Source organism: Mobula birostris, chromosome 9 (genome assembly GCF_030028105.1).
Source record: "Mobula birostris isolate sMobBir1 chromosome 9, sMobBir1.hap1, whole genome shotgun sequence".
Taxonomy (NCBI): Eukaryota; Metazoa; Chordata; class Chondrichthyes; order Myliobatiformes; family Myliobatidae; genus Mobula; species Mobula birostris.
Window position 1 is genome coordinate 2,189,700 of NC_092378.1, and position 72,089 is coordinate 2,261,788.

Consider the following 72,089-nt stretch of genomic DNA (forward strand, 5'->3'; position numbering starts at 1 on the left):
GTGCTAACCTATTCAGTGTTTCCTCATAACTCCGGACTTCCAGTGCATGCAAACTCGATTTCAACATTGAAGAGAAATTTGGATAGGTACATGGATATTGGGGATATGGAAGGCTGTGGTCCTGGTGCAGGTCGATGGGACTAGGCAGTTTAAAAGGTTCAGCATGGACTAAAGGGCTGAAGGGCCTGATTCTGTGCTGTGCTTTTTTCTGATTCTATGTCAGAATCAGAATCAGGTTTATTATCACTGGCATGTGACATGAAATTTGTTAACTTAGCAGCAGCAGTTCAATGCAATACATAATCTAGAAGAGAAAAAAATTAAATAGACAAGTAAATCAATTACAGTATGTATACTGAATAGATTTTAAAAAACAGAAATACTGTATATTAAAAAAATTGAGGTAGTGTCCATGGAATCAATGTCCATTTAAGAATCAGATGGCAGAGGGGAAGAAGCTGTTCCTGAATTGCTGAGTGTGTGCCTTCAGGCTTCTGTATCTCCTACCTGATGGTAACAGTGAGAAAAGGGCATGCCCTGGGTGCTGGAGGTCCTTGATAATGGACGTTGCCTTTCTGAGACACTGCTCCCTGAAGATGTCCTGGGTACTTTGTAGGCTAGTGCCCAAGATGGAGCTGACTGGATTTACAACCTTCTGCAGCTTCTTTCGGTGCTGTGCAGTAGCCCCTCCATACCAGACAGTGATGCAGCCTGTCAGAATGCTCTCCACCGTACAACTATAGAAGTTTTTGAGTGTATTTGTTGACATGCCAAATCTCTTCAAACTCCTAATAAAGTATAGCCGCTGTCTTGCCTTCTTTATGACTACATCAATATGTTGGGACCAGGTTAGATCCTCAGAGATCTTGACACCCAGGAACTTGAAGCTGCTCACTCTCTCCACTTCTGATCCCTCTATAAGGATTCGTATATGTTCCTTCTTCTTACCCTTCCTGAAGTCCACAATCAGTTCTTTCGTCTTACTGATGTTTGTGGTGATATCACGTGCAATGGTGTGCCAGTACATGATTGGACAGGGCACTGAGCATGTGTGGGATTGCCAGAATGTTCCAGCACATGGCTGGGTTAAGATATGTTTGTTTATTACTGTAAATAAAAGTTCTCTAATTCTGCCAGAAAATGATTCTTTACTGTTAACACACGGTACTTTTAAACAGAAGTAACATATCATGGTGTGAGAAGTGGTTCTGGAAGAATAATACAGGAGAATGGAAAAATCGAGAATCGAAGATAATCGGGAAAAAAAAAGTTCAAACTATAAACAGTAAAATGGAAGGTTTATAATCCCCACCAAAACTTCAGCTGACTGCAATGTAGCTGAGAATTAGAGGATATTCAAGCAACAGTTTGAACTGTACTTATCAGCAATCGATTATGAAGAAAAATCAGAAAACAACAGTTGCGCTTTTGCTCCATGTAATCAGGAATGACGCAGTAGTGGTATATAACAATTGTCTTTGAAGATGGAGATAATTTCAATTTAAAGTCGATAATGGACAGATTTGAAGTATTTTGTATCCCTAAGCGTAATTTAATGTATGAGCGACATAAATTCTTCACATGTGCGCAGAGAGCTGCTGAAACAATTATCAGTGTGTGACTGAGTTAAGAAAGCATAGCAGAACATGTGAGTTTGGATCGCTCATGGACTCTCTCATTAAAGATAGACTTGTTTGTGGCATTCGAGATAATGCGCTGAGAGAAAGGCTGTTGAGAGAGCAAGATTTAAATTTTGAAAATGCTTTGGCGCTTTGCAAAGCTTCTGAGACCAGGACGTTGCAGGCTGAAGAGCTTTTTGTCGAAAACTGCAATGTAAACACTGTAAAAAAGCACGAATACATCAAGAAATATAATAATACGTCGACAAAACCGACAGAAAGGTGGCATTGGAAAAGAAAAGTCATGTGGTAGCTGTGCGCAACAACATCGTCCAAATCAGTGTCCCGCATATGGCAAAATTTGCAATGGCTGCAGTAAGATTAATCATTTTTCATGCTGTTGTAAAAGTAGAAAGAAGGAAAATAAAATGAAACAAGTAAATGCTGTGCTTGAAGATGAACGTGAGGAATTTTATATAGATGTGCTTTGTGAAAATAAACGAAGTAAGAATGACTGGACTACTCGGCTGCCAGTGAATCAAAACAATATTCTGTTTAAACTTGATACTGGAGCGCAAGTAAATGTTCTTGCAGAATTTGAGTTTAATGCTTTAAAGCCAAGACCGAAGTTACATCAGACAAATATGAAAGTGACTGGGTATTCAGGTGCAGACATTCCAGTTAAAGGAACATGCATGGCAAAGGTATCACACAAAAATATTGTGGATACACTTTCATTTGTGGTCGTGCCAAGGAAAAGTAGTCAACTCTGGCTTTATCTGCCCGTGAAAGACTTAATTTGGTGAAAAGAATTTTTGTTGTGGATAGTGACACAGAGCTGAAGCAACAGAATGTTGCATTACAGTCGGCAGAAGGTGATGTAACTTGACTGCAGGTCCAGCTCATGGAGGCAAATGCTGACATGGAGAATATAAAAGCAGTGGCTGCAGTGTCTGAGATGACAAAACAGGAGGCAATTGCTGATGTGAAAAAGCAATGGCAGGAGGAGGTTGCTAATAGGGAGAGACACTGAGAGAATATGAGGTTCAGTTTCATCACCGTCTAGAGCAAGATCGCTCACAGTGGGCACAGTATAAGGAAGAAGTGAAAGCACAAGTGAAGGAATTGAGAAGCTTTATTGAAATGATGAAGTCTCAGCATAAAAAAAAAAGAGTTTACATAGTTAATGAATGAATTAGATGTAGAAAAGAAGATTCATATTTCATTACAAATGGAAGTGGAATGTGAATTGACTGATCTAAGGAGACGTTTGTCTGAAGCACAAGGAGGCAAAGTGAGGATACAAGATAAAAGGAACACATGGACGCAGATCAGATCATACATGGTCCAAACAGAGGAGAGCGGTGTTAAGAAAGAATCGCTAAGGTTTTAAGAAAGAGTCAACTTGAGTTCCAGTTATCTGATTTAAATGTGTTTTGATTAATGTTGTTAATTGTTTTTCTTTTTAAGGAAAGGAAGATATGATGATATCACGTGCAATGATGTGCCAATACATGATGGGACAGAGCACTGCGCATGCGCGGGACTGCCAGAATGTTCCAGCATGTGGCTGGGTTAGGACGGGTTTGTCACAAGTGCGGGGCATGGGTGGCCCCAAAAACAGGACACAAACACGTTTTGTAGTGTTAACAAGAATGGAGTTTATTAATCGTTACTAGGAAAGCAGGGAAGCAAGGATTTTTCAGAGGGAGATCAAGGAGTGAGCAAAGCAGAAGTGGGAATAAGCATGGCTAGACTCAGACTTGGACTTAGAACATGGAACTCAGGACCTGGACTTGGAACTGAGCTTGGAACACCAGAAACCTGGACCTGGAACTCGGAGCTTGGAACACCAGAAACCTGGACCTGGAACTCGGAGCTTGGAACACCAGAAACCTGGACCTGGAACTCGGAGCTTGGAACACCAGAAACCTGGACCTGGACCTCGGAGCTTGGAACACCAGAAACCTGGACCTGGACCTCGGAGCTTGGAACACCAGAAACCTGGACCTGGACCTCGGAGCTTGGAACACCAGAAACCTGGACCTGGAACTCGGAGCTTGGAACACCAGAAACCTGGACCTGGAACTCGGAGCTTGGAACACCAGAAACCTGGACCTGGAACTCGGAGCTTGGAACACCAGAAACCTGGACCTGGAACTCGGAGCTTGGAACACCAGAAACCTGGACCTGGAACTCGGAGCTTGGAACACCAGAAACCTGGACCTGGAACTCGGAGCTTGGAACACCAGAAACCTGGACCTGGAACTCGGAGCTTGGAACACCAGAAACCTGGACCTGGAACTCGGAGCTTGGAACACCAGAAACCTGGACCTGGAACTCGGAGCTTGGAACACCAGAAACCTGGACCTGGAACTCGGAGCTTGGAACACCAGAAACCTGGACCTGGAACTCGGAGCTTGGAACACCAGAAACCTGGACCTGGAACTCGGAGCTTGGAACACCAGAAACCTGGACCTGGAACTCGGAGCTTGGAACACCAGAAACCTGGACCTGGAACTCGGAGCTTGGAACACCAGAAACCTGGACCTGGAACTCGGAGCTTGGAACACCAGAAACCTGGACCTGGAACTCGGAGCTTGGAACACCAGAAACCTGGACCTGGAACTCGGAGCTTGGAACACCAGAAACCTGGACCTGGAACTCGGAGCTTGGAACACCAGAAACCTGGACCTGGAACTCGGAGCTTGGAACACCAGAAACCTGGACCTGGAACTCGGAGCTTGGAACACCAGAAACCTGGACCTGGAACTCGGAGCTTGGAACACCAGAAACCTGGACCTGGAACTCGGAGCTTGGAACACCAGAAACCTGGACCTTTCTTAGACACAGGACACAGAATACTGAGCCAAGGCTCCTCCTTGGGTACAGGAAAAGGAGCCAGGACTCTTCTTTAGACACAGGACATGGAACACTGAGCCAGAACTCCTCCATGGACACAGGACATAGAGCAGGGACACTTATTTTAGACACAGGACACTGAACACAGAGACAGGATTCCTCAACTCAGAGTAGTGGCAAACGGCCAGACCTACTCAGTGGGGATGTGAACACGAGGAGACAGATCCCCTCTTAGGGCAGCGGCAAAACAGCCGGACCTACTCAGCAGAGACCAGGACACAAAGAGATGGTACCACACAACAATAGACAGTTCATACCTTGACACGAAAAGGCTCCAAGTAGTGGCAAGCCCTTGACATGGCCCAGGACCTACAGACAGTGGCTCTAGTCTTACTCCAGTAGGATAACTTCACAGACCCACTATGATGAGGTAGCTTTGCAGCTCAATCAGGCAAAGAAACTTAACAGGTAGGCTCCAGTGAGGAGAGGTGACTGACTGGCACTCACTTCGGGGAGAAGACTTGAGTAGCTCCAGCGATGTAACTTGGCTCATTCCAGCAGGGTAATTTGCTCACATTTGCTTCAGTGACATCAGATGACAATCTAGCAGTGAGTAACTGTAAGCCCGACACTAAATACTGCTCATTCAGCTGAGACTCAAGTGCCTTTAATTACAGAGCCCAAGAAACATGGGGAAACAATGAATTAGGGAAAACAAGGAGTCAACAGTCCTGATCGTGACACAAAATAAATTTAAAGGGACCCAGGGAATAAGCGATCAGGACCATGACAGTGTTTGTTTATTACTGTAAATAAAAGTTCTCTAATTCTTCCAGAATATGATTCTTTACTGTTAACCCACAGTACGTTTAAACAGAAGTAACATAACAACGTTGAGTGCCAGTACCACTTCACTCCACTCCTCTGGTATTGGCCATTGCTGCCCCGGGTAAAAGGCTCTGACTCTCCAGTTTGATAATCTTATATACTTTTATCAATCAAGTCATTTCTCATCCTCCATTGCTCCAAAGAGAAAAGCTTAACTTCCTAATTTGATCTCTAATCTGCAGTTTCCTCAAGTAATTTCCCAAAGTCTGCTGAAACAGATATGATCACCTATAAGCCAGCATGGGAGATGGTGAGCTGGTCTGTGATGTTGGGCTGAAGATAATGAGTTATCCTGGCGGTGTCAGTGCAAGGAGAAGACGGGCCAGAAAGTGCAGCTGACATTTATAACAACTTTTTTCATCTCCAGCTTTTCACCTCTGGTGAGAATGTTCTTCAATAAAAAGCAATATTACATTTTGAAGCGTGGTCCCTGGGGATTTTAGGCTCTTAGGGCAGCCAACAAGCTTGAGAAATCAATAAACATGATCTCTTTTTGATTAAAGGATAAGGATTGTAAATATTGGCTTGAACACGAGGAAGGGTCACTACCTCGTTTTCAAAATAGTTTGTGCAACTTACATAGTACACATGACACTGCATTGGAACACAAGAGAAGAAGGAATAGGAGCAGCCACAGGGCCATTCGGCCCCTCGAATCTGATCTCCCATTCAGTAAAACTGTGGCTGATTTGACCATAAGAAACGTAGGAGTGGAATTAGATCATTCAGCTCATGAAGGCAGCTCCCCCACAGGCCCAATCTTCTGCCTGTTCCTCATCTCCTCCACCTCCACAGATCAGGGTGATGCCAAAATTCACAACCTGCAGTGGAAAGGTTTGCCCTCATCTTCATCAGAACTGGGCAGCCCTCTATTCTGAAACGATGCCCCCAGGTTCTCAGTCTCTGTCTCAGGTTCCCAGGATCTATCCCGTTCTTTCCACACCCACCACAACCCCTCACTGCTATCTGTATCCCTGTTTCATTCCCGTCCTCCACTCTCGCCATCTGCCCGTCATCACACACTCCCCACATTACTCCTATCTGCTTCGCCAAGAACTCTTTTGATTCCATGTCCCACCTTCTGCTCCCGTCAGATCCCACCATCTGCAGCCCTCTGTCACCTCCACCTCCTACCGCCCATCCTCTGATGCAATTCCCACTCTCCTGTCCTCCATCTGCCTGTCCTAGAGCACAGAAGTATGCCTTTCAGCCCATCTAGTCAGTGCTAAACTATTAATTTGCCTAGTTCCATTGACCATAACCCCCATCCCCTCCCATCATGACCTTGTCCAAACATCTCTTAAATGTTGAAATTGAACCTGCATCCACCTCTTCTGCTGAAAGCTTGTTCCACACTCTCACCACCCTCTGAGTGAAGAAGCTCCCCCTCATGTTCCCCTTAAACATTTCACCTTTCACCCTTAACCCATGACCTGCATTTCAAGTCATATCTCCTCTCCTGGATCCACCCATCACCTGTCAGCTCTTGAACCACCCCTTTGCCTCACCTTTTTATACCAAATATCTCCCCTCAGTCCTTCAGTCTAGATTAAATTACCCCAAATACCGACTGTCCATTTCTCTCCACAGATGCTGCCTGACCTGTTGAGTTCCTCCAGCATTCCGATTTCTTTTGCATTAGCTTCCAGCATCTACATTTCTTATGTCTCCCTCAGAATCCTATCTGTTTCAAGATAAGAATATGAGAGCCTAAAAACCCGGAGCAAGATTCAGCATCTGACCCATCGAGCCTGCTCCCCCACTCAATAAAATCACTCGGACTAGGAGCAAGATTCGGCCATCTGACCCATCGAGCAGCTACACCGCTCAATAAGATCACAAGGAGTGAGGTACCCTGAGGCAGAGAAGTAAACTGCAGTAGGTTCTTTCCTGTTATAATCTTCAATGATTCTTTCCCTCTGGCCATCTGTAAGGGACAGAGCCCAGTCCTGGTCTGCCATTAGTCGGGGGGGGGAGTCCCACATGATGGAACCTTCCTTACAAATCATTTACATCTCAGCTCCTGTGGCCCCACCTCTCCCAGTACTGAGAAGCACAGTCATTATCATCCCCAGGGTCTAAGTTTCCACAGGTTGTTCGTCATATCTAACAATTGCAGGAGGTCTTTTTAAAGTGGAAAAGCTGTTGCACTGGGGTAGGTCCACTCTCTCGACCCAGAGGTACAAGTTGTAACACAAACTGGGGTCTTCCTTTGTTGCAGTGAGTGACCATGAAGTCTTCACGTGACGTCAAGCTCTTTGCTCTTCACAGAGCATTGCAGAACTACCTTCCTGTTGATCTCGTTGGCCCAGTCTGACTTCACAGGCTAGGGCAGACATGACCCTCTTTCGCCAGGATATGTGGCCCGCCGGCTACCTTCACATGATTTAACCTGCGGAAGCGGTGTACTGGGGTGTGACCACTGTTGTATGCAAACAGCTACTTGGAATCACAGGTGAGAGCTGAGTGTCTAGTGGGGACCAAAGGTGAGTGAGCTGCCCTGGAGTGGACTTGACAAGCCCCCTCACCAGAGGTGTTACCCTTCCTGGACACCCCATACATCCCATACTCCAATCATCCCTAAAAGTCTAATATTGCAGGACATACATTTAAGCTGAGAGGGGGAAAGTTCAAAGGTGCACAGGGCAAGTTTCTTACAGATTGTGGTGAGTGCATGGGACACGGAGGCAGATACAATATGTCTAAAAAGGTTTGTGAAAGACGTGAACATGCAGGGATATGGATCATGTGCAGGCAGAAGAGATTTGGTTTCATTTGGCATCATGTTCAGAGCAAACATTATGGGCTGAAGGGTCTGTACCTATGCAGTACTGTCCTATGTTCTATATTCTGTGTTACATTATCTTAGTTCTATGTTCTGTGTTATATTACCTTAGTTCAGTGTTCTGTACTTTTTGTTCTTTGCTCTAAATGGGGAGCAAATTCAGAAACCAGAGGTGCAAAGGGTCTTAGGCCATAAGACCATAAGACAAAGGAGCAGAAGTCGGCCATTCGGCCCATCGAATCTGCTCCACCATTTTATCATGAGCTGATCCATTCTCCCATTTAGTCCCACTCCCCCGCCTTCTCACCGTAACCTTTGATGTCTTGGCTATTCAGATACCTATCAATCTCTGCCTTAAATACACCCAATGACTTGGCCTCCACTGCCGTCCGTGGCAACAAATTCCATAGATTCACCACCCTCTGGCTAAAAAAATTTCTTCGCATCTCTGTTCTGAATGGGATGCGAGTATGCGGGCAGTGGGCAAAATATCCCCCTAGTGTTTGTGGATCTCGTACTGGAGATGCAGTATCACTTTACCCTGCCACTTTGTTTTTGGCCCACGTCATCATCATCTCGGTCCCTAACTTTCCTTTACTGGGATCTTTCTCCTCTTCAACCTCCATTCTGGAGTTTAAGTTACAATAGTGGAGTTATTGCCTATGGATAGTGTTTTAGATTTGGGGTCTTTTTTATAAGGACTGTGTGCTGTGATCTGGGGGTTGTGCAGTAGCTAATTGAGGGGTGTTGTGGGGAGGGACATGCCTGGGGGTAGATTTGGGTAATGGGGGTTGAGGATTCACGGCGAAGGGAGGTGGGGTGGGGTGGCAAATGTCATTGCGGGGGGGTGGTGTTGCCCCTGCAGTAGGGGGGAGGGCTGAAATAGGAGCCTAACTGCTGGTGATATTGGGTGAATTTGGCCCCTTGATGGGGTGAGGGCTAGGGGTAGGGTAAAGGACTGTTACATAAGCCCTTTTGTGTGGTGTAGTTTGGGTTATTTGGGGTGCTGTCTGGTTTAGTTGGGGTGCGCGGTCCATTGGAAGTTATGGTTATGGTGAATACTAGGGTTGGGGATGTTTGTGGGGTGGCGTGGTGCTGGTGATGTGGGGTGAACCTGGCTCCCATATGAGGTCTTGGGAGCCCTCATGTGGGATTCCCAAAAGGCTTAATTTCTTGCAGGTTGAGTCTGCGATGAGGAAGGCAAATGCAATGTTTGCATTCATTTCAGGAGTACTAGAATATGAAAGTAAGGATGTGAAGCTGAGCCTTTATAAGCCATTGGTCAGGCTGTATTTGGAATATTGTGAGCCATTTTGGGCTTCTTATCTAAGAAGCAATGTGCTGGCATTGGAAAGGGTCCAGAGGAGGTTAATGAGGATGACTCCAGGTACGAAAGGGTTAACATATGAGGAGTGTTTGATGGTTCTGGGCCAGTACTCATTGGAGTTTAGATGAATGAGGGGGGATCTCATTAAAACATATTGAATATTGAAAGGGCTCAGTAAAGAGGATGGGGAGAGGATGTTTTCCATAGCTGGAAAATCTAAGAACTGAGAGCACAACCTCAGAATGGAGAGACGCCCATTTAGAACAGAGATGAGAAGGAATTTCTTTGGCCAGAGGATGGTGAATCTGTGGAATTCATTTGCCATGGATGGCTGTGGAGGCCAAGTCATTGGGTACAGTACATTTACAGCAGATTCTTGATTGATCAAGGCATGAAGGGATACGAGGAAAAGGCAGGAGATTGGGGCTGAGAGGGAAAATTTGATCAGTCATGATGAAATGGCGGAGGAGACTGGAAAGGCCAAATGGCCTAATTCTGCTCCTATATCTTATGGAACTGGAACTGTCGAGGCTCTGCAGAATTCCCTCTTTTTATTTAAGCTTTCCAGCATCTGCAGTGTTTTGCACATTTAGCATTTTAATTGAATTCTGTAACCCACTGCAGACTTCTCAGTAACAGTCAGAGAAGCCAACAATTTCAAAGTGTGAACAGTTCTACTTGTGGGTGGTAAATTAGTCAATCAGCATGTTTGTTAACGTTTGTATAAATATTTAACTTGTCTTTTGCAGTTATTTCCATATTCCCTCTGCAGTTCCAGGTTCACTCGAGCTTCATACAGATTTCTCTGACTGGCTGACACCTCTCCCACCTGAAGGGCCCTTGTCTCAGTGCCTGCTCCTGACCTTGATGGGAGTCACAATGTACGTGGGTCTGGCTGGGGCTTCTGGTGCTGTGCTGTAGGAGAGGTGTGAAACCCAGGAGAGGTTGCAGAAGGACTTCACTGGAATGACTTCAGGGATAGGTGGTGGGTGCCTAGAACGGGTTGCCAGGGAAGGTGCTGGAAGCAGATATGTCAGCAACTTTTAAGAATCATTTAGACAGACATATCAATCAACACCACACCATCCAGACCATGCTCTCTTTGCACTGGTTCCATCAGGAAGGAGGTACAGGAGCCTCAGGACCCTCACTACCAGGTTCAGGAACTGTTACTAACCCTCAGCCATTAGTCTCCTGAACCAGCATGGATAACTTCACTCTTCCCAACAGAGGACTGATTCCACGACCTATGGCAAACATGAGGAATTCTGCAGATGCTGGAAATTCAAGCAACACACATCAAAGTTGCTGGTGAATGCAGCAGGCCAGACAGCATCTCTAGGAAGAGGTACAGTTGATGTTTCGCACCGAGACCCTTTGTCTCGGCCCGAAACGTCGACTGTACCTCTTCCTAGAGATGCTGCCTGGTCTGCTGCATTCACCAGCAACTTTGATGTGTGTTCCACAACCTATGGACTCACTTTCAAGGACTTTTCTTCTCACGTTCTCAGTATTTATTTATTTATTTATCCCCCCCCCCCACCTCTCTCTCTCTCTCTCTCTTACTCTCTTTTATATATCTATCTTTATTTATTTATTTATTGTTTGTTTATTTAATATTTGCGTGGTTTGTTGTCTTTTGCACATTGGTTGTTGTCCGTCCTGTTGGGTGCAATCTTTCACTGATTCCATTCTGTTTCTTTGTCTTTACTGAAAATGAATCCCAGCATTGCATTCGGTGACATATCTGTACTTTGAACAGGGAGTGGAGTCAGTGTAAAATGGCATCATGGTTGGCAGTGACATGATGGGCCAAAGGGCTTGTCCCTGTGCTGTTGGATGTTCTGTGTTACACAGTTACATAAAACATAGAACACTACATCACAGTACAGGCCTATCAGCCCATGATGTTGTGCCGACATTTTAAGCTACTCGTAACTCAATCTAACCTTTCCATTGTACATAAGCTCTTTTTTTACCTCTGCTCCTACACTGGAACTCAATATCTAAAACTACAAGGGATGCAGACTCAGTTGACACTTTTAAACACCAGCTCAAGACCTTTTATCCAACATCTTTTTGTCTTTTATTTTCATGCTTGCACTTTATCCCCTTGTTAAACACTTTGAACTGCACCGTCTGTATGAAAGGTCCTCAAAAGGACTAGAATATAAAAGCAGGGATGTAATTTTGAGACTTTATAAAGCACTGCTGAGGCCTCACTTGGAGTAGTGTGAGCAGTTTTGGGACCCTTATCTAAGAAAGGATGGGTTGACCTTGGAGAGGATTCAAAGGAGGTTCATGAAGATGATTCTAAGATTAAATGGCTTATCATATGAAGAGTGTTTGATGGCTCTGGGCCTGTATTCACTGGAACTCAGAAGAATGAAGGGTGACCCCATTGAAACCTATCGAATAGTGAAAGGCTATGATAGAATTGATGTGGAGAGGATGTTTCCTGTGGTGGGAGAGTCTAAGACCAGAGGACACGGCCTCAGAATAGAGGGGTGCCCTCTTACAATGGTGATGAGGAGGAACTTCTTTAGCCAGAGAGTGGTGAATCTGTGGAACTGATTGTCACAGGCAGCTGTGGAAGCCAAGTCTGTATTTATATTTAAGGCAGAGGTTGATAGATTCTTGATTAGTCAGGGCGTGAAGGGAAATGGGGAGGAGGCAGGAGAATGAGGCTGAGAGGAAAATTGAATCACCTATAATGAAATGGCGGAGCCGACTCGATGGGCCAAATGGCCAAACCCTGCTCCTATATCTTGTAGTCCTATGGTCTGATATAGCCCGGCACCAACGGTCCCCAGTGAAGAGAGACCCTGTGTGGAGAACACAGACAGTGAGCAATCCCCACACCCCAGGGGTGAACAAATAGAAGTGACAGATAGCAGTAATGTGCTCCACGCTTAGGCATGGTAGTGTAGTGATTAACATAGCGGTTTATGGAACTAGTGACCAGGATTGCTGTCTGCAGTGAGTTTATAGATTTTCCCCACGACCCTGTGCACTTCCTCCAGGGTTTCTCCAGCTTCCAAAGATGTACTGGTCAGTTAGTCACATGGGTGTGATTGGACAGCGTCGGTTCCTTAGTCCACTAGGACCTGTTACCGTGCTGTCTCTCTAAGTTAAAAAAATGCAATGAATACTCCAAGGTCAATGCAACCCTTCCATCCTACATAACCCTGCATTTTTCGATCATCCACGTGCCTGCCTAAGAAACTCTTAAATGTCTCAAGTGCCCCTCACGTATCTGCTTCGACCACCAGCTCTGCAGGGTGTTCTGCACACCCACCACTCCCTGTTTAAAAAGCCTAACTCTGACATCTCCCCTACACCTTTCTCCAATCATCCTAAAGTTATGCCTACTCGTATTAGACATTTCTGACTGCCCACTCCATCCATATCTCTTATCATCTTGTACACCTCTATGAAATCACCTCAATCACCTCTCTTCCTCCTTCGCTCCAGAGAGAAAAACCCTCGATCACTCAACCTATCTTCATAAGACATGCTCTTTAGACCAGACAGCATCCTCATAAATCTGCTTTGCACCCTCTCTAAAGCTTCTACATCCTTCCTATAACGAGGATCATGGTTGAGCGATGTGAGTTCAAATACTACCACGGCATCCAGGAACTGAATTCATGCCGTTCAATAAATCTGTAGTTAATTAGAAAAGACGATAAGACCATAAGAGATAGGAGCAGAATGAAGCCATTCAGCCCATTGAGTCTACTCCACCGTTCCTTCAGGGCTGATTTTGCTACCAGGGGTGAAAATACACAATGGCTGGTTTACACTAACATACTGGCTGCCTATAAAGCAGTCCTTCCACCCCACATTGGACTGTCAGATCACTTATCTGAAAAATTACTTCCAGCATGCAGGCCAGTTTTCAAATGGGTCAAACCAGTTCTAACGGTGGTGAAAACCTGGCCTGAGGGGGCAATCTTTGCACTGCAGGACTGCTTTGATCATACGAACTGGAGAACATTCAGGGAGGCTGCTAGCTATGGAAATCATGTTAACATCAAGGAACTGTGGATTCTGTGACCGGCTACATAGAGAAGTGTGCTGAGGCTTTTATCATCACCAAACTCATCCTGGTGAGGGAAATCAGGAGCAATGGCTCACCACAGAGGGCCGTGCATGGCTGACTAATGGTGATGCAGCCTTTAGATCAGGGGATGCAGCAGCTCACAGGAAAGCAAGAACCGTGCTTTCCCACTCCATCAGAAAGGGGAAATGGAGCATTCCCAGAGAATTTACAGTCACTTCTGCGATACCAGATACACGAGGCACATGTGGCAGGAAATTCAGAAGATTTTACAGTCGACCCTGTGTGTCAGTGACCAGGATGCTTCACTCCCTAAGAGGCTGAATATCTTCTACATCTAGTCTGATACAGAACAAAGTGCTGGCGAGGAAGGCACCCCTCCCCACTGGGGAGCAGACACTCCGTCTGGCTGACGCTGAGGTGAGGAAAACCCTGGTCAGAGTCAACCCACGTAAAACTGCGGGGCCCGATAACATACCAGGTCTGGTTGTGAAATACTGCGCAGCCCAGCTGACAGAAGTGCTGACTGATGTATTTAACATCTTTCTGGAACAATCCATTGTCCCCTCAGTTTTCAAGGCAGCAACATCATTCCAGTGCCATAGAAGATGACAGTAACCTGCCTAAATGCCTATTGTCCAGTGGCATTAACATCAACCATTATGAAATGCTTTAAGCAGCTGGTCATGGAGCACATTAAAGCCTTTCTCCCGGGTACACTGGACCCTTTCCAGTTCGCTTATCACTCAAATTGATACATGCCTTCTGCAGTCGCCTCTGCCTTTCACTCTGTCCTGTCTCACCTGGAAAATGGGGTCTCATATGCCAGACTGCTGTTTATAGACTTCAGTTCAGCGTTCAACACATCATACCCCAGAAACTGGTGGGGAAACTGTCCTCGCTGGTCTCAACACCTCCCTCTGCAATTGGATTCTGAACTTCTTCACAGTAAGACCACAGTCAGTCCGTGTGAACAGCAACGTCTCTGGCCCCATTACGCTGAGCACCGGCGCTCCCCAAGGCTGTGTGTTCAGCCCACTGCTGTTCACACTGGCGAAGCGTGACTGTATCACAGGATCCAGCTCATCGAGCTTGCGGATGACGCAACAGTGGTTGGCCTTATCAAGAATGATGACGAGACGGAAAATGGAGGGAAAGTGGAGCGGCTGGTGGATTGGTGTGAGAAAACAACCTAAACCTGAACATAGAGAAGACAAAGGAAATCATTGTGGACTTGGGAAGGGTCAGACAAACCGTCCCCTCTGCAAGTACATCGCTCCTTGTAGAGAGAGCGAAATGCACCAAGTTCCTGGGAGTTCACATCATGGCTGACCTCATTTGGTCCCATAATATCACTTCCCTGAACAAGAAGGCACAGCAGCAGCTCCACTTCCTAAGAAGATTGAGGCGAGCAAGGCTCTGTTCTCCCATCTTAACTGTGTTTTACAGGAGAACCATTGACAGCATCCTGACAAGTTGCATCTCCATCTGGTATGGGAGTAGTCGAGCAGAAGTCCCTACCAAGGATTGAGAGCAGCTGAGCAGATCATTGGAGACATTTACCAGGAGCGCTGCATATGCAGGGCCCTTAGTATTAATAAGGATCCCACCCATCCATCCAGGATCCTCTTTGACTTTCTACCATCAGGCAGGAGACTCCGATGCATAAAAACAAGAATGGTCAGGATGGGGAAACAGTTTCTTCCCCAGGGCCCTCAGGTTTCTGATCTCCCTGCCGCATCATTACTGGCTAGTCTGTTCCATACCTTACAATATTTAATATTAATGCAGTTTAGTTTGTTATTTACATGTAATTCATCTGGTGATTTTATCCTTACCTTCATATGTTATGTGCTTCACAACCTGGTTCGAAGAAATGTTGTCTCATTTCTAAATAGATTATATGGTTATATACATGTATATAGTTAAATGACAATACACATGACTTGATTTATGGTCCTCCTATTCTGAAGCCGTGCTCTCTGGTCCTAGACTCCCCCACTATTGGGAACATCCTCTCCACAGACACCCTATCTAGGCCTTTCAGTATTCGATAGGTTTCAATGAGATCCCCCCTCATTCTTCTAAGCTCCAGTGAGTACAGACCCAGAGCCATCATACATTAACCCTTTCATTCCCAGGATCATACTGATGAACCTCCTCTGGATCCTATTCAATGCCATCACATCATAAGGGGCCCAAAACTGCTTACGATACTGCAAGGGCTGTTTGAGCAGCATCTTATAAAGCCTCAGCATTGCATTCTTGCTTTTATATTCTGGTCTTCTGGGAAAAGGCAGTCTGGGTAGCCATGACTATGGGACTGTGAGATAGTTGTCACATGGATGTAAATCTGTTGTCGTCGCCCATTTGGGACTAAATGTGACTTGCACCAAATTGATTCTTAACTGTCACCCCATTTTGCACAGTTAGGGATGTGGTGATAAATGCTGGCATTGCCAGTAATGTCCACGTCCTATAAATGAACAAATTCAGAGACCTTCTCCTCCTAACTGGTTGCACCACCATCTGGTACAGAGAGTTGGCAACGCAGGGCCAGAAAAAGCTGCAGAAATGAGTAACTGCCAGCTCCACTAGCCCCCCCAGCACTGAGGGCACCTTCAAAAAGGCAGCACCCATCACCCAGGGCATGCCCTCTTCTCACTGCTGCCATCAAGGAGGAGGTACAGGAGCCTGAAGACACCCACTCAGTGTTTCAGGAACAGCTTCTTCCCCTCTGCCATCAGATTTCTGAATGGACAATGAACCCATGAACTCCACCTCACTATGTCTTGCTCTCTTTCTGCAGTACTTATTTAATGTAGTATTTTAGAAATGCTTCCTATTGTAATTCATAGGTTTTTAATATTGCACTGTACTGCTGCTGCAAAACAACAAATTTCATGAAATGTGTCAGTGTTATTAAACGTGATTCTGATTATCCTCAGGTGAAGTGACACTGCAGATGTGTGAGGGTGGCATTGAGATGGCCTCTGAGACAATCTTTGTTATTTGCGATTAGGTTCAACTGGAAGTGCGGGTAAGTGTGTCATGTAATTCTTGTCTCAGATCTCACCACGTCATCTCAGAATGGAGGCTTTTGCAAGACGCAAAGTTATTTAAAAACGCCTGTTCTGAGGCAATGTTTGGACAGTTTGTGAGTGGCGCAAAGCAGGTTCAAACCAAGCTCTTCCACAAATGCCTCTTCAGTAATTACGCAGAGATGCTTTCAAACTAATTACCACTCCTGTCACTCAAAGAAAGGTTAGACCACATACTGTGCTTATCCTGATATGTAAATTATGGATGTGTGTGAGTCTGAAAGGAATACATGCACACATTCATTATGGCTGATAACCCTGAAGATAATGGAGACGGAACAAGTTATCAGAGTGATGTCAGGGCCGTTTGTTATTCAGTAGTTGTGTGAGTCAGTGTGATGGAAGCTGCTAACAATTTCTCTTTATCACCGATGGTTCACAGGCTGTGGATTCTGTTCCTGTCACTTATCGGCCTGATTTGCAGTTCACAGGAAATTTATGCATTTGTTTCTTATGACAAATTCGATCAAAGTACTATTCTCTCCTTCCTCGGGGGGGGGAGGGGGCGAGAGGGAGAGGGTAGGGGGGAGGGAAGAGAGAGAGAGAAAGCATTTATTTCAGGGTGGAACAGGTCTTTCAGGCCCTTTGATTCACGCCACCCAACAACCCACTGATTCAACCCACAATTTGCAATGGCCGGTTAACCTATGAAACGGTACATCTTTGGATTGTGAGAGGAAACTGGAGCACTCAGAGAAAACGCATGCATTACGTGGGGAGGACATACAGACTCCTTTCAGAGAACATCGGAATTGAACTCCAAACTCAGATGCCTTCAGCTGTAATAGTGTTGGGCTAACCAAGTTACCGTGACATGATTCTGTCTCTGTTCTGTGTGTTAAATGCCCCCTGCTCATGGAGGGATTGACAAATCTAATGGTCTCCTTAGGTGCTCCTAAGGCCTGGTGGAGCACGTTCAGTAATATTAGAGGTATGATTCTATCATCCAGTAATATCTCCCCCCCACCGCACTCTCTTTTCCTTTCCCCATTCTGGCCACTTCACTCCTCATCTCTTCTCCTCACATGCCCATCGTCTCCTTCTCTTTCTTCCATGGTCCACTCTACTCTTGTCTATCAAATTCCTTCTTCTTCAGCCGTTTTTCTCTTTCACCTATCACGCTTCCCCATCCACCTTCCCCCTCACCCATCGCCTGCCAGCTTCCAGTCCTGATGAAGAGTCGTGGACAGAGATCACCTAGACCAGATGGTGTACACCCCAGTGTTCTGAAATGAAGAGGCTGAAGAGATTGTGGAGGTATTAGTAATGATCTTTCGAGAATCAATAGATTCTGGAATGGTTCTGGAGGACTGGAAAATTGCAAATGTCACTCCACTCTTCAAGAAGGGAGAGAGGCAGTAGAAAGGACATTATAGACCAGTTAGTTTGATTTCAGTGGTTGGGAAGATGTTGGAATTGATTGTTAAGGATGAGGTTTCAGGGTACTTGGAGGCACATGATAAATAGGCCGCAGTCAGCATGGTTTCCTCAAGAGAAAATCTTGCCTGAAAAAGCTGTTAGAAGTCTTTAATGAAATAACAAGCAGGATAGTCAAAGGAGATTGGTTGATGTTGTGTACTTGGATTTTCAGAAGGTCTTTGACAAGGCGCTGCACATGAGGCTGCTTAACACGTTAAGAGCCTATGGTATTACAGGAAAGATACTAGCACAGATAGAGCAATGGCTGATTGGCAGGAAGCAAAGAGTGGGAATAGAAGGATCCTTTTCTGGTTTGCTGCCGGTGACTAGTGGTGTCCCACAGGGGTCTGTGTTGGGACAACTTCTTTTCATGTCACACATCAAAGATTTGATTGATGGATGTGAAGAGGATGCTTCCTATGGTGAGGGAGTCTAAGACCCAAGGGGACAGCCTCAAAATAGAAGGATGTCTGTTTAGAATGGAGATGAGGAATTTCGTTAGCCGGAGTGTGGTGAATCTGTGGAATTAGTTGTCACAGGCAGCTGTGAAGGTCAAGTCATTGGATATATTTAAGGCAGAGGTTGATAGATCCTTGATTAGTTGGGCCATGTATAGTTCCAGGAAAAGGCAGAAAATTGGGTCTGAGAGGGAAATGAATCAGCCATGATGAAATGGTGGAGCAGACGCAATGGGCCAAATGGCCTAATTCTGCTCCTATGCCTTATGGTTTGATGTAAACATTGAGTGTTTATTCCCCTCCATAGATGCTGCCTGACTTGATCATAATACCATAAGACACAGATGCAGAATTAGGCCATTCAGTGTGGATAAGAAGGCCTATGGTGTGTTAACCTTCATTAGTTGGTGAATTGAGTTCATGAGCCATAAAGTAGTGTTGCAACTCTTTAAAACCCTGGCTAGACCACACTTGGAATATTGTGTTCGGTTCAGGTTGCCACATTATAGGATGGATATGAAAATTTTAGAGAGGGTGCAGAGGAGATTTACTAGGATATTGTATGGATTGGAGAACATGTCTTATGAGGATAGGCTGAGTGAACTATGGCTTTTCTCTTTGAATTGAAGGAGGGTGAGAGGTAACTTTGATAGAGGTGTGCAAGATGATATGAGGCATAGATCGAGTGGACAGCCAGAGACTTTTTCCCAGGGCAGAAATGGCTAACATAACTTGGCATAATTTTAAGGTGTTTTTAGGAAAGTATATGGGAGATGACACAGCTAGGTTTTTACACACAGAGTGGTAGAAGTGTGGATTGTCCTGTCGGGTATATGAATGATGGAAAAATGGAGGGCTATGTGGGAGGGAAGGGTTAGATTGACCTTGGAGTAGGTTAAAAGATCGGCTCAACAGCATGGGCTGAATGGCCTGTACTGTGCTGTACTATTCTATGTTCACACATGCAGACGTCCCACCTCTCCTGGCACTTCTGAGAGTCTCCCGCATATTAATAGTGGCTCCCTGATGCCCGCAAATTATATACAATATCATGGAAATCAATTTTTTTGAGAGCAAGCGAGAGAAAAGCAAGATAGAGCGCGCGAGTGACCACGAGAGAGAGGGCGCGCGAGAGAGAGAGCGAGAGAGAAAGCAAGCGAGAGCGCGTGAGTGAAAGAGGGAGAGCGAACAAGAGAGAAAGCAAGCGAGAGCACTTGAGAGTGCGCGAGCGACCACGAGAGAGAGAGAGAGAGAGAGAGAGAGTGCGAGCGAGAGCGTGCCATTGTAGCGTGTTCCAAAAAAATATAAAACGTACATCACCCAGACTACACTAAAGTGTACCCCTGTCTAATAGGGGTCGAAATAATGACAGTGTTGCTCGCTGCACTGTTTGCAACAGTGACTTTTCTATTGCCCATGGTGGGTTAAGACTGTAAAAGACGTGTTGAGGTGAGTTTAACAGGTGTCATTCGTTCATTAGCATAGCTAACGTTATTTAAACTAGCTGGCTGGCTGCTAAGGAGCTACTCTATTGCAGACATCCCACCTCTCCCGGAAGTTCTGGAAGTCTCCCACAAATTGATGGTGCTACCTCCCTGAATTGAGTTTTTGCAGGGTGGGATGTCTGACGCATGTCTGCGACGCTCTGTTTTCAGCGCGCTCAGCTCAGGAACAACAAAGGACTGAAGGGAAGTGTTGGGATCCTGTGCCCTGTCCTTACACCCACTCGGAGAGGCGTGGGTCGCTGTGCAGGGCTTCTGGGAAATGCAGGCAAAAAACAATCTGTTAGAGGAACTCAGCAGGTCAGATGATTGGTGGAAAGTACAGGAGGATGTCGAAGGTAAGTTTTTTACACAGAGCGTGGTGGGTGTGTGGAACACGCTGCCGGGGTGGCGGTAGAGAAGGATACATTAGTGACTCTGCAGTTAATGTTCCGTATGTTATTTGTTTACTTTTTTTATTGCTTACATGATTTGTTCTTTTTTCTGCACATTGAATGCTCGTGGTGAAGGGCTTTTTTGTGGATTCTATTGTTTCTTAGCTTTGTGGCTGCCCGTAGGAAGATGTGTAGAATAATGTAATTGGTGGAAATGTACATAATTCACAACCACCGACATTAAGTTGGAGTTCACTTTAAGAGGATGGTCTGACATAATGACGTAATTATGTCATAGCATGAAGTACTGTTATCTCACTTAGTGCTCAGTGTTTTGCTTACAATAAATGAGTTGTTACAGTTGTTATGGTTTTTTTTAACAGCTCATGCTGTTTTATTTGCAAAAACCTATACTGGTGACCACAATGTTCTTGGACAATTCCAAGTTATTGAACGTGTTGGCCAATACAGCTGGTTTGAGACTGCCGAAGTTTTGGGAGCAAAGTGCCGTTGCTTGGCTTGTACAAGCTGAGGCCCATTTCACACTACACAGAGTCACTATTAATCAATCTTAGAACTGGCAAGGGGAGAAAAAAACCAGAGGACATGGGTTAAGGGTGAGGGGGGAAAAGTTTAAAGGGAACATTAGGGGGGGCTTCTTCACACAGAGAGTGGTGGGAGTATGGAATGAGCTGCCAGACAAGGTGGTAAATGTGGGTTCTTTTTTTAACATTTAAGAATAAATTGGACAGATACATGGATGGGAGGTGTATGGAGGGATATGGTCCATGTGCAGGTCAGTGGGACTAGGCAGAAAATGGTTCGGCACAGCCAAGAAGGGCCAAAGGGCCTGTTTCTGTGCTGTAGTTTCTATGGTTCTATAGTTAACTGCCAGCTTGTGAATGTCAAAGACTTTGGGCCATTACCCTGTTCCCCCAGTAAGGTCCCAAGTGACTCTGTCAAGTGCGCACCCCACTGTATGTGAGTTTACTCAACTGCTGGTCAAATTCCTAAACCTCACCAAACCCACGTTGTCCACAACAGTCATAACACATGGAGTCGAGCACCACATTTCCACATCTGGCCCACCAGTCCATTCCCGTGTGTACAGGCTGGGCCCAGAAAAGCTGTCAACCATGAAGGCTGACTTTGCTAACATGAAAAGTTTGGGCATTCTACGCCAGTCGAATAGTGCCTGGGCTTTACCCTCCATATGGTCCCTAAGTCCAATGGTGGTTGTCACCCATGTGACAATTACCGACACCTCAATGAGGCCACCACCCCTGATGTTACCTGGTCGCACATATCCAAGATTTTTCTGCATGTTTAGACCATAAGACAAAGGAGCAAAATTAGGCCATTCAGATCATTCGAGTCTGCTCTGCCATTCCATCATGGCTGATCCCGGATTCACTCAACCCCATACACCTCGCCATATCCTTGATTCCCTGACCGATCAGGAAACGATCAGCTACCACCTAAAATATATGCACAGACTTGACCTCCACTGCAGTCTGTGGCAGAGCATTCTACAGATTTATTACTCTCTGGCTAAAAAAATTCCTCCTTGCCTCTGTTCTAAAGGGTTTCCCCTCAATTTTGAGGCTGTGCCCACCATAGGAAAAATCCTCTCCACATCTGCCTGATCTAATCCTTTCAACGTTTGGTAGGTTTCAATAAGATCCCCATGTATTCTTCTAAATTCCAGTGAGTACAGGTGCAAAGCTGCCAAATGCTCCACATATGTTAAACCCTTCATTCCTGGAATTATCCTGGTGAACCTCCTCTGGACTCTTCCAATGACAACACGTCCTTTCTGAGATATGGGACCCAAGACTGTTGACAATACTCCAAGTGTGGCCTGACTAGTGTCTTGTAAAGCCTCAGCATTATCCCCTTGCTTTTATATTCTATTCCCCTTGAAATAAATGCCAGCATTGCATTTGCTTTCTTTACCACAGATTCAACCTGTAAATTAACCTTTTTTGTGTCTTGCACGAGGACTCCTAAATCCCTCTGCACTTCTGATGTTTGAACCTTCTCCCCATTTAGATAGTAGTCCGCACTATTGTTCCTTTTACCACAATGCATTATCACACATTTCCTAACGCTGTATTCCATCTGACAGTTTCTTAGCAGGAAAGTTAATTTTTTCCAAAGTTGGTATAGTTTGCGGCTACCATCAGGTGCCTGTGTGCTTGGAGGACATTCCCAAAAAAACTGCGATAACCTCATTTGTCCTCTTTTGAGTTTCAGTGCATGCCATTTGGGCTGAAAAATGCAGCACACACTTTCCAATGGCTGATGGATTCTGTATTAAGAGACTTAGATTTCCTTTTTGTTTACCTGGATGACAAACTTGTCACCAGTGCATCCAAATTCGAACGTGTATCTCGTTTCCGCACACTTTTCATAAGCTTAAGCCAATATGGGTTGATTATTAACCCTGCTAGATGTCAGCTTGGGTTGTCAACCATTGGCTTTCTTGGCCATCGCATCTCCACAGAAGGTGCAAAACGCCCCCCCATCAAAAGTAGCCACTATTATGGATTTCCTTCCACCCCGCACTACTGAAAAACTGCAGGAGTTTTTTGATATGGTGAACTTCTATTGCCGCTTCAACACTCAGGGGTGTGTGCTTAGCCCATTGCTCTACTCTCTCTATACCCATGACTAGGCATAGCTCACACGCCATTTATAAATTTGTTGATGATACAACCATCATTGGTAGAATCTCAGATGGTCACGAGAGGGTGTACAGGAGCGAGATATGCCAACTAGTGGAGTGATGCCACAGCAACAACCTGGCACTCAATGTCAGTAAGACGAAAGAGCTGATTGGGGACTTCAGGAAGGGTAAGGTGAAGGAACACATGCCAATTCTCATAGAGGGATCAGAACTGGAGAGAGTGAGCAGCTTCAAGTTCCTGGGTGTCAAGATGTCTGAGGACCTAACCTGGTCCTAACATATCAATGCAGTCATAAAGAAGGCAAGACAGCAACTATACTTTATTAGGAGTTTGAAGAGATTTGGTATGTCAACAAATACACTCAAAAGCTTCTATAGATATACCATGGAGAGCATTCTGACAGGCTGCATCACTATCTGGTATGGGGGCTACTGCACAGGACTGAAAGAGGCTGCAGAGGATTGTAAATTGAGCTGGCTCCATCTTGGGTACTAGCCTACAAAGTACCCAGGACATCTTCAGGGAGCGGTGTCTCAGAAAGGCAGCGTCCATTACTAAGGACCTCCAGCACCCAGGGCATGCCCTTTTCTCACTGTTACCATCAGGTAGGAGGTACAGAAGCCTGAAGGCACACACTCAGCGATTCAGGAACAGCTTCTTCCCCTCTGCCATCAGATTCCTAAATTGACATTGAACTGTGAACACTATCTCACTTTTTAAATATATATTATTTCTGTTTTTTGCATGATTTTTAATCTATTCAATATACATATACTGTAATTGATTTATTTATTTATTTATTTATTCTTCTATAGTATGTATTGCATTGAACTGCTGCTGCTAAGTCAACAAATCTCACAACACATGCTGGGAATAATAAACCTGATTCTGATTCAGTGAGCTGCTGAACTTATGTTCCCCCTGTGTAGTGTGTTTAAAGGTAATTCCCCTAATCACATGCTTGACTTGTCAGCAGATATGACCAGGGCATTTGATGATACCAAACAAGCTCTTTCCAATGCAACCCTACTGTTGCACCCCCTTGCCAAAACACCTATAGCAATAACTACTGATGTTTCAGTCTGTGCTGTGGGTGCTGTGTATGAGTAGCTGGTCGGAGGCGTGTGGCAGGCACGAGTCTTCTTCTGCCGGCAGCTCCGTCCCCCGAGATGGAAGCTCAGTGTGCTGGACTGAGAGCTCCTCAGCCTCTACCTGTCTGTCCACTGTTTTTGTTCTCTTCCAGAGGGTCACCATTTCACAGTGTGTATTGACCTCCAATCCCTCTTCATGTGATGGGCAAAGTATCAGATCTTTGGTCTGCACGACCAGCTATGCCACCTGACCTACATATCAGAGTTCACAACATATCACGGGGAAAAATAATGCTGTGGCTGATTGCCTCTCAAGGCCAGCCGTTGAGGTTGTACTGTATATGGTATACAGTATATATTCTGATAATAAATGTACTTTGAGCTTTTTGAACTTTGAACTTTAGGGGCAGAGTTAAGATAGCGCCAACTGGCTACCTCTTCGAGTTCATCTGAGGAAACAGCTTAAATTCCATTCTGTGATGTCTTTCTCCCCTGCTCAAGGTGGCTGGGTTTTTACTGATGCCCCTGTTCTGTAATGGCACTAAAAACTGCCATGGGGGATGAGTTCCTGTTCTTGGAGCTCACAGACTGACCAGCCGTTTTCCGACATTCTCCAGGCGCAGTATGGAAGATGGTGTCTCCGGTGTGCGGCCTTGTGGACAACGAATTCCAGGCTGGTGTTGCCAACAGAGGCGTCGCGGGAGAAGGAACTTCAGGATTTTGCAACGGCAGATGTGTGGACGGAGGTCTCCATAGTCAAGCAATTGCACTCTCTCTTCCTTTCAATGGTAGGGAGAGTTTGCTGCTGATTCTCAAGTCAGAGAGTCTCAGAATAAAAACCAACCTCCAGAGTGTAACACTGTAACAGCAACTGTTAGTCTCCCCTTTTGCTGTGAAAATGAGTGAAATCTCTCCTTGTGGAGAGAGGGAGAGCCTGTGGCATGTGGAACTGTCGGGTAAGCAGTAGTTTTTGTTGGCTGCAGATCATGGTCTCTCTAGCTTTGCAGTTGCTTGGTGGGTGTGGGCACTGACAGTTTTTGCCGAAATAGGTGGGGGGACAGTAGAGGTTGGTGCTTTGCTGCTTTTACGTGGGGAGGAGAGGGGGCTTTGGGGTTCTAATGTTTCTCTGTCATTCATTCTTTTGGGGTTCTTCTGTTTTCGTGAATGTCTGTGAAGCAAGTATTTCAGGTTCTATACTGTATGTATTCTCTGATAATAAACAGACCCATTTGAAGAGAGTTTTACATAGGCATGTGGATGATTGAAAAATTGAGGGCCACGTGGGAGTGTCAGGTTAGATTGATGTTAGAGTAGATTAGGAAGTCAGCACAAGTTTGTGGGCTGAAGGGTCTGTACAGTGTTGTAATGGTCTATATTCTATGTTCCATGTTCTATACTGAGGTCTTGCATACACGCTGTTGGTGGTACTCATACCTGGAAACATGAAGCTCTCAACCGTCTCCACCTCAGCTGCCCAACTCCACTTCCTGAGGTCAAAGACCATCTCTTTGCTTTGGTTGACTTTGAGGAGAGGTTGTTTATTAACAGCAGTGTGTCGTTACATAACACTCAACACAATTTCCCTCTGTTATGTGTCTGGTGTCACAGGTTCTCACAGCAGAAGTGACACCATGCTCTGTGTCACCCTGCCAAGCCCCCTGGAAATCCCACCGACTCTACAGTGCATGACAATAACATAAATGAGTAGAAGCATGCAAGAAGGGGAAATCATATAAACCCCGTCAATATAAGACCATAAGATATAAGAGCAGAAGCCGGCCATTCGGTCCATTGAGTCTGCTCTGCCATTCAATCATGGGCTGATCCAATTCTTCCAGTTATCCCCACCTCTGCCTTCTCCCCATACCCTTTGATGCCCTGGCTAATCAAGAACCTATCTATCTCTGCCTTAAATACACCCAATGACATGGCCTCCACAGCAGCTCGTGGCAACAAGTTCCACAGATTTACCACCCTCTAACTAAAGTAGTTTCTCTGTATCTCTGTTCTAAATGGTTGTCCTTCAATCCTAAAGTCGTACCCTCTTGTCCTAGACTCCCCTACCATGGGAATTAACTTTACCATATCTAATTTATTCAGGCCTTTTAACATTCGGAATGTTTCTGTGAGATCCCCCCTCATTCTCCTGAACTCCAGGGAATACAGCCCAAGAGTCGCCAGAAGTTCCTTATATGGTAACACATTGCATTCGCCTTCTTCACCACTCTCAACCTGGAGGTTAACCTTTCGGGTATCCTGCACAAGGACTCCCAAGTCCCTTTGAATCTCTGTATTTTGAATTCTCTCCCCATCTAAATAATAGTCTCCCCATTTATGTCTTCCACCAAAGTGCATGACCATACGCTTTCCAACATTGTATTTCATTTTCCACTTCTTTGCCCGTTCCCCTAAATTATCTAAGTCTCTCTGCAGACTCTCTGTTTCCTCAACACTACCCGCTTCTCCACCTATCTTTGTATCATTGGCAAATTTAGCCACAAATCCATTCATTTCATTGTCCAAATCATTGACATACATCGTAAACATCTACATGTGTTGGCACGTGGCCAAGTGGTTAAGGCGTTGGTCTAGTGATCTAAAGGTCGCTGGTTTGAGCCTCAGCTGAAGCAGCGTGCTGTGTCCTCGAGTAAGGCACTTAACCACACATTGCTCTGCAATGACACTGGTGCCAAGCTGTATGGGTCCTAATGCCCCTCCCTTAGACAACATTGGTGTTGTGGAGAGGGGAGACTTGCAGCTTGGGCAACTGCTCGTTTTCCATACAACCTTGCCCAGGCCTACGCCTGCTAAGGCACAAATCCATGGTCTCATGAGACTAACGGATGCCTATAAACATCGTAAAAAGCAGTGGTCCTAACACCAACACCCTGTGGAACTCCACTGGTAACCGGCAGCCAGCCAAAATAGGATCCCTTTATTCCCACTCTCTGTTTTCTGCCGATCAGCCAATGCTCCACCCATGCTAGTAATTCCATGGGCTCTTATCTTGCTAAGCAGCCTCATGTGTGGCACCTTGTCAAAGGCCTTCTGAAAATCCAAATACACCACATCTACTGAATCTCCTTTGTCTACCCTGGTTATAATTTCCTCAAGAAATTGCTTCCTGAGCACCTTCTCAGTCGTAATTTTTACTGCACATACTTCACTTCCCTGACACTTGTGAATGTCCGATATCCATTTTGTACAGGTCGTACCTCCCCCAGAAGAGGGCCCAGTGATCCAGGAACCCGAAGCCCTGCTCCCTACACCAGTCTCTCAGCGATGCATTAATATGCCTGATCATGTTATTCTTGTGCTCGTTAGCACATGGCACAAGCAACAATCCTGAGATTACTATCCTGGAGGTCCTGCTTTTCAGCTTCTTACCCATCTCCCTGAATTCTCTCTTCAGGACCTCCTCCCTTTTTCCACCTATGTCATTGGTACCAATGTATACCGAGACTTCTGGCTGTTCACCCTCTCCCTTCACCCGATCGGAGACATCCCGTACCCTGGCACCTGGGAGGCAACATACCATGTGGGTATCTCTATCAGGCTGAGAGAACCTCCAGTCTGTTCCCCTCACGATGGAATCCCCTATGACTACTGCATTCCTCATATTCCTCTTTCCCTTCTGCACCACGGAACCAGGCTCAGTGCCAGAGACCCGATCGCCATGGTCATCCTCTGTCAGGTCATCCCCCCCTCAATAGCATTCAAAATGAGATAATGATTACCAAGGGGGTTGGCCACAGGGGTGCTCTGTACTATCTGAGCTCTTCTCTTCCCTTCCCTGACAGTCACCCTCTTGCCTAACTCCTACAGCCTTGGGGTGACTAACTCTATGTAGCTCCTATTGATCTCATGCTCACTTTCCCTAATAAGCTGTAGGTCATCGAGCCGCAGCTCCAGATCCCTAACACGCTCTCTCAGGAGCTGCATCTCGTACACCTGGCGCAGATGTGGCCATCTGGGAGACTGGAAGATACGCAGGATTCCCACATCTGTCACCCAGAGCAAACCCTACAGACATGCTGTCTATTCCTCAAAAAATGCAAGGAAAAACAAGTCCATTTATCCACTTACCTCGCGAAGCCCAAATGAGCCAAAGCCCTACCACTCTGACTCAGACCACGCCAACGATAACCGCTCTGCTAGGCAGTGTCTCCCTTTTATGCTGGAACCTTCCGGGCTCTCCAGCACACGATTGGTGCATCAGTTATAGCTGAATTCCCATGCATCTTTCCTTTTGAGCTTTGCTCCCGGACCTGTGTGCAGCCTCCTCTGTCGTAGCTCTCCAACTCATGCTTGGTGCGCTGGTTATAGCCGAGCTCCTTCCCGTGGAATGTGTGGGTTTTCGCTGGGTTCTCTGGTTTCCTCCCACAGTCCAAAGATGTACCAGTTAGGTTAATTGGACATTGTAAATAGTCTTGTGATTAGATTATCCTCTCCTTGGTTTTTTAATGTCCTCTGTAGGATTCATCCTGCTGCTTCCCTTTGCTGCCAGCTTTTCCAGTTGTGTTCCAACTGTCTGTGTACAATACTCCTGCCGAGGCTGAGCCGGGGAGACCGCACTGTTTTTCAGCGACCGTGACGTTTAAATGCCAGCTGCCCTGGTCAGGGTTAGGGGACCTTACTCAATGAGATCAATGCCTTGGTCCAAGCAGTTGCACTCTGGGATGGCAGGGTGTCCTTTGACCCAAGAATGGTCCATAACCCCATGAATTCACAATACATAGCTGCGGTCCATGCTGGATTGGGAGCTGGGACCTCCTTTCAGTGCTGACCTCTTGGGTCTACTCAGTGGAAGCTGGATTGCACTCATCTGTGGCTGCTCTGGTGAGTGATTAGCAACTGTGTGCTTGTTCTTGCCAACAACATCCATGCACCATCAATCTACAGGACATGACCCTCAAGGACTTGCGTGCTTGACGATGACTATGACTATGACTATCTCATACATGTGCCTTGTGCTGTGTATTACTGTTGGTATTGTGTTTTCTATCATGGCCTCGGGGTAAAGCAGTTTCATTTGGCTGTATTCATGGGTATTCATATATGTTTCAATGACAATTATACCTGGACTTGATATAATAATAATAGTAAACAATAATACTGTACAGTGTAAAACTTCACAACCCTTCTGTTGCACTATTTGTTTAATAACTCAGTATTTTTACATCTTGCACTGTACTGCTGCCATAAAGCGGCACATTTCACGAGCAATGTTGCTGGTAATGAACCTTGTTTTGATGCTGAGCCAGCGGTGGGAGCAGCAATGCCGGAACTTGAGAGGAAACATTTTCTTATACTACAGAGTCCCTGACACTCTCATAGGAACTTACCAACTGGAATAAAATCAGAACATTCTGGAAAATCCTGCTCTCCACTCAGCCTTGGATCACTGGACAATGCAAAGAGCTATGTCAGGATGCTGTTTATTGACTAAAGCTCAGCATTTAACACCACCATTCCTACAGTCCTGATTGAAAAGCTACAGAACCTGGCCCTCTGTACCGATCAGAAATAACATCTCCACTTCATTGACAATCAACACTGGTGCATTGCAGGGATGTGTGCTTATCCCATTGTCCTATTCTCTCTACACCCAGGATTGTGTGGCCAGGCACAGCTTAACTGTCATCTATAAATTTGCTGATGATACAACCTTTGCTAGAATCTCAGATGGTGACGAAGGTGTGTACAGGAATGAGATACACCAGTTAGTTGAGTGGTGTCGCAGCAACATTGTCAGCAAGAAAAAAGAACTAATTGTGGACTTCAGGAAGGGTAAGATGAGGGAACACAAACCAATCCTCACAGAGTGATTCAGAAGTGGAGAGAGTGAGCAGTTTCAAGTTCCTAGGTGTCAAAATCTCTGAGGATCTAACTTGGACACAACATATTGATGCAAATATAAAGAAGGCAAGACAGCAGCTATGTTCCATTAGAGTTTGAGGAAATTTTGTTTGTGAACTAAAACTCTCAAAAACTTCTTCAAATGCACCATGGAGAGCATTCTGACCGGCTGCAACACCGTCTGGTATGGCGGGTAGGGAAGCTACTACACAAGATCAAAATAAGTTGCAGAAACTTGTAAAATTAGTCAGCTCCATCTTGGGTACCAGCCTCCATAGTATCCAAGACATCTTCAAGGAGCAGTGCCTCAGGAAGTCTGTGTCCATCATTAAGGATCCCCACAAACAGGATATGTCCTTTTCTCACTGTTATGGTCAGGTAGGAGGTACAGAAGCCTGAAGACACACACTCAGCGATTCAGGAACAGCTTCTTCCCCTCTGCCATCCAGTTTCTAAATGGACATTGAACCCATGAACACTACCTCACTACTTTTTTTATGAACCCAGCAGGCCAGGCAGCATCTATAGGAAGAGGTACAGTCGATGTTTCGGGCCGAGACCATTTGTCAGGACTAACTGAAAGAAGAGCTAATCTCTTACTAGCTCTTCTTTCAGTTCAGCGGCAATTTTTATGTGTGTTGCTTGAAATTCCAGCATCTGCAGAATTCCTCGTGCTTGCTACTTTTTTATTTCTGTTTTGTTGCACTACTTATTTTAACTTAACTATTTATATATTTACTGTAATTCAGTTTTTATTTTCTCTATATTTATTTATATGTATTTCACTGTACTGCTGCTGTAAAGTTAACCAAGTTCATGACACGTGCCAGTGATGTTAGATCTAATTCTGATTCGGATTGTGAAATGCTCACAATAGAGTGTAATCTGCATTTTTGAATTTTAGTTCATACCTTCATAAAAGCTTGATTTATGTTTCAGACCTCCAAGTTTCATAGTCAACTTTCAATGCTCGTACAATATCTTGAAATATTATATTCCCCCTGCCACCCTACCAGGGAAAGGGTTCCTCTCATCCTCACCTACCACACCACCAGCCTCCACGTCCAGCACATATTTCTCTGAAACTTCCGCCATCTCCAATGGGATCCCACCACCAGGCACATCTTTCCCTCCCCACCACTTTCTGCTATCCACAGGGATCCCTTATCCATTCATCCCTCCCCACTGATCTCCCTTCTGGTACTTATCCTTGCAAGTGGAACAAGTGCCACACCTCCTCCCTGACTACCATTCAGGGCCCTAAACAGTCCTTCCAGGTGAGCCACACTTTACCTGTAGGCCTGTTGGGGTCATATACTGTGTCCAGTGCTCCCAGTGTGGTCTCTTGTATATTGGTGAGACCTGACGTAGATTGGGAGACCGCTTTGCCGAGCATCTGTGTTCCGTCCGCCTGAACAAGCGGGATCTCCCAGTGGCCATCCATTTTAACTCCACTTCCCATTCCCATTCCGATACGTCTATCCATGGCCTTCGCCACTGTCATGGTGAAGCTACACTCAGGTTGGGGGAACAACATCTTATATTCCGTCTGGGTAGCCTCCAACCTGATGGCATGAACATCGACTTCTTGAACTTCCGGTAATGCCCCACATGTCCTTCACCATTCCCCCATTCCCGTTTCCCTCTCTTACCTTATCCCCTTGCCCACCAGAGCCTCCCTCTGGTGCTCCTGCCCTCTTTTCTTTCTTCCAAAGCCTCCTATCAGACTCGCCTTCTCCAGCCCTGTATCTCTTTCACCAATCAACTTCCAAGTTCTTTACTTCATCCATCCCCTTCAAATTTCACCTATCACCCCGTGTTTCCCTCTCCCCTTCCTCCCCCCCCCACATTTAAAATCTACTCCTCCTCTTTTTTCCTCTAGTCCTGCCGAAGGGTCTTGGCTCGAAACATCAACTGTACTTTTTTTGCATAGATGTTGCCTGGCCTGCTGAGTTCCTCCAGCATTTTGTGTGTGTTGCTCGGATTTCCTGCATCTGCAGGTATTTTCTTTCTTGGAGTATTAATGATCACATAACCACCAGAGCATCAGTTCACCCTTTCTTATTACACAATACTGGGTTTAAACTCCTCCAGGGATTGTCACCTTGCTGTGGTGAAGAGGCCTGTGAGTTCTTGAGATCCCAAGAGTGATGCTGTCTGGAGCTTAACTTCTGGTAGGGTCACCCATGGTGGTAAGGTCAAGGAGGAGGCTCCAGACAACAAGTGACCCAACCAAGACTTCAGTGGTAGAGCTGGCGGATGATGTGTGACGAGAGTCCTTGATGAGGATGGTTTGGACCCAAATGCCGGCGTCACCGAAGCAAGAATCAAGACATGGTATCAAACTGGATCGAGAACTGAGCACAAAACAAGATGATATCACCAGTAGGACTATGATTAAGCACTGAACTTCAGTTCAGGTGCTGTTTAAATACTCAATTCTTGGCACCCAAAACATGATTGCCAGTTAGCGGGACCATCCTGAACACTTAAAGGGGCTGCTCCAACTATCCATACTCTGGAGAGTTGGAGTGTCTAATTCCCGGAAGCTGGCATAGTTGGGAGTGTCTCATAACAAGATGATAACACATTGGAACGGCAGTGACTAGAGAAAGGCTGCAGTACTGTAGGGTCCCCAATCATCTTGCACCCCAGGCCACTGGACCCTGACCCCAATCTGTCAAGGACCATCTCATGGCTGCCTTTGCATCGGCTTCCCCACGTTAAACAAAGTCACACACAGGCATTCTCTGTTGATGTGGCTCCTGGATCAGCCCCTTCAACCTCCTGAAGACCCTCCATTAGACAACCCCCTAGGGGAACAACATACTTGACTCGAGTCTTCTCACTGCAACTATTTCATCTAAAATAACACATTCCCTTGATAGTTCCTCCACATGCTGGTCTAAAATGCCACGGCAAATCTCACTGCTCTGGTGACGCCAGTTTGATTCCGATCCCTGGGTGTGGAATTTGCATATTCTCTCTGAGACTGAGTGGGTTCCCTTCAGGTTTGGAGGTTTCTGTGTTAACTGGTCACTGTAAATTGGCCCTAATATGTAAGGTTGAATCTGGGGTGAGTTAACAGGAATGTGGGGGAAGCGACACACACAAAATGCTGGAGGAACTCAGTAAGTCAGGCAGCATCTGTGCAAATGAATGTTTTGGGTTGAGACCTTTCTTCAAGACTGAAAAGGAGGGGGGAATAATCCAAAATATAAAAGTGGGGGGAGGGGAAGGAGCACAAGCTGGCAGGTGATGGATGAAGCCAGGTTGGTGGGGAGAGGAGATGAAGTGAAGAGCTAGGAGGTGATAGGTGGAAGCATTAAAGGGATCTGATGGGAGAGGAGAGTGGACCATGGAAGAAGGGGGAAGAGGAGGAGGAGAACCAGAGGGAGATGATAGGCAGGTGAGGAGAAGGGAGAGGTGAGAGCGGTGCCTGAATGGGGAATCCAAAAAGAAAGAAGGAGTGAGGTGGCAGAAATTACTGAAAGTTGGAGAAATTGATGTTCTTGCCGATGTTTGTGCGGGAGAAATGTTCACAGAGAAGGCACTTGGTGCTGGCATAGAACTGATGTTGTAATGAAAAATGGAAAATATTTTCTGTATATCTTGCACACTCTATAAACACATCTGAAATGTTACTGCGGCTAATGTGCTTGCAGGTTGTAGATGAATGCCCCCATGATTATTGTATCACTGAGCTATTGTTTCGATGGCATAGTTCTGGGAAATCATGTTTGTCTTTTTCCCCAAGTATTTAAAGTGATTCTGATGCTGGTATATCCTGCGATCCAAAACTACCATGTTGTGAATGTGCAGTGTTTCCTTTCTGTTTTCTAAAGAATATTTTAATGTTTATTTTGCTCTCCCGATTGTTTCAGTATTGAATTTAATAGCATGTTAGGGGACTTAGATTGCAAGTTTCCCCTGAGTGTCTGAATGGATTTACAGCTGCACAGTAGTTATTGTAAACGGATCGGCATGATGAATTTACTGTGAGGTCCTTGCTGGGAAAGGAAGGTGAGCTGCGATGTGGCTCTGTACAGAAACCAGGTAGACAACGTGGTTTCAGAGAGGGAGGGGCAGGAAACGAGACACAGCGGGGCAGGAACAAAGGTCCAGAACATGGTGACAGAAGAATCAATCCACTACGTTATCGTTTCCTGTCGGTCACCTTATGTACAGACACCCCTGTGCCTAGCGTCACTTTATGGACATACAGTCAATCATTGTATGTAAACTATCTCATATATTTATATTTATTATGTTTTTTAAATTACTGGGACTTTATCTTATTGTGTTTTTTTGTGCTACATCAGATCTGGAGTAATAACTATTTTGTTCTCCTTCACCCTTGTGTACTGGAAATGGCATTGAACAATGGGAAATCTTGAATCTTGACTGGAATGTTGCCCGGATTAGAGTGTATATGCTAAGAGGAGACATTAGCCAAAACTGGTTGTTTCTGAGTGTTTTTTTCTGTATCAGAGCATTTGATGGCTCTGGCTGTGTACTCACTGGAGTTTAGAAGAATGGGGCGGGGGGAGGGGATCGCATTGAAACATATTGAATATTGAAAGGTCTAGACAGGGTGGACATGGAGAGGATGTTTCCTATAATGGGGGGGACTAGGACCAGAGTGCACAGCCTCAGAATTGAGGGGTATCCCTTTAGAACGGAAATAAGGAGGTCAATCCAGCATCACAAGTCAAACCTGCAATGTTTACCAGCAAGAATGGGCACAGCAGGTGTACAGGAGAACCGTCACTTGTAAGTTCTCCTCAACATCACTCTCCATCCTGACTGGAAGTATATCACTGAGCCTGAACCCAAGATCTCCCTGCACAATAGCACCGTGGGGCACCTTCACTAGAAGGGCTGCAGCTCTGCAAGAACTTGGCAGTTACAGATGAGTGACAAATTCCAGCCAGATGCCAGGACCCAAATATAAAGAATTTCCTTTTTATTTACTCACATTCCATTCGCTCTCCCAAACACAATGGCCTGACTGCTTACTCTTCCAGCTATTAACATCTGCCTTTCCAGGAGGGTCCACAAGACTCTGGTGCCAATTCAAGGAGGCTGGTCAACAGTCCTCCATTTTAGAATGTAGGACATGGAACATCACAGTACAGTACAGGCCCTTCAGCCCACGATATTCTGCTGACCTATTGACCTACGCTGAGTTTAATCTAACCCAGTGATTCCCAACAGGGGTGGTACTGCCCCCCAAGGGGGCGGTTATGTGTTCTAAGATGGTGTTAGGGGAAATAGAAGTTATCAGGGGGCATTCAAGATTCATGAAGCAGGGTTGGTAAGCAGCACGAGACCTGACCAATTGTTAGTAGAGCAGGCACTTCCAAAAAAAGGGATGAGGCACTGGAAGACAGGAAGACCCATAGCTCTGCAGGTGGTGAACACTCATCGTCACAACATTGTCTGAAACTCGGCTATGTCATCCGACCTGAACAACCAAACATATTATTGGGGATGCATAAATTAGCAACCAGGGTACTCAACAGTTCCCCTTGACTCGAGGCACGGAATGAGCTCATACAATTTAACAGCTGGTAAGTCAAGTACACCCTCTCAACTTTCTCTACAGATTTACGGAAAACAGGTTTCCCAACGATGCAGCACTGGCCTGAACCAAGCAGTGAAATAGAGCCAATCAGTGAGCCTGCTGACCTCAAGGATTACTCTTGAGGTGTTCAAAGAGCTTCTCTTTTGTAAAAATCTAAAAACAAGTATCAATGGAAAATCAGTCTATGATGAACTCAAAATGGCGGAGGTGGAGCAGAGTGATGATGGTGCTAAATGGCGACTCCTCTGCTTGCATCTTCGGAAACAGCTCTGTTTCCATCTTTAATATCTCTATTTTTCCCTTTCAGGGTTCTTTTGAAGACCCTGACCTGGAGTTACATGCTGACTACGGCTCTTTGCCGCAATGGGACCTGCTCTCGGGTTCCATAACCGGTTATTGTTGTTCGGTACGCCAAGGGCACGATCTAAGAGTCTAGCTCAGATTTGGAAGCCTAGGATCTCAGGGCTCTGGAGACGGGCAGATCAAGAGTCGGTGTCATGACAGGAGACCCATGTGTTTTCGGGGGAGTCGGAATATCTGCAGTTGTGTGCCCAGTTTTTTGGGTACACAGCTCGATAGAAGTGACGTGGCAGACTTTTAACATTGTAAACCAGTGAGTTGTTTGTTATGTCTCCCCGCTCGCTGAGAAAATGGAGACATCTCCTTCTCCCATATTAGGGAGAGAGAGAGCCTGTAGTATGTCGAATACTGGCTGAAAAGCGAAGTCTTTGGGGTAACTGCAAGTCTGTGTTTTTGCTGTTGCTTTGCTCACGCTTGATGGTTGGTGGTGAGTGCCAAAGCTTGTTTTTGCCCATGGGGGAGGGGGGATTGTTGCTTGCTGCTGCTTACGCACGGGAGGGAGAAGAGCTGGAGGAGGACTTTGGGCTTCTAACATTTGACTGTCATTCATTCTTGGGGCAGTCCTCTGTTTTCATGGATGGCTGTGAAGAAAAAGTATTTCAGGATGTATATTGTATATACATTTCTCTGACATTGAATTGTACCTTTGAAATCTTTGAACTGTATATTGAGGATAAAAGTATTCTCATTAGGAACATGATTTCTTGTGCAACAGATGGAACACCAGATATGACAGGTCGCCATGCTGGTTTAATGGCATTTATGAGAAAAGAAATTCCAAGTCTGTTTGCAATCTATTGTTTAATTCATCGTCAACATCTCACAGTCAAAAACTTCAGCCAGTGACTTTCTTCAAGCATGACTCTTGTAATATCTGCTATCAGCAAAATTAAAGGTCTCGTCCATTGAATAGAATATTTCACCAGTTATGCCAAGATAACGATGAAGAGTTGAAAGGTTGGTTCTTCACAAGCTATCTCAGAGGTGGCGTTGGAAGTGAGGGAGAAGGTCCGGCATCCTGGTGAGGCTGAGACAGCGTGCTAATCGGCCGCCGCTCCCTAGCATACTCCTGGTTAACGTTCAGTCCCTGGACAACAAGCTGTGCGAACTGAGAGCTGGAATCTCCTACCAGCAGGAAACAAAGGAATGTAATGTTTTGTGCTTCGTGGACAGAGAGTTCACGGCTGTTATTGTCACAGCTATGTATATCCCGCCGTAGGCTGATACTGACCTGGCTCTCAAGGAACAGTACGAGACCATCAACTGCACACCCAGAGGTTACCTTCATTGTCGCCGGTGACTTTAATCAAGTGTCGCTGATGAAAGCTTCTCTGAAGTTTTCTCAAAACATCCAGGTGAACACATAGGGAAATAGCATAGTTGACCACTGCAACTTTCCCTTCCGCAACACTTACAAAGTTCTCCTCTGTCCACCGTTTGGAAAGTCGGGTCACTCCTCCATCTTGCTACTGCCAAAGTACAGGCCGAAGCTGGAACAAGAGGTGGCCATTGTTAAAACCGTCCACAGCTGGTCTGACCAATCGGTCTCCATGCTACAAGACTGCTTTGATGATGTCAGCTGGAATGTCTTTCGTGATGAGGATGTCTCCGAGTTCACAGAAGGGGTCACAAGCCTCATTCAGAAGTGCATTGTCCCACAAAAGTCGGTCAGGGTCTATCCAAACCAGAAACCCTGGGTCAACAGCCCTGTGTGCGCTGCACTTACCATGTGAAACAAAGCTTTCACTGCCGGGAACCACCAGGAACTCAAGAAATGTAGCTACGATCTACGCAAAGTTATCAAGGCAGTGAAACAATACAGGGACAAGATCCAGACACAACTCTCCACCAACAACACAAACAGCTATGGCAGGGTCTGCACACCATCACAGACTTCAAAGCTAAATGCAGTGGTGCTGCCAACATCGCTGCCTCTCTCCCAGATGAGCTAAATCTTTATTACTCTCGGTTGGATGTTGCCAACACTGAACCCTGAGGAGAACTGCCAATGCGACCTGCACCTTTGTCATCTCTGAGGATGATGTTTGCAGTTGTTTCCAATGAGTGGATATTTTTAATCTCCCCCTCTCCCAGTGTAGAGCGCCCTCCTGCTTCAAAACATCCACCATTGTCCCTGTACCTAAAAAGACCAAGGTAACATGTCTGAACGACTGATGTTGTGTTGTACTCACGTCAAAAATAAGCAAATGGTTTAAGAGTCTGGTCAAGGACTACATCTGCAGCTTGCTACCACCCACACTGGACTCCGACAATTCGCCTACCGACACAACCGATCGACAGATGGCGCAATAGCCACAGCTCTACACACCGTCCTTACACATCTGGAGAAGAAGGATGCTTATGTGAGAATGCTGTTCTTGGACTACAGTTCAGCATTCAACACCATAATTCCCTTCAAGCTTGACAAGAAGCTCAGAGACCTCGGCCTTCACCCTGCCTTGTGTAGCTGGATCCTGGACTTCCTGTCAGATCGCCGGCAGGTGGAAAAAGTGGGCTCCCTCACCTCTGCCCCTCTGATTCTCAACACAGGTGCCCCTCAGGGCTGTGTACTAAGCCCCCTCCTTTACTCCCTGTGTACCCACGACTGTGTCGCTACCCACAGCTCCAATCCACTAATTAAATTTGCTAACGACACTACACTGACTGGTTGAATCTCAAATTATAACAAGGCAGCCGACAGAGAAGAAGTCATCACCCTGACACAGTGATGTCAAGAAAACAACCTCTTCCTCAATGTCACAAAAACAAAGGAGTTGGCTGTGGGCTACAGGAGGAACGGAGACAGGCTAACCCCTATAGACATCAATGGATCTGGGGTTGTGAGGGTGAACAGCTTTAAGTTCCTCAGCATACACATCACCGAGGATTTCACTTGGTCTGTACATACTGGCTATGTGGTGATAAAAGCACAAGAGCGCCTCTTTTACCTAAGATGGTTGAAAAAGTTTGGCATGAGTCCCCAAATCTTAAGGACTTTCTACAGGGGCACAATTGAGAGCATCCTGACTGGCTGCATCACTGCCTGGTATGGGAACTGTACCTCCCTCAATCGCAGGACTCTGCAGAGAGTGGTGTGGACAGCCCAGTGCCTCTGTGGATGTGAACTTCCCACTATTCAGGACATTTATGGTGATAGGTGCACTAAAAGGGCCCGAAGGATCACTGACGACCTGAGTCACCTCAACCACAAACTGTTCCAGCTGCTACTATTCAGGGAATGGTACCACAGCATAAAAGCCAGGACCAACAGGCTCTGGGACAGCTTCTTCCACCAGGCCATCAGACTGATTAATTCATGCTGACACACTGTATTTCTAAGCTATATTGACTGTTCTGTTGTATATCTTACTGTACATACTATTTATTACAAATTACTATAATTTGCAGATTGCACGTTCAGATGGAGATGTAATGTAAAGATTTGTACTCCTCAAATACATGAAGGATTTAAGAGATAAAGTGAATTCATTTCAGACTGAGACCCTTCAGCAGGACTGGAGGCAGGTCCATTACAGGCGGTAGAGAGAGAATTCTGGAGTTGTGGAAGTGACTGCGATGGGGACACCAGGTACCTCCTCACGGGGGTAAGTGTGGCACATAGAACGCGGTGGGAGAAGCAGTTTATAGAATGTGAGTTCCTGGTGTCCTCAGGCGGTGGAATCAAGAAGCTTGAAAACAGATCTGGAAGCCGTGTGGTACAGGCTGGTGGCAAAGACATGTTCCCAGGAAGGATACGCGGCTGTGGTGGCGGGTCTGGGTAAACACGTGGTCAAAGAGTCAGAGTGCCGAAGAGATCACAGAGAGGGTTTCACTGAACTCCTGCCGAAGGGAATATTTAAATCTCTTCAGGGTAGGCATCCCTGGAAGAGACTTCGCAGTGTAGTAATCCAGTCACAAACAAGAGAAAATCTGCAGATGCTGGAAATCCAAGCAACCCGCACAAAATGCTGGAGGAACTCAGCAGGCCAGGCAGAATCTATGGAAAAGAGTACAGTCGCATTGTGGGCCGAGACTCCCAGCATCCTGGTAAATCTCCTCTGTACCCTCTCTAAAACATCCACATCTTTCCTATGATAGGGCAACCAGAACTAAACACAATAGTCCAAGCGTGGTCTGAGCATGATTTCATAGACCTGCAACATTACCTCACGACTCTTGAACTCAATTCCCTGACCAATTGATAGGCAGATGATAGGACAAGATTGCAGCCAGCAGGGCAGGATCAGTGCATTAGGGATGTACAATTGGAAAGGGTAGGAAATACAGTACCCAAAGTGTTGTATCTCAATGCAGAGTATAACAAATAAGGTGGATGATCTTATTGCACTATTACAGATTGTCAGGTATGATGTTGTGGCCGTCACTGAATCATAGCTGACGGATGGTTGTAATTGGAAGTTGTATGTCCAAGGTCACACATCCTATCGGAGGGACGGGAAAGTAGGCGGAGGGGGTTGTGTGGCTCTGCTGGTAAAGGATGGCATCAAATCAGTAGAAAGATGTGACACAGGATTAGAAGATGTTGAACCCTTGTGGGTTCAGTTAAGAACCTGCAGGGGTAAAAGGACGTTAATGTCAGTTATATACAGGCCTCCCAACAGTAGCTGGGAGGTGGATCACAGATTACAATGGGAAATAGAAAAGGTGTGTCCAAAGGGCAATATGATAATAGACACGGGAGATTTCAACATGCAGGTCAATTGGGAAAATCAGGTTGGAAATAGATCTCTAGAGAGTGAGTTTGTTGAATGCCTACAGGATGGCTTTTTAGAGCAGTTTGTTGTTCAGCCTAATGGTGGATCAGCTATACTGGATTGGATGTTATGTAATGAACTGGAGGTGATTAGGGAGCTTAAGGTAAAAGAACCCTTAGGAGGCAGTGATCACAATATGATTGAGTTCAGCTTGAAATTTGATAGGAAGAAAGTAAAGTCTGACATAGCAGTATTTCAGTGAAGTAAAGTAAATTGGAAGGTGCTGCTGGCAGGAAAGACAGCAGAGCAGCAATGGCGTGAGTTTCTGATAAAAATGAGGAAGGTGCAGGATAGATGTATTCCAAAAACAAAGAAATACTCAAATGGCAAAGGGTAGCTGACAAGGGAAGTAAAAGCTAATGTAAAAGCAAAAAAGAGGGCATAAAAAAAAGCAAAAATTAGTGGGAAGATAGAGGATTGGGAAGTTTTTAAAAATCTACAGAGAGCAACTAAAAGAATCATTAGGAAAGAAAAGATGAAATATGAAAGCAAGCTAGCAAATAAGATCAAAGTGGATAGTAAAAGCTTTTTAAAGTATGTAAAAAATAAAAGAGATGAGAGTGGACATAGGACTGTGAGAAAATGAGGACAGAGAAATAATAATGAGGGCCAATGAGATGGCAGATGAGTATTTTGCATCAGTCTTCACTGTGGAAGACACTAGCAGTGTGCCTGATATTGTAGTGTGAAGGAAGAGAAGTGAGTGCAGTTACTATTACAAGGGAGGAGGTGCTCAAAAAGCTGAAAGACCTAAGGGTACATAAATCACCCAGACCAGATGAACTGCACGCTAGGGTTCTGAAAGAGGTAGCAGTAGAGATTATGGAGGCATTAGTAATAATTTTTCAAAACTCATTGGACTCTGCTGTGCTGCCAGAGGACTGAAAATTGCAGATGTCCCTTCACTCTTTAGCAAAGGAGGAAGACAGCAGAAAGGAAACTATAGACCAGTTAGCCTGACCCTCAGTGGTTGGGAAGATTTTGGAACCAATTGTTAAGGATGAGGTTATGGAGTACTTGGTGGCACAGAGCAAGATAGCGCAAAGTCAGCATGGTTTCCTAAGGGAAAATCTTGCCTGAGGAACCTGTTGGAATTCTTTGAGGAGATTACAAGTAGGATAGATAAAGGGGATGCAGTAGATATTGTATATTTGGACTTTCAGAAGGCCTTTAACAAGGTGCCACACATGAAGATCCTTATCAAGTTAAGAGCCCTTGGTATTACAGAAAAGTTACTGGCATGGTTAGAGCATTAGCTGATTGGTAGGAGGCAGCGAGTGGGAATAAAATGATCCTTTTCTGGTTGGCTACAGTGACTAGTGGTGTTCCACAGGGATTGGTATTGGGACCACTTCTTTTTATGCTGTATATCAATGATTTAGATGATGGAATAAATGACTTTGCTGCCAAGTTTGCAGATGATACGAAAATTGATGGAGGGGCAGTTAGTGTTGAGGAAACAGGTAGGATGCTGAAGGACTTAGACAGATTAGGAGAATGGGCAAGAAAGTGGCAAATGAAATACAATCTTGGAAAATACATGGTCATGTACTTTGGTAGAAGAAATAAATGACCAACATGTTGTTGCATTTGTTACATTGATAACTAGGAGGGCCATTTTGTTGAAGTGGAAGGATACATCAGCTCCCACTTTGTCACAATGATTCTCTCAAGTGATGCTATGCCTTAGATTGGAGAAAATTAGAAGTCGAACTTTTGAACCTTTATTTGATTTTGAGAAAAGATGGGGTTCATTTGCTCGTTATTATCATTTGAGTTAATTGATAGATTTCCTCCACGATCTAATTGTAAATTTTTGGTATATTATTTTTTCTTGCTGACGGTTTGATGTTTATCTTTAGAAGTTTTCTGTATGACGCATGGCTCCGGGGTTGAACACCTAATGGTTTTTTTCCCTCACTTTTTCTTGCTTAGTGGGGTTTTTTTTGTCACCAAAGTTTATTCAATCTTTAAAACAATGTTTTTTTTCATGAGGCATTGTAAGTGTTGCCTACTTTGATGTAGTCTTGTTATTTTGGATAATAATAATAAAAAGATTTGGAAAGAAAGAAAGAAAGAAATATGCGTACTATTTTCTAAATCGGGAGAACATCCCAACAATCTGAGATTCAAAGGGACTTGGGAATTCTTGTGCAGAACAACCTAAAGGTTAACTTGCAAGCATTGTCGATGGTGAGGAAGGCAAATGCAGTGTTAGCATTCATTTCAAGAGGTCTAGAATACAAGAGCACAGATGTGATGCTGAGGTTTTATAAGGCACTGGTGAAGCCTCCCCTTGAGTATTGTGAACAGTCCTGGGCTCCTCATCTTAATTTACCCAATTTCCCTCGGGATCAATGAAGTATATCTGTCTATCTATCTAAGAAAAGATGTGCTGGCATTGGAGAGGTTCAGAGGAGGTTCCCAAGGATGATTCCAGGAATGAAAGGATTATCATACAACAACATTTGATGGCTCTGTGTCTGTACTCGCTGGAATTCAGAAGGATGAGGGGGGATCTCATTGAAACCTTTCGAATGTTGAAAGGCCTAGACAGAGTAGATGTGGAAAGGATGTTTTCCGTGGTGGGGGGAGTCTAAAACAAGAGGGCACAGCCTCAGGATAGAGGGGCATCCATTTAAAACAGAGTTGCGGACAGGTTTCTTTAGCCAGAGGATGGTGAATTTGTGAAATTTATTACCACAGGTTGCTGTGGAGGCCAGGTCATTGCGTATATTTAAGGCAGAGCATAATATGTTTTTATTGGACATGGCATCAAAGGTTACAGAGAGACTGAGGAACATGTATAAATCCTCACAGAGGGATCAGAAGTGGAGGAGAGCAGCTTCAAGTTCCTGGGTGTCAAGATCTCTGAGGATCTAACCTGGTCCCAACATATCGATGCAGTTATAAAGAAAGCAAGGCAGCGGCTATACCTTATTAGGAGTTTGAAGAGATTTGGCATGTCAACAAATACACTCAAGCTTCTATAGATGTACCGTGGAGACCATTCTGACAGGCTGCATCACTGTCTGGTATGGAGGGGCTACTGCACAGGACCGAAAGAAGCTGCAGTAGGTTGTAAATCTAGTCAGCTCTATCTTGGGCACCGGCCTACAAAGTACCCAGGACATCTTTAGGGAGCGGTGTCTCAGAAAGGCAGCATCCATTATTAAAGACCTCCAGCACCCAGGACATGCCCTTTTCTCACTGTTACCATCAGGTAGGAGGTACAGAAGCCTGAAGGCACACACTCAGTGATTCAGGAACAGCTTCTTCCCCTCTGCCATCTGATTCCTAAATGGACATTGAATCCTTGTACACTACCTCACTTTTTTTTAAACATACAATATTCTGTTTTTGCACCTTTTAAAATCTGTTCAATATACGTAATTGATTTACTTGTTTATTTATTATTATGTTTTTCTTTTGTTTATTATTATCATTTTTCTCTGCTAGATTATGTATTGCATTGAACTGCTGCTGCTAAGTTAACAAATTTCACATCCCATACCGTTGATAATAAACCTGATTCTGATTCTGAGAAGGTCAGTGAGTGAGGCTGAGGAGGGGAAATAAAGGATCAGCCATGATTGAATGGTGGAGCAGACTTGATGGGCCAAATGGCCTAATTCTGCTCCTATGTTTTATCATCTTATGGTCTAATGAAAGCCAACACCCCATATGCTTTCTTAATCTCCTTGTCAACTTGCCGGGCAACTTGGAGGAATCTACATATGTGGACCCCTAGATCCCTCTGTTCTCCACACTGCACAGAAGCCTGCCATTAACCCTGTATTTTGCTTTCAAGTTCAACCTTGCGATGTGAAGCACTTCACATTTGTCAGAGTGAACTCCAACTGCCAAGTTTCTGTGCTGGTTAACCTAACCCTGACACGTGTTCCCATGATGCGGTTTCCTGCACAAAATGGTCAACTTTCTTCAAGCTCCTTTCATTGACTCTAAGTATTTCTGGTCTCAAAGTAGTGAAAGGTGCACAGAAGATCAAGATCTTCAGGAGGAAGAGAGTTATTGGAGGGACCTTCTGTTGAGCTGAGCCCAACGTTGGAGATTAATTATTGATCTGCATTACCTGTTGTTTATACTTAGTGATCTAATTGCACATCCAAAATGTTACAGCAATGAGGTTTTCATTTTGCTAATCTTCCCACACACTTTAGTTGTTTTGTAACAGTAATATATCTCATTTGGGTTATAACAAACAGCATAATTAAAGGGCTGAGGAGGAATCTGATAGGAGAGGAGAGTCCACCTGGGGAGAAAGGGAAGGAGGAGGGGTACCAAATGGCAGTGATGGCCACATGACAGGAAGAGAAGGGGTGAGAGGGGAACCAGAATGGAAAATGGAAAAAGAAAGAAGAAAGGAGGAGGGAGAAATCATCAGAAAGTCTGAGAAATTGATGATTATGTCATCAGGTGGAATATGAGGTGTTGCCCTTCCAACCTGACTGTAGCCTCATCATGGCAGTAGAGGAGGCCATGGATAGACGTTGGAATGTGAATGCTTGGCCACTGGGAGATCCTGGCAGAACCAGGACACTTGATTGAGCAGTCCCCCAATCTGCATCAGGTCTCACCGGAGTGGAAGAGTCCACACCAGGAACACTGGGTGCAGTCTATCTTTTATTTAGAGATACAAATCAGTTACAGGCCGTTCTAGCCCAACGACCCTGTGCTGCCCAGTTACACCCCTGTGACTAATTAACCCGGACACCTTTGGAATGTAGGAGGAAACCCACCCAGTCATGGGGAGAACGTGCACACTCCTAACGTACAGCGTTAGAATTGAACTCCGGTTGCTGATACTGTTACACCAACCCCTACACCGCCCACAATAGATGACCCCAACAGAATCACAAATGAGGTGTTGCCTCACCTGGGCTGACTGCCTGGGCCCTGAATTTTGGTGAGCGAGGAGGTGTTGGGCAGTTGTAGCACTTCAAATTCAAGTTCACATTTAAATGCTATTCAACCACACATGGATGAAGTGTTCCCCCAGTACCAAGGTGAAAAACACAGTACAAACAGCACACAGCACATGTAGTTACCACAGCAGGAAAAGAAACATAACGTCACTAAAAAACAATGTAGCCGGTGCCACACTTGCAGGGATTAACACCAGGAATGAGACTGATGGGAGGGACAGGTGGACAGGAATCACATTGATGCTGCCCAATGTGCTGAGTTTAATTTCATTTAACTGTTTTAATCTAGAGATATAGCATGGAAACAGACGCTTCTCCCTCAAACCCACATCAGCAAATTACACCCACGTGACCAGTAAATCTACTACCCTGTATGCCTGTGGGAGGCAACCAGAGCGCACAGAGGAAACCCACACGGTCACAGAGAACGTGAGGCAGTGGAGGGAATTCAGCCTGGCCCACTGGGGTTGTAACGGCAATGCACTAACTGCTATGTTACTGTGCCTCCCCAAATGTTGGACTTCCTTGTTTGTGTTGCTCAGAACCTCTCATGTTTCTGAAGCTGTGAGACTGCCCCGGCTACTACATGCATCATGCCTGCGAGCTTTGCAGTGGTTCGCCCGCTATCTAATGAGCCAAGTCTCTGGCTATGGGCCTGCTCCAGCTTCTCCTGGATCCAGGTCTCTGAACTTTATTTGGTTCAGGATGCTGTTGCCTGCTTTTACTGTTTGCACAATCTGTTTTTTTTCTCTCTCTGCGCATTGGGTGTTGGTCTTTTTTTCAAAGCGGGTTCTTTTGGGTTTCTTGCTTTGTGGCTGCCTGTAAGTAGACAAACCTCCAGGTTGTATAACTTATATGTACTTTGATAATAAATATACTTTGAACTTTGAATCCACAGAAATAGGAAAGATTTAAGTCAATTTGCGCTCACTGGCCAAAAGTCAAAGTTCAGAACTCAGCGAGTTTGGAGATAGAAGTCCAAAAGTCTTAGACCAAAGTCGGCAGTCTAGAGATACAGTGTAAAAGGTTGAATTCCCTGGCCTGTCTGATTTGGAGGTCAGAGGTCCGATGTCTGTGAGACTGCAAGTTCAGGCCAGGGACTGGAGGTCTGCAGGTAGCCTGTCTTTGTGTGTGGAAAAGTGACTTGTTTTGCTGTTGTTGTCTTGTTGTTCTTGTTGCCGTTTGTGTTGTTCGACGAGCATGATGGACATGCTAGTTTGGTGCCAGGGTGTGTGATAGCACTTGCAGCCTGCACCCAACATGTTCCCTAGGCTGTGTTGGTTGTTAACACAAAAAGTGCATTTCACCATATGTTTCAATACACACGTGAGTAACAGACTCTGAATCTGAATGTGAATCTCCTTCCCAAGGGACAGCCTGAACAGAGTAGAGGAGATCCAGCATTGATATGAGGGATATAAATAGGGTTAATGCAAGCAGGGTTTTCACACTGAAGTTGGGTGAGATGAAGACTAGAGGTCAGACATTAAGGATGAAAAGTGAGATGTTTAAAGGTGGTGAATGAGCTGCAGTAAAATTGGCGGCTGTGGGTTCAATAGTTGGTAGAAGTTTGGATAAGCACATGGAAGGGGGTGGGGTATGGAGGGCCGTGGCCCAGGGCTGCATCAATGGGACTCGGAAGAATAATAGTTTGACACGGAGGTAGATGGGCTGAAGGGCCTGTGTCTGCACTGTAGTTCTCTATTACTCTATGACTTTGTAATAGTGTGGCAACAACACTCGTTGTTTGAGAGCAGGCAGGTGGAGAAGTAATTAACCAGACTGGATATAACCTACTCTCTGTAAACAGGATATACCTGGGCAGTTTCCCAGATGATCCGAGATGTGCCAGTGTTGTCACTGTCCTGGAGGTGCCTGTCTTAGAGGCACATCTGGTCCAGGAGAATAGCCAGCAATGTTACCTGACCCCAGGGCCTTGGCTATATGCAGTGCTCTCAATTGTGTCATGATATCGTGTGGAGTGAATCAGATCAGCTGGGGGTCTCACGTGGTCCTTCAACATCACCGCTTTGCTCAAGAAAGCACAGCAGTGTCTCCACTTCTTGACGAGACTGAGGCAAGGAAGCCCCCATTGTAACCAATTTTTATAGGAGTGCCATTGAGAATGTCCTGACCAGCTGCATCACTGTCTGGCATGGAAATTGAAAAGCATCTGATCATAAGTTCCGACAAAAGCTCGCAAGGACTACTGGGACGATCATCAGGGTCTCTCTTCCATCTGTCAGAGATATTTACCAGGAGAACTGTATACACAAAGGCCCTTAGTATTGTCAATGATCCCTCCCATCTGGCCAACAACCTCTCTGACCCCCTACCATCAGGCAGGAGGTACCGTAGCATTAGAACAAGAACTGATAGAATGGGAAATAGCCCCTTCCCTCACGCTGAGAGACTACTGAATTCCCTGACACCACCCGGATCACATCACGTATGAAGTGCCAGTAGTGTTAAACTGTTTACTTTTTAACTTGTATTGAATATGCATCTTATTATTTGTTAATTTATTTGTGTTAATATTACTTTATGTGTTGTGTGTGTGGGTTATATGTACTGTGTTGTGCATCTTGGCCCAGAGAAAAGTCATTTCATTTCCCACGCCCCGCACTTCCCGTTTCTACCTCCTACCCAAGATCCACAAACCTGCCTGTCCTGGCAGACCTATTGTCTCAGCTTGCTCCTGCCCCACCGAACTCATTTCTGCATACCTCGACACTGTTTTATCCCCCCTTGTTCAATCCCTTCCCACCTATGTTCGTGACACTTCTCACACTCTTAAACTTTTTGATGATTTTAAGTTCCCTGGCCCCCACCACTTTATTTTCACCATGGATGTCCAGTCCTTATATACTTCCATCCCCCATCAGGAAGGTCTCAAAGCTCTCCGCTTCTTTTTGGATTCCAGACCTAATCAGTTCCCCTCTACCACCACTCTGCTCCGTCTAGCGGAATTAGTCCTTACTCTTAATAATTTCTCCTTTGGCTCCTCCCACTTCCTCCAAACTAAAGGTGTAGCTATGGGCACCCGTATGGGTTCTAGCTATGCCTGTCTTTTTGTTGGCTTTGTGGAATAATCCATGTTCCAAGCCTATACTGGTATCTGTCCCCCACTTTTCCTTCGCTACATCGACGACTGCATTGGCGCTGCTTCCTGCACGCATGCTGAGCTCATTGACTTCATTAGCTTTGTCTCCAACTTTCACCCTGCCCTCAAGTTTACCTGGTCCATTTCCGACACCTCCCTCCCCTTTCTAGATCTTTCTGTCTCTGTCTCTGGAGACAGCTTATCTACTGATGTCTACTATAAGCCTACTGACTCTCACAGCTATCTGGACTATTCCTCTTCTCACCCTGTCTCTTGCAAAAACGCCATCCCCTTCTCGCAATTCCTCCATCTCCGCTGCATCTGCTCTCAGGATGAGGCTTTTCATTCTAGGACGAGGGAGATGTCCTCCTTTTTTAAAGAAAGGGGCTTCCCTTCCTCCACCATCAACTCTGCTCTCAAACGCATCTCCCCTATTTCACGCACATCTGCTCTCACTCCATCCTCCCGCCACCCCACTAGGAATAGGGTTCCCCTGGTCCTCACCTACCACCCCACCAGCCTCTGGGTCCAACATATAATTCTCCGTAACTTCTGCCGCCTCCAACGGGATCCCACCACTAAGCACATCTTTCCCTCCCCCACCCCCCCGCATTCCGCAGGGATCGCTCCCTACGCGACTCCCTTGCCCATTCGTCCCCCCCATCCCTCCCCACCGATCTCCCTCCTGGCACTTATCCGTGTAAGCGGAACAAGTGCTACACATGCCCTTGCACTTCCTCCCTTACCACCATTCAGGGCCCCAAACAGTCCTTCCAGGTGAGGCGACACTTCACCTGTGAGTCGACTGGGGTGATATACTGTGGCCAGTACTCCCGATGTGGCCTTCTATATACTGGCAAGACCCCACGCAGACTGGGAGATCGTTTCGCTGAACACCTATGCTCTGTCAACCAGAGAAAGCAAGATCTCCCAGTGGCCACACATTTTAATTCCACGTCCTATTCCCATTCTGATATGTCTATCCACGGCCTCCTCTACTGTAAAGGTGAAGCCACACTCAGGTTGGAGGAAAAACACCTTATATTCCGTCTGGGTAGCCTCCAACCTGATGGCATGAACATCGACTTCTCTAACTTCCGCTAGGCCCCACCTCCCCCTCGTACCCCATCTGTTATTTATTTATATACACACATTCTTTTTCTCTCTCTCCTTTTTCTCCCTCTGTCCCTCTCACTATACCCCTTGCCCATCTTCTGTTTTTTTTCCCCCTCCCCCTTTTCCTTCTCCCTGGGACTCCTGTCCCATGATCCTCTCATATCCGTTTTGCCAATCACCTGTCCAGCTCTTGGCTCCATCCCTTCCCCTCCTGTCTTCTCCTATCATTTTGGATCTCCTCCTCCCCCTCCCCCTCCCACTTTCAAATCTCTTACTAACTCTTCCTTCAGTTAGTCCTGACGAAGGGTCTCGGCCTGAAACGTCGACTGTACCTCTTCCTAGAGATGCTGCCTGGCCTGCTGCGTTCACCAGCAACTTTGATGTGTGTTGCCTGAACTTCCAGCATCTGCAGAATTCCTGGTGTTTAAGTGTGCGGTGGTTTACACATGTACGATTGAATGACAATACATCGAACTTGAACTTGAACTTGGAGGGGCTCCGGTGATGGTGGGGGTCCCAGGAGGAACCGAGAAGGATCACACACAGCACCTTGGCTTGCAGGTACGGCCCTATCATGTACAATGGTAGGGCAGCTGTTAGCTCTACACTATTAAAGCTCGGGACATTGGATTTTGGAGTTCAATTCCTGCATCCTCTGTGAGAAAGTTTGTAAGTTCTCTCTGTGTGCACATAGGTTTCCTCCAGGTGCTCTGGTTTCCAAAGTACAAAGACATACTGGTTAGGAGGTTAACTGGCCATTGTAAATTGTCCTGTGATTTGGCTAGAGTTAAATTGGTGGGTTGCTGGGCAGCAGATCAATGGACTGGAAGGGCCCGTTCCACACCTTGTCTTTAAATGAATAAACGAATAAACACCAAGACTCTCCCACGGTTCTCATCTTATCCAGTTTGATCAGAGGCCAATCTGGACATTGGAACAACACACAGAAAATGCTGAAGGAACTCAGCAGTCCAGGCAGCATCGATGGAAAAGAGTACAGTCGATGTTTCAGTTACCGGAAGCTTAGAGAGGAGGGGACTTTAATCAGGTCCACTGCTCGAGGATAAAAGGCAGGAGCTGGTTGTGGCAGCGTAAGAGAGCTTTGACCAGCGACCATTCGGTGTTTGAGATTGATTAGTAAGAGCAAATTAAAGGAAGGCAGGGGCAAGCACAGCGGCCATCGTCTGAGTGGACGGAGTCAGAGTGGTGATAGCTTTTGGTGGTTTCAGAGAAGAGAGGCTTCATTCAGAGAAAGCAAAGGAAAGAAAGTTTTTATCCTTCTCTTCTTTATATCTGCTAGGACAGTAGAGATTGCAGGCAAGATAGTGCAAAGCTCCTCTTGCGAGATGTGGGAAGGCAGGGAGACCTCCAGTATCCCTGACCACTACAACTGCCAGAAGTGCATCCAGCTGCAGCTTCTAACAACCCGTGTTAAGGAGTTGGAACTGGAGCTGGATGAACTCTGGATCATTCGGGAAGCTGAGGGGGTGATAGATAGGACATAGAGAGAGGTAGTTACACCCAAGGTGCAGGACACAGGAGAATGGTTGACAGTCAGGAAGGGGAAAGGGGTTAAGGAGCCAGTGCAGAGTGCCCTGTGGCCATCCCCCTCAACAATAGGTATATCACTTTGGATACTGTCAGGGGGATGGCCTAACAGAGGAGAGTCACAGTGGTCAGGTCTCTGGTACTGAGTCTGTCTCTGTGACTCAGAAGTGGGGAGAAGAGGCACACTGCGGTGATTGGGGATTCTATAGTTAGGGAAACGGGCAGGAGGTTCTGTGGGCGAGAATGAGATTCCCTGATGGTATGTTGCCTCCTGGGTGCCACGGTCCGGGATATCTCAGATCAAGTCCTCAGCATTCTTAAGTGGGAGGGTGTATAGCCAGGGAGCTAGGACTTTACTCTTTGGAGAGAAGGAGGATGAGAGGAGACATGATAGAGGTGTACAAGATAATAAGAGGAATAGATAGAGTGGATAGCCAGCACCTCTTCCCCAGGGCACTACTGCTCAATACAAGAGGACATGGCTTTAAGGTAAGGGGTGGGAAGTTCAAGGGGGATATTAGAGGAAGGTTTTTTACTCAGAGAGTGGTTGGTGCGTGGAATGCACTGCCTGAGTCAGTGGTGGAGGCAGATACACTAGTGAAGTTTAAGAGACTACTAGACAGGTATATGGAGGAATCTAAGGTGGGGGCTCATATGGGAGGCAGGGTTTGAGGGTCGGCACAACATTGTGGGCCGAAGGGCCTGTACTGTGCTGTACTATTCTATATTCTATGTTCTAAATTGTGGTCCATGTAGGTACCAATACCATGGGTAGGACGAGTGAGGAGGTTCTGCAAAGGGAGCTCAGGGAGTCAGGTGCTAGTTAAAGGGCAGAAGCTACAGGGTTGTGATCTCAGAATTGCTACCCAAGGCATGTGCAAGTGAGGTCAGAACAAGGAAGATTATACAGTTCAATACTTGGCTAGGGAGTTGGTGTAGGAGGCAGGGCATAAGATTTTTGAATCATTGGTCTCTCCTCGAGGGAAGGTGAGACCCGTACAGAAGGACGGTTTGCACCTGAACTCAAGGGGGACTAATATCCTAGAGTTTGTTAAAGCGGCATGGTGGGGCTTAAACTAGAGTTGCAGGGGGATGGGAACCAGAGTGCCAGAACAGTTAGTGGAGAAGTTGTGGAGACAAGTGTTGGAAAGACCACAGACAAAGTTAGGAATCAAAGGTTGACCATGGTGCGACTAGTGTCCTGAGCTGTGTATATTTCAATGCAAGAAGTTTTGTAGGAAAGGCGGAAGATAATGCTGAAGATGATCTAGCTGGTTTACAAACAGAAACAATGTGTAGTGAGGAGAGGCTGCTGATATGGCAGAATTGCAGTCAGCAGAATAAGTTGCAACATAAAGGTCAGTAAATATTGAAAAGGGTGAATACAGGACTGAAGGCATTATATTTGAATGCGCGCAGTATACGGGATAAAGTAGATGAATTTGCAGCACAATTACAGATTGGTAGGTATGATGTTGCAGGCAGCACTGAATCATGGCTGAAAGATTAGAGCTGGGAGCTTAATGTCCAAGGACACACAGACTCCCAACAGTAGTAAGGATGTGGTCTACAAATTACAACGGGAGATGGAAAATGCATACCAAAAGGTCAACGACCCACCCAGCCAACATACTTTTCGTCTCTCTTCTCTCCAGGAGAAGGCTCAGGAGCTTGAAGACTCGTACGGCCAGATTTAGGAACAGCTTCTTTCCAACTGTGATAAGACTGCTGAACGGATCCTGACCCGGATCTGGGCCATACCTTCCAAATATCCGGACCTGCCTCTTGGTTTTTTTGCACTACCTTACTTTCCCTTTTCTATTTTCTATTTATGATTTATAATTTAAATTTTTAATATTTACTATTGATTTGTACTCCAGGGAGCGCAAAGCGGAGAATCAAATATCGCTGTGATGATTGTACGCTCTAGTATCAATTGTTCGGCAACAATAAAGTATGAAGTATGTTACAATAGTCATGGGGGAACTTCAGTATGCAGATAGACTGGGAAAGTCAGTTTGGTGCTGGATTCCAGGAGGGGAATTTCTAGAGTGCCTACAAGATGGCTTTTTAGAGCAGCTCATTGTTGAGCCTACTAGAGGATCAGCTACTCTGGATTGGGTGTTGTGCAATGAACCAGAATTTATTAGAGAGTTTAAGATGAAAGAACACTTTGGGGCAAGTGATCATAATATGGTCAAATTCACCCTGAAATCTGAGGAGAAGCTGAAGTCAGATGTATCAGCGTTACAGGAGAGTAAAGGGAATCACAGAGGCATGACAGAGAAGTAGGCCAAAATTAATTGGAAAGCAGAGTACAGGGTTAATGGCAGGATTCTTAGAAGTGTATGGGAATAGAGGCATCTCGGTGTCCACGTCCATAGATCCTCAAAGTGCCACGTAAGTTGTTAGGCGTATGGTGTGTTGGCCTTCATAAATTGGGGATTGAGCTCTATGAAATTCTGGTTAGACCGCGCTTAGAATATTGTGATAACATCTGGTCACCTCAAAATAGGAAGGTTGTAGAAGCTTTAGAGAAGGTGCAGAACGGATTTCCAATCACAAACAAGATGCTGGAAATCCGAGGAACATACACAAAATGCTGGAGGAACTCAGCAGGCCAGGCAACATCTAGGAAAAGAGTACAGAAACCATTCAGTGGGACACGCCTGGCCTGCTGAGTTCCTCCAGCATTTTGCGTGTGGCAGAGCAGATTTACCAGGTTGCTGCCTGGATTAGAGAGCATGTCTTATGAGGAAAGTTTGAGTAAACTAGGGCTTTTCTCTTTGGAGTGAAGGAGGATGAGAGGTGTATAAGATGATAAGAGACATAGATAGAGTGGTCATTCAGAGACTTTTTCCCCAGGCTAGAAGTGTCTAAAACAAGGGGCATAATTTTAAGATGATGGGAGGAAAGTTTGGGGGTGGGGGGGAGATGTCAGAGGTAGGTTTTTTACACAGAGAGTGGTGGGTACATGGAAAACCCTGCCAGGGGTAACAGTAGAGGCAAATGCTGTATCTCAAGCCTTTCAGTCTAGGCAACGTCCTTGTGAACATTTCCTGGAGTTTTACTAGTTTAATCCCATTTTGATTCAGAATTAGCTTTATTATCATGGACGTATGTGGGAAATTTGTTGTTCTGTGGCAGTAGTACAGGCAAAGCATAAATAATTAATATATGTACATAAATAAATAGTGCGAAGGACATACAATAAGGTAATTAGTGTTCACGGGTTCACTGTCCATTCAGAAAAGCTGGTCCTCACTGGTGGCAGCAATGAGAAGGCGACAGGTCCTGGAAGTTGGGGGTTCTTAGCAATAGACACCGTTTTTTCCGAGGCACCATGCCTTGAAGATGTCCTTGGTGGGGGGATTTTGCCTGAGATGCAGCTGAGTGAGACTACTCTCTGCATTCTCTTCGAGCCTGTGTGAAGGAGCCGTGACACCAGCCTGTGAGGTAGCCAGTCAAAATGCTCTCCATTATACATCTGTACCAGATCCCCTGAAACTCCCAATGAAGTGCAGCCTTCTTCATGGAATACTCTGATAGAACATAGAACATAGAATAGTACAGCACAGTACAGGCCCTTCGGCCCACAATGTTCTGCCGACCCTCAAACCCTGCCTCCCATATAAGCCCCCACCTTAGATTCCTCCATATACCTGTCTAGTAGTCTCTTAAACTTCACTAGTGTATCTGCCTCCACCACTGACTCAGGCAGTGCATTCCATGCACCAATCACTCTCTGAGTAAAAAACCTTCCTCTAATATCCCCCTTGAACTTCCCACCGCTTACCTTAAAGCCATGTCCACTTGTATGCTGATGCTGTTACTGAGGCACACGCAAACCTCCCAGATTCAGTACTGTGAAAGTACCTGGAGACATTGTCTAACCTCTCGCCTTCTTTAACAATCATAGAACATAGAACAGTACAGCACAGAAATAGGCCCTTTGGCCCACAATGTTGCAGTTAAAAAGTAAATCAACCCCCTCTAAACTAATCCCTCCTACATACGCAATGTCCATATCTCCCATCTCTTTCACATTCACGTGCCTATCCAAACGTCTCTTAAAAGCCTGTGATGTATTTGCTTCTACCACCGTTCCAAGCATCCACCACTCTGAGTAAAACACCTACCCCTCACATCCCCTATGAACCTATCCCCTCTCACCTTCAATGCATGCCCTGTATATTAGACATTTCAACCCTGGGAAAAAGATACCCCCTGCTTACTCCATCTTTGCCTCTCATCACAGTCATAGTCATAGTCATACTTTATTGATCCTGGGGGAAATTGGTTTTTGTTACAGTTGCACCATAAATAATAAATAGTAATATGTAAATTACGCCAGGAAATAAGTCCAGGACCAGCCTATTGGCTCAGGGTGTCTGACCCTCCAAGGGAGGAGTTGTAAAGTTTGATGGCCACAGGCAGGAATGACTTTCTATGACGCTCTGTGTTGTATCTTGGTGGAATGAGTCTCTGGCTGAATGTACTCCTGTGCCCACCCAGTACATTATGTAGTGGATGAGAGACATTGTCCAAGATGGCATGCAACTTGGACAGTATCTTATAAACTTCAGCCAGATCTCCCTCAGCCTCCACCACTCCACAGGAAACAATCCCTCTAAACCAGGCAGCATCCTGGCAAACCTCTTCTGCATCCTCTCCAAAGCCTCAACATCCTTCCTACAGTGGGGTGACCTGAACTAGTCTACTATCGCTTTTTGTCCTTTCCACAGTTCCTGCAGTTTTGATAGGCAGGGATCTGGGAGTGCTGTATCCCTGGCCAGTGTTCCAGGGTTCACGTTGCATGACGGTTGGTATGGAAATGCCAATGCCCAGGAATGGAAAATCCTCCAGGAAGTGGTGGATAAGGCCCAATCCATCACAGGCAAAGCTCCCCCCCCCCCCATTGAGCACATAGACAAGGAGTGCTTCCGTCATCAAGCACCTCCACCATCCAGGCCAAGCTCTCTTCTCACTATTACCATCAGGAAGAAGGTCCCACACCAGCAGGTTCAGGAGCAGTTATTACCCTTCAACCATCAGGCTCCTGAACCAGTGGGGATAACTACCCACAATCTACAAACTCACTTTCAAGGGATCTATAAATCAGCTTCTCAGTATTTATTTATTTATGATTATTTGCACGATTTGACTTCCTTTATACGTTGTTCATTTCTCATGTATAGTTTCTCATAAATTCTTTTGTATTTCTTTATTCTCCGCTGAATGCCTGCAAGAAAATGAATCTCAATATGGTGACATACATGTACTTTGATAATAAATGCGACTTTGACAGTGTAGACCAGGACCATCCTGAGACGTAGAGCTGTAAAACAAACACACATGAAGAGGTGTGTTATATTTGCAATTAGCACCCAAAAGGTTAACATACAGCAAGTGATTCTATCCATTCACAGTAACAGAGGATTGTCAGTGTTACTGAGTGAAATATTTCTTTGTAAAATTCTACAATTGTAGCAATCAGTGGGTTTGAAATCCATAGCATTGAAAGAGCCTTGCCTTCGAGATTGATGTGATTTCCTGTGTTTGAGTGCGACCACAGTTATCGATATTCCACAGTGAGGCAGGCGGCCACATTAATGCTCACACACAGTTCAGTCTCCAAGGTGCTGTTAGTGTTTGGAACAAAGAGATTTTTCTATCAGCATGTAGAATAAATCCCAGGAAATGTGTACAACTTCGTGGGCAAGTCTTACTGTTCAAACCACCTCTGAATTCCCAATTCCTCTGCAATGGAGTGGGGCAACTGAGGGAGGGTCACACTGAGGGAGGGTTACACTGTGGGAGGGGTGGTACTGAGGGAGGGTCACACTGTGGGAGGGGTGGTACTGAGGGAGGGTCACACTGTGGGAGGGTGGTGCTGAGGGAGGGTCACACTGTGGGAGGGGTGGTACTGAGGGAGGGTCACTCTAAGGGAGGGTCATGCTGAGCAAGGGTCACTCTGCCAGATTGTCAGTAGAAGGCAGATTGAGGGAGGAAGAGGGTTCGGGTAAGGGGTCTGAGGAAATGCACAAAAAAGAGAGCAGCACATCTAAGTTGCTGGAGGACCTCAGCAGGTGAGGCAACATCTCTGACTGGAAGTGGACAGTTGATGTCCCGGGAGGAAGAGAGGTGGGAGTCAGGAAGGGGAAGTGAGATGGAGACGTAGTTTTGTTCACTGACCACTTCAAGAGGGAATCTGTAAAGCACATGATCTCCCAGCTGCTCTTCTCCACAAGAATGCTCAGTAACGGAGGATTAATTGGGAAGGTTAAGTTGGTGTCGTGAACCAGAACTGCTTCCCTCAAGGTTTCCGCTGCCATAGTCAGGAGTCTGTACCTCAGCTCTGCACTCGAGGCTGGCAACATAGATGAGTGACTAAGGACAGCCATGGCTTTTGAGTTGGCAAGGTCTGTGGACGAGGACCAGTAAACGAGATGTCTGGAGGCCCACTGGGCCAGGGAGATACCCCCACCCCACCAGGTCAGTAGGTCCCGGGACTGGATGTCTATATGAGCAAGGGGTAGGGGAGTCACTGATCACCTGGGTATGGGACTCACTGATCCCCTGGGTATGAGAGTCACTGATCCCCTGGGTATGGGACTCACTGATCCCCTGGGCATGGGACTCACTGATCCCCTGGGTATGAGACTCACTGATACCCTGGGTATGGGAGTCACTGATCCCCTGGGTATGGGAGTCACTGATCCCCTGGGCATGGGACTCACTGATCCTCTGGGTATGGGAGTCACTGATCCCCTGGGTATGGGACTCACTGATCCCCTGGGTATGAGAGTCACTGAGCCCCTGGGTATGAGACTCACTGAACCCAGAGATTGAGGCCTGGATTCTGGGGTCCATTATCAGCAAGTCAGAAATTTGTGGCCTAGAGTTTTGTCCTGTCATCAGCTGGTCCTGCGGTTCAAACCAAAGATCACATTCCAAAGTCCAGAAGGTGAAGTCTGACAGCCACATCCCTGGGTCTGTAATGGGTGCTTGTGTGTATGTGTGTCTGTGTGTGGCTGTGTGTCAGTGTGTTTAGGTGTATGTGTGTGTGTGTGTGTGTGTGTGTGTGTGTGTGTGTGTGTGTATATGAGTGTGTGTGTGTGTGTTTAGTGTGTATGAGTGTGTGTGTGCGTGTGTGTGTGTGTTTAGGGTGTGTGAGTGTGTGTGTGTGTGTTTAGTGTGTATGAGTGTGTGTGTGTGTGTTTAGTGTGTATGAGTGTGAGTGTGTGTATGAGTGTGTGTGTGTGTGTGTGTGTGTGTTGGCTCTGGAGTGTGTGCTGACACCTGTGGGTTCTGTTGGATGCTAATTGCAGCCACCCATTTGACTGTCTGTTTCGGGGTAGACGTGGTAAGTGGTTCTGTGTCTGAGGAAAGAGATTCACAGAGCCGGAAGCAGAGTTCTGAGCCTGCCTTCGCAGCTCTAATGGTTGGTCGATGGGTTTGTTATTTTCACATGTACTGAGATACAATCAGAAGCTTGTCCTGTATACTGTTCACAGAGATCAGACCATTACACAGGGCATTGAGGCAAAACAATAGCAGTGCAGAATAAAGTGTAACAGTTACGTAGAAAGTGCAGTGCAGGCAGACAATAAGGTGCAGGAACAGAATAGGCAGATTGTGAGGTCAAGGGTCCATCTTCTCATATAGGGAACCATTCAATAATCTGATACCAGTGGGGTCGAAGCTGTCCTTGAGCCTGGTGATAGGTACTTCCAGGCTTTTGTATCTTCTGCCCGACGGGAGAGGGGAGAAGAGAGAATGTTTGGGGTTGGTAGGGTGTTTGATTACGCTGGCTGCTTTACTGAGGCAGTGAGAGTGTAGACAGAGTCCATGGAGGGGAGGCTGGTTTCCCTGATGCTCTGAGCTGTGTCCACGACTCTCTGCAGTTACTTGTGGTGAGTGAGAAGGTGAGGGTGGGGAAGCTGAGTGAAGACCTTGGCATCTACTGCCCCTCCTTTGGGAAAGCCTGACCTCGGGCGAGGGCCTGTGGGTGACTGGGATTGGTAAATGACCAGGTGGTGTGCTTACTGGCAAGGGAGAGGTGACTCAGTGAACCTGATGTCTCAGAGTCGGAGTCAACTGTTTATTCCCATCCGTAGATGCTGCTTTACTGAGGCAGTGAGCAGTGTAGACAGAGTCCATGGAGGGGAGGCTGGTTTCCCTGATGTGCTGAGCTGTGTCCACAACCCTCTGCTGGGTTTTGTAATTCCAGCTGTACTAGGCTCTGAGCTTCTGCTGTTCAGCACCCTTTCACTAATTTACTTTGATTAAAATTAAAATTTAATTTTAGCTTCCTTTGGACTTAGATGTGGCCTTGCCAATCACAGTGGGCACCAAATCCTCCTCACTCCCTGAGCTCAAAATTCTTCCCCCCTCCCCCCCAAAAAAATCAGAATCTGGCATACAGACATTTAAATGTTGAAACTGTTCAGGATAAGCAACATCACTGTGAATGTAAAGTTCTAGAATGTGTGATATCGTTTGCCATTCCCACCAGCGAGTCTGTGCTCTGCTAAGCTATTGGTGTCAGGGACCGGGCTAGCTGATGATATGAATTTGGTTTCTGATATTATTGGGATTATATTATTGCTGTTCAACACAGAAATAAATTTTGTTAAGCTCTGAATAGTTTTATTAAAGTTTCGTTCCTGCAGCAGATGAGTGTACAACCATGGACTACATCCAGAAAACTTTCACAATTCCGAGGAGGATTTCTGAAATCAGCCATGATGCAATAGTGGAGCAGTCTTGATGGGCTGAATGGCCTAATTCTGCTCCTATGTCTTTAGGTCTTATGGCCTTCTGATGCCTATCCCAGCAAGGACATGAATGTGGGGTTATCTGTCTACAGGTGCCAGAGCTCTCTGAAGGCTGTGTCTGGAATGAATAGTCAAGGTGGGTCAACAAACACGCACTGTTTAAAAATAATGGAAAATTTTCAGATGCTGCAAATTCAAGCAACAGACACAAACTACTGGAGGAATCCAGCTGGCCAGGCAGCATCTCTGGAAAAGAGTAAACAGTTAACGTTTTGGGCTGAGACCTTGTATTAGGACTGCACTGACCTCATTCGTGTACACCCAATGCCTGACCTCTTCTCCCCAGTCTGGGCTCGACTGTCCAATGCGGCTCTGGGGTGGGAAGGGGGGAATGAGAGACTGGAGAGCAGTCAGTCAAGTGGTCAAGATATCACGCCATCTTGAGAGTTTCTTCCCACAGGCATTTAATCTGATCAACCATTCTGGTTAACCATCCCACCCCCTTTATTACTCCCGACACTCCACTATAAACACTTTAAGCTACTTTTTATAATTCTGCTTGCATGTAAATGCATGCTGGTATTTATGTGTTGATGCACATTTTGTACCATATCTGTACTTCAACTTCTAAGTTTACTTTTTATATAATTCATTATTCTTTATAATTGTTGAATGTTGTTTTTTGTTGCATGTCAGTCTCTGAACAACACACCACAACAAATTCCCAATCCACGTGTATGTATATGGTGAATAAAGTTGGTCCTTGGTCCTCAAAGAGTGGCCCACAATTGGCGTGGCCCAGGTAGATGGGAGGACTTTCTGAGGCAAGTTTATTGTTTTTGGGATGGAGTGTGGATGTGGCAAGTCTGTTTACTGGGTTCTGGGGTGGCCTGTTCCTGTGCTGTACTGCTGTATGTTCTATGTATTGGCTAACATTGGTAGCCTCCAGGTTTGGTGTTGGGGAGTCAGTCACTGTTTCCGGAGTGGTCAACAGTAGGAGCCCCAGGCCAGTGTTGTTGTCCATGTTCTCATACATGGATTCACTTTACTTTACTTTATTGTCGCCAAACAGTTGATACTAGAGTGTACAATCATCACAGCGATATTTGATTCTGCGCTTCCCGCTCCCTGGATTATAAATCGATGGTAAATATTAAAAATTTAAATTATAAATCATAAATAGAAAATAGAAAATGGAAAGTAAGGTAGTGCAAAAAAAAAACCGAGAGGCAGGTCCGGATATTCGGAGGGTATGGCCCAGATCCGGGTCAGGATCCGTTCAGCAGTCTTATCACAGTTGGAAAGAAGCTGTTCCCAAATCTGGCCGTACGAGTCTTCAAGCTCCTGAGCCTTTTCCCCGAGGGAAGAGGGACGAAAAGTGTGTTGGCTGGGTGGGTGGTGTCCTTGATTATCCTGGCAGCACTACCAGACGGAAGATTGGTTTGTGTGATATGCTGGGTTGTGTTCACAATCTTCTGCAGTTTCTTCCGGTCTTGGACAGGACAACTTCCATACCAGGTTGCGATGCACCCTAGAAGAATGCTTTCTACGGTGCATGTATAAAAATTAGTGAGGGTTTTAGGGGACAGGTCAAATTTCTTTAGCTTTCTCAGGAAGTAAAGGCACTGGTGGGCCTTCTTGGCAGTGGACTCTGCTTGGTTGGACCAAGTCAGGTCATTTGTGATATTGACCCCGAGGAACTTAAAGCTTTTGACCTGTTCGACTTGCGCACCACTGATATAAATTGGGTCGTGTGGTCCGCTACTCCTTCTGAAGTCAACAACCAATTCCTTCGTCTTGCTGACGTTGAGGGATAGGTTATTGTCTTCGTACCATGCCACCAGATTCTTAATTTCCTCTCCGTACTCAAATTCATCATTACCCGAGATACGGCCTACAATTGTTGTGTCGTCAGCAAACTTATATACTATATGAAACTTATATAAGCAAACTTATGGATTTAAAGGAAAATAGAGCTTTTCATCACTTACTTGGAGGCCATGCGGAACAAGTCCCTCCACCTCTTCCAGCTGCTCCACCTAATAACCCACTTATGTAACCCTAGCCTAGTCACAGGACAATTTATAAAGATGAATTAATTACTAACCGGTATGCTCTTGGAGGAACATCATGCAGGAGGAAATGGGAACACCCAGAGGAAACCCACACACATATGGGAAGGGATGTACTAATTCAGATATTATGTTCGTTTGTTACATGCCGTGTCATATGATGTGGGCAATCATGGTCTTTCTATGACCATGATTGTTATTGGCAAATTTTTCTACAGATGCCATTTGCTATTGCCTTCTTCTGGGCAGGTGACCCCAGGCATTATCAATACTCTTCAGAGATTGTCTGCCTGGTGTCAGTGATCCATAATAAGATCATAAGATATAGGAGCAGAAATAGGCCATTCGGCCCATCGAGTCTGCTCTGCCATTCAATCATGGGCTGATCCAATTTTTCCAGTCATTCCCACTCCCCTGCTTTCACCCCTTACTCTTGGATGCCCTGGCTAATCAAGAACCTATCTATCTCTGACTTAAATACACTCAATGACTTGGCCTCCACAGCTGCTCGTGGCAACAAATTCCACAGATTTACCATCCTCTGACTAAAGTAATTTCTCCACATCTCTGTTCTAAGTGGACATTCTTCAGTCCTGAGGTCATGCCCTCTTGACCTAGACTCCCCTACCATGGGAAAGAACTTTGCCATATCTAATCTGTTCAGGACTTTTAACATTCAGAATGTTTCTATGAGATCCCCCTCATTCTCCTGAACTCCAAGGAATACAGCCCAAGAGCTGCCAGACATTCCTCATACGGTATGATTAGATATGGCAAAGTTCTTTCCCATGGTAGGGGAGTCTAGGTCAAGAGGGCATGACCTCAGGACTGAAGAATGTCCATTTAGAACAGAGATGCGGAGAAATTACTCTGACTACTTTGAATGCACGCAGCATAAGGCATAAAATGGACAATCTTGAAATTCAGCTACAGATTGGCCAGTATGACGTTGTGGCCATCTCTGAAACTTGGCAGCCATCCTTTAGCCATTGGGAGCTGAACATCCAAGGATATACAGTGTATCGGAGAGATAGGTTAGTAGGCGGGGGGGTGGTGGTGGTGTGACCCTGTGTATAAGAAATAATACCAGAGACCCTACACCTTCCGATCTTATGTCATCCTTTTCTAATGATTTAATATTATTTCTTATACACAGGGCCACACCACCCCCTCTGCCTACTAACTATCTCTCCGATACACTGTATATCCTTGGATGTTCAGCTCCCAATGGCTAAAGGATGGCTGCCAAGTTTCAGAGATGGCCACAACGTCATACTTGCCAATCTGTAGCTGAATTTCAAGATTGTCCATTTTATGCCTTATGCTGTGTGCATTCAAATATAACACTTTCAGTCCAGTATTTGTTGCTTTCTGTTTTAACTGCACCACACCTCTATTGCTCTGTAACTCATCCCACTGGCATTGATTATGCCTCATCTCCTGCCTGTCCTTTCTTTCATCTCTGTTGTACGCTACCTTTGGTTTATTTCTGTTTTCCCCTACCTCAGCCATATCACACCGGTTCAAATCCCCCTGCCAAATTAGTTTAAACCCTCCTGAACAATGCTATTAAATCTGCCTGCTAGGATATTGGACCCCTTTGGGTTCAGATGTAACCCGTTCTTTTTGTACAGGTCGTACCTCCCCCAGAAGAGGCCCCAGTGTTCCAGGAAACTGAAGCCCTGCTTCCTACACCAGTCTCTCAGCCACGCATTAATATGCCTGATCAGGCTGTTCGTGCACTCATTAGTACGTGGCACAGGCAGCAATCTGAGATTACTACCCTGGAGGTTCTGCTTTTCAGCTTCCTACACAACTCCCTGAATTCTCTCTTCAGGACCTCCTCCCTTTTTCCACCTATGTCATTGGTACCAATGTGTACCAAGACTTCTGGCTGTTCACCCTCTCCCTTCAGAATATTCTGCCCCCGATCCGAGACATCCCATACGCTGGCACCTGGGAGGCAACACACCATGCGGGTATCTCTATTAGGCTGACAGAACCTCCTGCCTGTTCCCCTCACTATGACTACCGCATTCCTCATCTTCCTCTTTCCCTTCTGCACCACAGAACCAGACTCAGTGCCAGAGACCCGATCACAGTGGTTGTCCTCTGTCAGGTCACCCCCCTCAACAGCATCCAAAAGGAGATAATGATTACTGAGGGGGATGGCCACAGGGGTGCTCTCTACTATTTGAGCTCTCCTTTCTCTTTCCCGACAGTCACAGGACTGACAGGACAGGACAGTCACCAGCACCAACTGCTCATACGACCATCCACCACCTGCTCCCGTGGCCTCAGCTGATCCTGACTGGAGGGCTACGCAAGGGCTACACCTTGCCCAAGGGTGACCTGCAGGATAGTGGAGGGAAAGAGCATCTTACACTTCCTTTGGTAGAGATGTATCTCCATCTCGTCACCCAATTCTGATTCTACAAGGAATGCAAAATGACCTGGAACTGTTCAACTGTTGGCTCTTGTTACATTGCTCTGAATTCCCTGGTCCAGGGTGGAGGAGGAGCATGCAAGATGAGATCTGGGGGTTAGAGGTGCAAACAAGCCCTATGTGAGTAACACCCTTACCCATTGAGTAACACACAGAAAATGCTGCAAGAACTCAGCAGGTGAGGCAGCATCTATGGAGGGGAACAAACGGCTGATATTTTGGGCCCAAGACCTTCATCTGGACTGGAGAGGAAGAGCGAAGAGGTCAGAATAAGAAGGTGGGAGGAAGGAGAGGAACACAAGCTGGCAGGTGAGGGGGGAGGTGGGAGTGGAGATGAGGTCAGAAGCTGGGAGGTTGTGATATTCAAACATATTTGAAGGTCTGGCCCGTGATACAGAAAGCACTCTCTGCAAATAGAGATATTAATCATTTATTTACAAACAGTAAAAATTCGACCAAACATTCATGTTCTCGAAGTTACGGACACCTCAATGCCGAATACTCAACAGACATACGTAATTCAACAAACGTACTTGGTTAGGAGTGCACGTAGAACCTGCCTTCCCAATGGCCACGTCCTAAAGAAAGGGAGAAGCGAGCAAGCCCCTTCCACCCGATATTCTATGTACCCAGGATACTTGACACTGGACACCAGGCATCCATCCAATGGGAAAAGCAGCTGCAGCTTCTAGACTGACCAATCACAACGGAAGCGACTTTCAACAATCAGAATAAGGCACACCCCCACAGGACAGAGGTGATAGGTGGAAATGGTAAAGGGCCGAAGAAGAAAGAATCTGATAGGAGAGAAGAGTGGACCGTGGGAGAATAGGAAGGAGGAGGGGAACCAGAGGGAGGTGATAGGCAGGTTGTGAGAAGAAAACGGGGAGAGAGAAGCTAGAGTGGAGAATAGAGAAAGAGAGAAGTGGATGAGGTAGAGGTTACCAGAGGTTGCAGAAATCAATGATCCTGCCATCAAGTTGGAGGTTACCGAGACTTAATAAGATCATTCGACCATAAAACATAGGAGCAGAATTAGGCAACTCTGCCCAGCGAGTCTGAACAGCCATTCCATCATGGCTGATTTATTATCCCTCTCAACACCATCCTCCTGCCTTCTCCCATAACCTTTGACACCCTGACTAATCAAGAACCTATCAACTTCCACTTTAAGTATACCTAGTGACCTGGCCTCTACAGCCATCTGTGGCAATGAATTCTACAGATTTACCTCCCTCTGGCTAAAGAAATTCCTCCTCTTCTCTGTTCTAAATGGACATCCCTCTATTCTGAAGCTGAGTCCTTTGGTCCTAGACTTCCACACTATAGAAACATTCTCTCCACATCTACTCTATCTAGGCCCTTCAATATTTAATAGGTTTCAATGAGATCCCTCCTCATTCTTCTAAACCACGGGCACTGCGGTAGCGTAACAGTTACAGCAACACTATGACAGCTCAGATCATTTTGAACTTCAGAGTTTAATTCCTGAGCTGTTCTGTAAGGAGTCTCTATACATCCTCATGTGGAATGTGTGTGTTTTCCCTGGGTGCTCCGGTGTCCTGCCACAGTCCAAAGGCGTACCAGGTAGGTTAATTGGTTATTGTAAGTCGTCCTGTGATTAGGTTAGGGTTGTTTGGGATTGATTGGGTGGCACGACTTGAAGGGCTGTAAGAGGCTAATCCACACTATACTGCTAAATAAGTAAACTCCAGCGAGTACCGCCCAGAGCCATCAAACACTCATTAGCCCTTTCATTCCCAGAATCATCCTCATGAACACCCTCTGGACCCTCTCCAATACCAGCACATCCTTTATTTAGATAAGCAGTCCAAAACTGCTGACAACTCTCCAAGTGTAGTCTGACCATTACAAGGTGTTGCAGTCCTGACCTGAGTTTGGCCTCATTGTGGCAGTAGAAGAGGCCATGGACAGAGATGTGTCAGTACGGGAATGGGAAGTTGAATTAAAATGGGTGACAACTGTGAAATCCCACCTTTTATAGCAGATAGAGCAATGGTGCTGGGCGAAACAGTCCCCCAATCTCCATCAGGTCTCACCGCACTGGGTAGAGACAGAGTTGCAGATGAAGGGTTGCCTCGCTGGGAGGACTGCTTGGGGCAGTGAGGAGGGGTGTAGGAGCAGGGAGCAGGTGTAGCACTTGTCACGCTAGCAGGGGATAATTACAGAATGTTGTTGTTTTTTGTCACATGTTGTGCAAACACACCACAGCAAATCCCCAACCCATATAAATATCTATGGCAAGTAAAGTTGACCCTTGACCCTTGACCCTTGTCACCATTTGAACCTTCTGCTTCGTACAGTGAGGTTAGGGGGTCCACACTGACCACCACTCATCCTCAGTCCACAGGAACTGCCCAAGAGACCCTCATTAGACCATAGGAGCAATATTTGGCCATTTGGCCCATTGACTCTGCTCCACTGATTTATTATAGCTAACAGCTGATTTATTATCCCTCTCAAACCTACTTTCTTACCTTCTCTCCATAACTTTTAATATCCTGAATAATCAACAACCTACTAACCTCTGCTTTAAATATATCCAATGACTTGTCCTCCACAGACATCTGAGGTAATGAATTCCACAGATTTACCCCCTTTGGCTAAAGACATTCTTTCTCATCTCTGTTCTAAATAGACATCCCTTTATTCTGAAGCTGTGTCCTCTGGTCCTAGACTCCCCCACTACAGGGAACAACCTCTCCACATCCACTCTATCCATCTTCTCTGGTCCTAGACTCCCCCACTACAGGAAACATCCTCTCCACATCCACTCTGTCTGTGCCCTCTGGTCCTAGACTCCCCCACTACAGGAAACATCCTCTCCACATCCACTCTATCTGTGCCCTCTGGTCCTAGACTCCCCCACTACAGGAAGCATCCTCTCCACATCCACTCTATCCATGTTCTCTGGTCCTAGACTCCCCCACTACAGGAAACATCCTCTCCACATCCACTCTGTCTGTGCCCTCTGGGCCTAGACTCCCCCACTACAGGAAACATCCTCTCCACATCCACTCTATCCATGTTCTCTGGTCCTAGACTCCCCCACTACAGGAAACATCCTCTCCACATCCACTCTATCTAGGCCTTTCAAGTGCAAGAAGAAGATACTCAACCGAGTTTCCGGAAAGCATTCAGTCAGGTCTGTGGTTGTAGAGGAGTCTGAAAAGAAGGAACAGAGTATCAGGCGATGGGATAAGGCACTTGGATGAACAAGAATGAAAGTCTCCAGCCAGAAGGTGTGGAACATGTAGAAATCTCCCCCATGGAGGCCAGGTCAGTGAGGTAGGTAGTCAGTTACAAGAGATATCAAGGATCTTTGGAGAGTGGTGGAATGTGGGTCTTAGCAAGATGGTTAGCCAATGTACAAGAGGTGACACGGAGACAGGATGGTGAAGAAGGTATTTGGCGCATTGTTGCAGCTGCTCAGGAGAGAGACATCGGAGCTGGCTATGTGCCGCTAGATTCTGTACTGGGTTGGAAGCTGCCACCCCCCTCAGTGCTGCCCTTCAGTGTTTGCTCAGTGGAAGACAAACTGGACTGCATTCATCTGCGGCTACATTTGCATGAGATGAGTAACTGCTGCGGGCTTGTTCTTGCAGAAACGTGGCTCCAGGACAACTTCCATGCACCAACAATCTACAGGCATGACACTCGAAAACTTGGGCTATATTTTCTTTAGATAATATTTTCTGTAACTATGTATTTCTGTTAGCATAATTATATGTGCTTTGTGTTGTGTGTGCTGTTTGTTCTGTGTTATGTAGCTTGGCCCCAGAGGAACACCCTTTCATTTGGCTGTATTCATGGATATGGCTGAATGACAATTTAACTTGAACTTTAACTTGAATTTGAACTTCACCAGTGTGGGCACTGAGTACAGGAGATGGGATATCGTGTTACAGCTCTACTGGATGTTGGAGGCACCACACTTGGACAACATGCTGGAGGAACTCAGCAGGTCGGGCAGCATCCGTGAAAACGAACAGTCAACGTTTCGGGCTGAGACCCTTCGTCAGGACACCCTTCGTTCGGTCTCGGCCGGAAACGTTGACTGTTCGTTTCCACGGATGCTGCCCGACCTGCTGAGTTCCTCCAGCGTGTTGTGTGTATTGCTTTGACCCCAGCATCTGCAGAGTATTTTAGTGAGTAGAGTTCTGGTCGCCCCGCCTTTCGGAAGAATGTTGTTAAGGGTGCAGAAAAGATTCAAAAAGGCGTTGCCAGGACCGGAGGCTAGGACTGCTTTCCCTGGAGAGGAGGAGGTCAAGTATGACTTGGTTGGGGTTGACCATGGATGTTGAGTTCCGGCTCTATCAATACACAAGCCAGGACAGTACAATATGGTGAGCAAGCTGTTGCCCATGTAGCAGGATCCCCTCTCCACACAGCTGATGAATCCAAAGGAACGGCAGACAGCGATACAGTTTGACACAAGTGGCATCGCAGAGGCTGCTAGTCAGTGTTGAACTCAATGTAGGATTGCTTCAGGCACTCCAGCTCCGAATAAAGTCACAGGGGATGGAGATAAGGTCATGAGGTTTGTGATCTTCTTCCCAGTGTACACGTGTCTAATGTTAGAAGGCACAGGTTTAAGCTGAAGCACTTACAGGGAACCTGAGGGGCAACTTCTTTATTCAGAGACTGGTGGGTGTTTGGAATGAGCAGCCAGAAAAGTGGTTGAGGAACATTCAATTACAATGTTTAAAAGACACTTGGAGAGGTACATGGCTGGGAAACATTACGAGGGCAATGGTGAAACATGGTCCAGTGGGACTACTGAGGAAAGCAACCGAGTTTTTAGAGTATGAGGACACGCAGTCCTCTTTGATTGTCATTTAGTAATGCATGCATTAAGAAATGATACAATATTCCTCTGGTGTGATATCAGAGAAACACAGGACAGACCAAGACTGAAAAACTAACAAAAACCACATAATTATAACATATAGTTACAACAGTGCAACAATACCATAACTTCTCCTAAATGTTGAAATTGACTCTGCATTCACCATTCCCACTGGCAGCTCGTTCCAGTCTCAACACCTTCTGAGTGAAGAAGTTTCCCCTCATGTTCTGCTTAAACATGTCACCTTTCACCCTTAACCCATGACCTCCAGCTGTAGTCTCACCCAATCTCAGTGGAAACAGCCTGCTTGCGTTTGCCCTATCTATAACCCTCATCATTTTGTATACCTCTATCAAATCTCCCTTTATTCCCCCACGCTCCAGGGAATGAAGTCCTAATCTGTTCAATCTTTCCCTATAACTCAAGTCTTCAAGTCCTGGCAACATCCTTGTAAATTTTCCCTGTACTCTTTCAAACCTGTTTACACCTTTCCCGTGAGTAGGTGACTAAACCTGCACATGTTTCACCAAATTAGGCCTCACCATTGTCTTATACAACTTCAACATAACATCCCAACTCCTGTACTCAGGTCTTTGATTTATGAAGGCCTATGTGCCCACAGGTTTCTTTATGATCCTATCTACCCTTGACACCACTTTCAAAGAATTATAGATGCATATTTCCAGATCCCACTGTTCTATTGAATATGAGCTGGGCTGAGGAGTCTATTCTGTGCTGTATGACTCAGTGACTCCATTGTACTGAGTCTCCAAGGGCTGGGTGGCTGTCTCTCGGCTGATCTTTCACATTTCTCCACTGTTATGAAGGACATCAGCGGCTCGCTGTCTGTGAACTGTGCAACGCTGAAGCTCACTGCCCTATCACAGCTTGTGGCTATATCGTGTTGTCTGCCTCAGCAAGGCCAGGAAAAATCCTCCTGACCACCAGACCTCCGCTGGACACGCTGATTGTTAACATCTATCTTATCACCAAACCTTCCTCAACAACTTCCTGCTCCAGCTGTGTGTTACATAACGTTTGTAAACATAGAGACATCAGATATTCTGAGCACGTCTAGTGCAAATCAGCTCACTCTCCAGATAGAATCACAAACTAATTTTATCAACACTGTTAAGTCATTCCCTGGTGGATGAAATAACCTGAGACTGAAACTAGGCAACAGATTCCTTAAGATTCGGTCTCACCATTACTGGCTTGATGCTTGTGTAGGATTCATGCGTTCTGATGAAGGGTCTCTGAGTGAAATATCAACTGTTTATTTCCCTCTATCGATACTGCCTGATCGGCAGAGTTCATCAGCACTTCGTGTGTGTTGTTCAAGATTTTCAGTGTCTACAGAATCTCGTGTGTATGTGTGTGTGTGTGTGTGTCTGTGTGTATGTGTTTATCTGTGAGTGTGTGTGTGTGTGTGTGTGTGTGTGTGTGTGTGTGTGTGTGTGTGTGTATCTGTGTGTGTGTGTGTGTGTGTGTGTGTGTGTGTGTGCGTGACTGTATACTGTATGTGTGTCTGTTTTTGTGTGGACAGAGCGGGTGAGTCTAGGGCCAGAGGGCACAGACTCAGAATCGGAGAACTTCCCCTTAGAGCAGAGCTGAGGAGAAATTTCTTTACCCAGAGGGGGGTGAATCTGTGGAATTCACTGCCACAGATGCCTGTGGAAGCCAAATCATTGGATATATTTAAAGCAGTTGATAGATTGTTGATTAGTCAGGGTGTCAGAGGTTATGGGGAAAAGGCAGGAGAATGGGGTTGAGAGGGGTAGTGAACTACCCACGACGGAATGGGGGAGCAGAGTTGATGGGCTGACTGGCCTAATTCTGCTTTTCTCTCTATTCGGCTTATGGAAACTGAAACAATTAAACCAGAGGATATGTTGAGACCTTAGACCAAATAAAAATGTCACTGGGTGTAAAAGAATAATTTTCAGTAAGTCATGTATTGAGGTGTGGATGGAATTGCTATAAATATATTTGAGAGATGGACAGGTGTAAATGATATGGCCAATGCTTTAACAACAATGTCACACCCAGTGAAGATTAAACACAACACCAAGAAGTTTGCACTGGTAGATTAGATTTAGGTCAGAGGTTTGATGTTAAATAGCTGGGTAGCCCTTGTCTTCAGCTGAAGTTGCTTCTGTCAGCAGTGGAATAGGATCTAGGGATGATCCAGACACAGAAGACCACAGCGCAGTAATAGAACTGCGAAGGTCTGGTCAAGGGAGGTGGAGTGTTCACCGGACTGCTTAGAATCGGTAAAACAGACTGTGTTCAAGGACTGAGCATCAGACGATGTAGTCAGACTATAAGACATCCGAGAAATCTAGACCATTTGGCCCAACAAGTCAGTGAGGACATACAGGAGCCTAAAGACCCACACTCACTGATTTAGCAACAGTTTCTTCCCCTCTGCTATCAGATTTCTGAAAG